Here is a 71,444-nt window from a genome sequence, read left to right on the forward strand (position 1 = left end):
TTCACACACCTCGTGAGGAGCAGAGCCAGGGGCCAAACCTGGGGCTGCAGGACTCCCTGTGGGTGCTCTCCTAGACCCTGACTCAGCAAGAAAGGAAACTGGGAGCAACAATGCCCTGTGCCGGCTCTCATATGCTCAGTAAAGAGGGACTATTTTTAAATCTTGCTGGAGGAGGTGGGGAGCCAGAAGAATGAGCTGGAGAAGCTGGACCTCGGTGGTGTCAGACTTATGGAGTGAGGCCATTCACAGACCAGTATTTGGTGAGGCCAGACGGTGGAGGAATGGGAGCAGATCAGGAGCCGGGAGTGGAGCTGCCTGGAGTGGGAGAGACAGGATGGAGGTCAGAAACTTACTGAGAGGAAGGAGCTCCATCTGTACACGGTGATGGCTGTGTGTGTGAATGTGTGTGCATTTGGGGGAGGTAATGGGCTGCAAAGGTTATCCAGAGGATTGAGGCAGGTCCAGAAAGATCCAGGGTTGTCCCAGGGTGACAAGGACTAGTGGTCATTTGCAAAGTGCAGGGACTGCACGCCTGGTAGGCTGTTCGTGCAGGTCTTGTCACAACTCTTCAACCTGCTTCCATAACCAGTGCTGAAGTCCTCAAACACCCGCAGTTATTACACCTCTCCTAGACGTGAGCTCTGAAGAGGGCATGAGGAGTTAGACAGGCTAGGCTTGCCCCAGATCTCCAGCTCGCAGGCGACAGATTGGGATTCAGAACCCTGGACTCCTCTAGCTGCCGAGCAGTGCTGCACCAAGCAGGGTGGCTGCCCAGGGAAGTCTGAGGCAGCTTCAGCCTCTCTCTCTCCAGGTTGTCTGGACCCTCTGCACAGCCCTGCTGCCTCCAGAGAACGAGGTTCATCACTCAGTCCCCTGTGAACAGTAACTGGCTGGGACTGGGATCCGGGTCAGGGCATAGGCTGTGGAGCTGTACAGGGGCTGAACCCAGGGCCAGCTCCCTCTGGACTGCACGGAGTTGCTTTCGCCACCATCCTCACTCATTCCTGACTCATGCCAGGTCCTTCCAATTCCCTTCACCTCCATGCTGCCTGCCTCTGGTAATGCTCCTGCAGGGGAAAAGGCTGTCATGCTGTGTGCCAAGCGGAACCTCATGTCCAGCGTCTGAGCAGACCTGTTGGTTCTGGACACTCTCAGAACACCCTGGGCTAGAGGAGAGAACTGCAGAGTACCCATTCTTCCCCTGGCAGTACGCTTGGAGCCCCCACAGCTTCAGGGTCCCTCAGGGCAGCCTCCCCCTGGGCCCCTTCCTTCTCGGCCAACTCTGGGGTGACATGATTAGCTACCGCCCAAGCACTGACCACCATGCACAACCTATTTCATGTCTGACCAACCCCAGGCTGGACTCTGAGCTCACAGAAACCCTTCACAGTGATATGACTCTGAGGGCAAGAGGAGTGTCTGCAACCACAGAATCCACGCTGTCATGTATGTGTGGACCTCCTACTATGTGCAGGAGTGGTGCTAGGGGCTTCCCATGCATTGTCACAAGGCCACACACAACTTATTTTTCAGATAAGGAAATCGAGGCTCAGAAACTTGCCAGGGTTTAACCATTCCACTTCACCAAATTCATCATTACCCTTGGGTCAGATAAACCCTGAAGCAGAGCTGCTCTTCTAGCTCTGCTCCTAGGCTTACCAGAGGGCATGCTGCACCTTCCTTTATCCTCCACCACGTCTAGAGTGGAGGCCTATTTGGGCCCACAGATACGCTCAACTCTGCTCTAGGTACTAAAAGAGGCAAATGGAAGGAAACTGACATTTGTTAACAACTATTCTTGCTGAGTGCTGTCATGTATTATTTTCTCATTCAATCTTCTTAACTGCCCTATAAGGCAGGTACGACTATCCCCATTTTAGAGAAAAGAAAGTGAGGCTCAAGAACTGAGGTCACACAGTAAGGTATAGGTCTACCTGAATCTAAGACTCACACGAAACCACTTCTTAACTCTGTGTCACTCCCATTGTGGAACCTGGGGCACACGCCATGTCTCCTCTGTCCATTACCACCTGCTCCAGCACCACCAATGCCCTGGCCCCATGAGGAGCAGGCCAGGAATGAGAGGGAAAGGGAGTCTGCTTCCTTCCCAAAGCCTGGAGGACCTTAGTGGGCCCAAGACACCTGCTACCCCAGCAACATGCACACTTCCTCCTTAGCCTGATGGTCATGATCCTGGCTTGGCCTCTGCAGAGAGGGGCCCTTCTCAAGTCCAGGTGTGGTCTGGAATGATGATCCCCCGGCCAGCTTCCACCAATTCTCCTCCAAGAGGCTGGACCTTGCTACCTATATTACACATTGGCCCTGTGTCCTCTCATCCCCTAGCATCCTGTTTCAACATGGAGAGGCCCCCTGGGACTCCAAGACCTCCTTTGGTTGCACAAATCACTCTTCTGCTCCTACCAACAATATCTTTGAGTATCCATAGCTGTCTATTTGTTCCCAAGTTTGCGGAGTCCTTTGATACCACGATTTAAATTGCTGACTTCAAATCCTATGCTAGTTCCTCCTGCCCCACCAGCCATGTCTGCCCTGACTTACTCTCCTCCCTCATCTGGCCTGTTTGCTCTGAGATCCCAGGAGGCCTTGTGGCCCTGTCTGCAACAGCCATGGCACCTAGTTTCTATCACTGGGTTTCATCCCCCTGACCCTCACTGTCTCTGCCTTGAGTTCCTGGTATCACTGAGGAGCTCCCTGTCATTATCTGCAGGCCACAGTCGTCGACCCCACTTACGTCAATGTTCCCTAACACCCTCCTTTTCCACAACTCCCCATGCTTAGACCTCAGCCAAGACACGAGGGCCCAGACCCCAACAAATGTTACTGATCTTACCCAGCCAGGCCTCTCTAACCACCATCAGAGCCCTGGTTTTACAGGCACTGGGTAAACTCTTGGTGAAGCTCCTGGATGGTCATTAGGATCAACAGGCAAGTGTACTACAAGCCCCAAATCTGGTTTATCCCCATGACCACAGCCACAAGCATAACATGGTAATCTATGTACCCAGAAGGCCACATCTGGGGTAAGAGGCTGTGCAGCCTGTCCAGTGGAGCTCAGGCACAGTCCCTCAAGGTGGGGACAAGCATGGGGCCATGGGTTCTCCTTCTCTCCTTCAACTCAGTCTTCTCCCTGGGGCAAGTGATGCTGTTTTAAAACCATATTCATTGTTCAGCCTCAGAGCGTTGGAAACTACGGCCCTGATGTACATTCTGGCCTATTGCTGGGAGACTGAGAACTGAGTAAGTCTGAAAACTCAGAGCTATCCATTTTCCAGTCCTGATCCAACTCTTAGACTCAGAACCGATCCTGCCATATCCCTGTGGGACAAATGATGCCCATCAGGTTCTCAAAGTCCTTCAGAGAATGTCCAATGTCACCAATCATTGAAACAACGGCATTAAAACAACTTGCCACACCACTCCTAACCAAAATCACAAAATGAGAAAAAAGAAAATAAATAAAACAGCTACAAATAAATAAAAATGATGAACCTTTATACTGGAGGGCTGTGGGGACAGCTATACATAATTGGTGTCACAGTAAATGGGCTCAATATTTCTGGAGAACCATCTAGTAATATGTGACAAGAACTATAAAATTGTTCATGCCCTTTAACCTAGTAGTTCCACTTGGGGAATGCTTCCCAGTAAAATACTAAGAAAGTAATTTGTACAGAGATATTCATAGCCATGGTATTTATAATAGCAAGAAATTGGAAGGAGCCCAAAGGTTCAGCACTTGGGGATTGACTAAGCAAATTGGGTCGAGTGAACACTCCCGGATGCTTTACAGCCAGGAGGTGTGGACATGTGCAGTCTGGGGCGAAATGAATGTGCATCCTTGGGCCAGCAAGACGGGAAACAAACCGAATCAGATGGCCTCTGACTCCAGCTTCAACCATGGAAGCAAACGTGCAGTCTGCTACTTCATGCTGCCTTTATGTTAATTCAGTTAAGTCAGTAAACTTCATGTCAATTATGAGGGTTTTAAAGGTCATTTATTTTACTTTCTTTTTCTAAAGGTCATTTTGAATTAACTGAATTCTTTTTTAAGAAGACATTTAAAATGCTAACAAGGAACTCCGTGGAGGAGATTTCATAACTGTCCTTGTGTGCGCTCATCTCCCGGGAGTCCTTTCTGACATCTCATCTCTCTTTCCTCGTGTCTATGCAGGAGGACCTGGGCTCACCCACATGGCTGGACAGGGGCTGCTGTGGACCGAAGGCGCTGGGCCCTGAGACAGATGTGAGGGTCCCTGGCCTCAGCAGGCCCAGACACTGTGATGGGGCAGTCCCTGGCCCTGATTCTCTGTCGCACCCCTTCCTGAGCCTTCCTTCCTCTGGGGCCCACTCTGTGCTCCATGCTTTCTCCTGTGCCTCAGGAAAAGGTTACTGAAGATTATGTCGGCCTCTCCTTCCCATGAGAGTGCAGATGACCTGAACACCTTCCAGAGACAACATCTGAGTGTCTAAGGTGGCCCTGTAGGCAGGGCCTGGGCTTCCTGGCCCTGGGTAGGTGTCCCCCAAGAGCAGTGGTTTCCTCCCCCAGCTGCAGCCTGTCAGAATCACCCAGGGAGCTTTCTAAAATAAAGATTCCTGGGCCCTGCCCTAGAGTCCCTATGGGCAGAGCCTGGGAATGTGCATTTTAAAAATATTCCTAGGGCTTCTCATGATGCAAACCAGTGTTCTAGAGCCTTTGATGCCTAAGAAAGAAGGTTGTGAGCCTGCTTTCTTTTCTTGGAGTCTTGGGTTCAAAAGGCTCTTATCATGAGCCAGCAGCCATGGTAGAAACTGCAACCCCTCATGTGTACACACACACACACACACACACACACACAGCCGTCAGAGGAAGGCCCTGCCCAGTAGCCTAGAGCATCTGGGAGAGCCCTCCACAGGCCCCTGACAGCGCCTGGCTCCCTAGCTGCCTAGAGGCCAAGAGCCAGCCTCCGCCTCAGCCCAGGCATGTGTATCTCCCCCGGACTGCAACCTCCCAAGCTTTCTGGGTTCCCCACGTCCTGTGGCAGGGTCTCCTGCTGCAGGAGCTCTTGGTCCATGCCCGCGGTCCCAGGTGGGGCAGTGGGGGCCTGCGGCCCCACCTGCCCAGGCCATACTTACGGAGTCATTTTATAAAGCTGCGTCCTCCTCTCAAACAGCGACCCTCCCCAGGCCCAGGTCCAAACCCCTGCCACTGGTGTGGCCTGGGCAGACTCCGTCTCACCGCCCCCCGTCTCCAGGACGCTCTTCAGCTTCACATTGGCGCTTGAGTCCCCCAGCCTGTTGTCAGGAAACACCGAGAGTCGTCACCCTGCCCCACCAACCACCCTGCCGAGTGAGAATGGGCTGAAGCCTCCGTAGTCCTGGGGAAGCGAGAACAGAGGAAGACGAGCAGGGAGGAACTCCAGGGGTGGGGTCTCTTCCCAGCAGTTTTGGAGCAACTTTCTGAGCCCTATCTGGGATGTTGAGGAGGTGACAGGGAGGGGGTCACTTCTACTGGGCCCCCCTCCAAACTGTTCCTGAAGTAGCAAGAGAGCTGGGAGACCTTGGAGTTCCCCAAAAGCACTATCTCCAAGCCTGGGATCCTGGGGCCCAGTGTGGCTTTATTTGGGGATCTGGATCTCTTAGGGGGTAGGGGCAGCAGCAGGAGGCAGGACAACTTCCAGGTGATAGGAGGGTCCAGTGTATGCAGGGACATGAGTGTGGGCTAAAGGGGCACAGAGCAAACTAGGAAGATCTCTGTCCCCTCTGAGCCGACTGTCCTCGTCCTACTCTTGCACCCCAGGATCCCAGGGCAAGGGGTGTGCAAAGCTGCCCCTCCCCAACTCCTAGGCCTTGCTCTGAGGGATGGGCAGGGGAGCCAGGTATTAACTTATTTGGGATCTGAGGCCACGCACACTTGAAGGGCCTGGTTTTCCCTGTAGAGGCACCCCAGGGTGTTTCCACCCCTATCCTGAGGCCAGCTCTCTCATCCTCCCTCCCCACAGCACACGCCCCCACACACTGGTCTAGGCCCAGGCTTGCCTCAGTTTACTGAGAGTGCCCAGCTGTCAGCAAGGTTTGAGGGAAGCTCTGTAGGGCTGAAGGGAAGCCAGGACACTACCCACTGAGTCCTCCCCCACACAGGTGGCATCGTCACTGATGCCAGGCCCAAGGAAGGATGAAATGTGTTTTGTCCTGTTCAGAGACTCTTTGCATTTGTAGAGATAATGGACAGAGAGCATCAAGGAACGAGGGGGCTGACCTGTGGCTTCACAGCCCTGGGGCAGCAGAGAAGGGCCAGGGCCACACAGGCCCCAACCTGGGGCACCCTGATGGCTGGGGCTGGGGATGAGCCAGCCAGCAGGCGGGGGCAAACTGAGCGGCATCCACTGATGAAATCACCCGCAGCTAGGCAGAGCCCAGGCCTACATAAGCGTGGACATAACCATGACTCTGCTGTGTGGGTGGCAGGCAGGGAGTTCACACAGTGTCTGTAATGATGATGCTTGGTTTTCTCAGTGTGTGTTATTCCTCAGACTCCATCAGCTTCTATGTTGGCAAGGATTCACAGACCCCAAATACGTACAACAGTATAAGGGATCCTCTGGCCCAGTAGTTATCAGTTGGAAAACATCCTTTCATGAAGAGGCTAACAGAAAACATAAACGCAAGTGGCTCTGGATGAAGCTGGGGACAGGGTGGGACTAGAGTTCCACATTCTCAGTCTCTCCCTCCCCATCACCCTCAACTCCTGCTTCCTGGAGATGCTTCTGGGTGACCCTGGGGCTCCAAATGTCATTTGAAAATCACTGGTATGGTCCAGCTTTCTTATTTTCAGATGAAGAAGCTGAGGCCCAGAGTGGGTAGAGATCTGCCAAAGGTCACACAGCAAGTTGGTAGCAGAGCCAGGGCTGGAGCTAGAACTGAGGCCCCATGACTCCTAACCACTGTGGCCTCCAGCTCCTAAGTCAGAGGTGGCCAGCAACCCCACCCATGGTTCTGACCTCCTCCAACCTTCTCCTGCCCACTCGCTGGCTTTCCTGCACAGAGGGACCTGGCATCTGGCACCCCTTCCAGAAACAAGGTCCAGACAGGCCTGAGTTCTTGGCCCTTCAGCACTAGATCTAGACCCTTGTGACTGTGTTCTCCACAGGTGACCTCTTCACTCTCTTGGCTTTCCCACCTACCCATGGGGCTCCCAAATCTACTTCCTGATGGCTCCCCTGAGCCCCAAATGCCTCTGGGCCCCTCCAGGGACACCTCTAAGTCTCCAGGTTCAAAGCAACTCACCTTACTCCAGACCTGCTCTTTCTCCTGTTTTCTGGCAATGTGCATAGTCCTGCCATTCACTCAGTCATCACCCCAGAAACCCAGGCCCCACCCTAACCCTCTTCATCTCGCCTGCAGCTCCACCCATGAAGCACTCCTATCGGTCCCCTCCCCTGTCCCCAGTGCCTCTGCCCGGATTGAGGCCTCACATGTCCCCAGCCTCCTTCTGGTCTCCTTGACTGCAGTTCTGCCTGCTCCAGGAACATTACACTTTTAAAAGCCAACCTGAGCATGTCACTTGTCTGCTGACAAGGCTCTTTCCACTGCTCCTCGTTCCAAAGGATACAAACCAAGCTCTTCCATGAGGCTTACGAGGCTGCAAGACCTGCCCCCGACCCCTCTCCTGCCTTGCTCTGCTGTCTCCCCTCCAGGCTGGCCTTGCTCCAGCCACTCCTAAACTCCCGGCAGATCTCCCCACAGAACTTCTTTCTCGTCTCCTGCCTCAGCACACACCCTCTGGTCTCCTCAGATCAAGGCTTTTCCAAGCGTGCTTTGGGTACCTGCTTCACCATCCGCTAGCATACTGTTGACTCCTGGGCACCACCCTGCCCAGACCTGCCAAAAGAGAATCTCTGCATTGTTAAACACAAATCTGTGGATGCCGCACACTAAATGTTGAGAGGCACTGTTCCACTGAGCAGCTCCTCTTGTCCCAGCCTCCCTCCTGCCTCAGCTGGGCAATTTCTTCCTTTTTGCCCCTGTACTCTCCAGGGTGTAACTAACTGTGACTGGATGCCTCCTCTGCTGGGCTATGAGCTCCATACAGGCAGTGACCATGTCTTCTTCCTCTGACCTGTAAATCCCTGAGCCTGGTACAGAGAAGGGATCAATGAACGGGACCTCCAGCTGAGCCCCAGTGCCCCTGGCCAGGAGGAGGTCAAGCTGATCTAGTGACAAGCCATAGCTTGTCTGGAAACGTGAGACACTGCTCCCAGGGTCTCTGCAAGTTACATCTGTCCCTCCACCCGACCCTACCTCACCCTCTGCACAGTAAGGAGACATGTTGGGACTATGTGTAATGGAGGGCCTATGGGGTGTTAACAGTGACATTTAACAACAAGCTCTCCAGAAAATGTCTGCATGCATAGACTCAATAAGTTTATTATAAATTTTACTGACACAAAGGATGTATAGCACATAATTTACAAATACTAATGAAATATCCAATATTCTTTATTGTAAATTCCATATAGCCAGATGATTGTCCCAGAAATCAACCCATTCAATGAGTTTCGCCTAACTCTTTATCTGTAGCCAACCTACGGTTGCAATGACAGATTACTGTAGTTCCAACTTAATGTTGCTTGATATTTTCATTTATGTTAACAGGTAAGTTGAAAGTGAAACAACAAAGACATGTCAGAACTTCACTCCTTCACTGGTAGTCGGAGTGACTTCTTTGCTGAATAGGTTAATAGTTTGTGAATACTGGAAAAATCTTTGTTTTCTGCTATTCACCATGGAGCAGCTATAAACATGATACCCTTTAAAATTTAATCTGCATTAGTAGTATTTTTTCCCATCACTTTCTTAGGTCTAAACAATCAACAAAACAATAAACCAGGTCTTAATGTGCAGCACCTGTTGACTCCCCTGGTCTAGCCACCCTCGCCATGGCCAATCTGTGATGTGACTGAGCGTAGAGGTAGGAGGAGATGCTCAGCAGTGCACGGTCACGTGGCAGTTCCACCCCGCAGATACAAGAGACAGGCGCAGGGAAAGGCAGTAAAATGAATACGAACTGGTGAGTTTTCACTATATTACCTTTGTAAACATAACTTGTTTAATGTTAAATTTATACCGCTTCTCTTTTTTTTTTTTTTTTTTTTTAATTTTTGAGAGAGAGGATCTTGCTCTGTAGCCTAGGCTGGAGTGCAGTGGTGTGATCTCGGCTCACTGTGGCCTTGACCTCCTAGGCTCAAGTGATCCTCCCACCTCAGCCTCCTGAGTAGCTGGGACTACAGGCATGTACCACCATGCCTGGCTAATTTTTGTATTTTTTTGTAGAGATGGGGGGATCTCACCATGTTGCCCAGGCTGGTCTCGAACTCCTGGCCTCAAGCAATCCTCCTGCCTCGGCCTCCCAAAGTGCTGGTGCGGCAGGCCAGGTGTCACTAACACAGGCCTCCATAACAACTGTTTCAGTACTGACTGAGTGGTTAAGTTAAATATTAAAAGCTGACAGAACCAGTGCCCTTATACAAAGGCTGGAATGTAACAAAAGCCCACCAAGAGTTTTGCCTAGGCCTTTCCTGGGCCTTAAAGCATGACAAAATAATGAAGGAATTCTTAACAGGCCCCGTTTAAGGTTAAACAAGTTTTACTGAGGGGAAGAAACTCCCCAGGCCTCCACAAATAAGTTTTATTGGAGGTCTGAAGGAACCCCCCAAACTTCCGTGACTTAGCAGGGGAGAAGATAAGGGTAATTACCCCTGGCACCTGGACCCATCTAGATTAAGTAAATTTACTGAGGCCCCAGAGGAAGGTCTTCAGGACTGAAATCTTAGTTATAGATTAAAAGAAGTTAATCACTTATGTCTTTAGATGAATGCACACTTACACATAGACATATAATTTAGAAGGTATATAAGCTCTGGAAAACTTTGTAATTTTGAGTTGGTCCGGCAATAATTTCCAGGCCTTCTCCCTGTAACCGGTTACAGAAATAAAAACTCCCTTCTCTCCCAGTTCATCTGCATCTCGTTATTGGGCCTTGAGAATAAGCAGCCGACCCTCAGTTTGGTCCAGGAACACTGGGATTACAGGCGCGAGTCACCATGCCTGGCCAGTTTGATTATTAATAACAGCTATGTTTAGCAACTGGCTTACAAACATTTTCCTTTATTGCGCAATTGATTCTCATGAGCTGTTTGTGGGCCAGTTCCAGGATAGTCACCCTAAAGAACTGAATGGGACCCCCCATTACTGCCATTACCCAGAGGGCCAGTCCCCTCCCCAGCCCTCTAGAGCCTAGCTTGTGAGCTGCCAGATCTGGGATCCTGAGAGTCTAACAGACCCTGCTGTGTGATCCAGCCAGCTTGTTTCCACTCTGTGGGCCTCAGGTTCCTCAACTTTGAGGGGGAAAATGGTGCCTCCTAACTCGTGAGGTGTGGAGAGAATGAAACACCCACTTGCCCTTCCCCCACACACTTGGCCTACATACTGTAGTTCATTCCCATCACTGCCCCCACACCTTACTTGAGACACACCATGCGCTTGTTTTGGGGACATGCCTGCACACCCCTCACCCGCCCAAACCACATCACACACAATAACATGTCACCCCATATACCACTCAGAGACAAGCTGACCTGTAGACAGCTGCCTCCCACACATCACCTCAGACACTCCACAGACAGATTTTCCTCCAGCTCTACCTCACACACAGCCTACCTACATACCCAAACCACACCCAACAAAGGCTTCCATGTGCATATGTACCCGAAATTCCTTCGTGTACTTTGTACTCACGTGTACTGAGCCAAATACCTTTTCCCTCCCCCCAGGCATTTCACAGAAATGGATGCCTCACCCTGCCCGCCACAACCCACTGACACTCCAGACGTCCCCCCCGCCTCCCCCTGCCAGCACGAGCATGCGCACCACACACATGTGCCCATCATTTATTTATACTTCTCTCCAAACTCACAGCTCACAGCACACACTCATGCCACCCCCACGCACAGGCATTCCCATATGGCCCTCACACACTCAAGGCTTTCCCATATGGCCGCACATTCCAGGACAGGAGACCCCAGCCAGCCCTCTGAGCCCATGCCCTGGATTAAGGAGAGTGAGGGGCATCCTAGTAGCATGAGGTGGGAAAGCTAGGGTGCACTTCCTCGTGGTAACAGCTTGCTTCCCTGGAGGTCAGGCCCTGGCTTGAGGTGCAGGGAGGACTTCAGAGAACTGAGAAGGCATAGGACAGAACTGCTGGCTAAACACCTCTGTGTCCTCCAGACCCAGCCTCAGGCAGCCCCAGCAGCCAGCTCCTTCCTGCTCTCCCCAGCACCCCCAACCCAAATAAGGACACCCATCTGCTTCTGGAAGCTCCTCCCATGCCCTGTGAGAGCGGGACTCTTGGGGGCTTAAGGGCCTTGCCCAGGCTGCAGTGAACACTGAGCCCAGGCTCCCCTGTCACAGGGAGGGATCAAAAGGCACAGGGCCCTGAGCGGAGGGGCTAGTGGGAAGGTGAGCAGGGAGGCCAGGGATCCCGCTTCCAACTCCACAGGTGCTGTCAGGACTCCAAGGGGGTGCCCCTTTCCTATGCCTTGCCAGACTGAGGCAGTGGCAGAGGCACACACTGTCCTTAGCTGTCCCAATCCTCAGCTCCACCTGAAGGTTGGACCCTATCCTGTCCCCCAGTCATCATCCTGTACTCTTGCACTGTCCTTGCCCTCACCCCCAGCCCATCAGCAGCAGAGCTGAGTCCTGGGGTGAGGGGCCTCTGTCTGTCTGCTCCCATCACCCAGCATCTGTGTGGCCAGGGTAAGGGCCTCCCTCCTGGACCACCCCATCATCTGAGCAAGGAGGAGCCAGTGTGCAGCAGATGCTAAGTGGGCTCTGGGGCCCATGATGGGCAGATGCCAGCACATCTGTTTAGGTGGTCCCAGCACAGTCTAAGAGCAGCCTCAGGCCAGACCAGGTCCTGATGGGCACAGGGAAGCCATCTCAGGGGTACACCCCTTCTTACAGCGCCACCCAGCAATAATCCAGAGTAATGGCTGAGGCCTTAGAGAGCAATGATGAGGTATGCGCCACCCACTTCAGAAAGCTCACTCACTATCTTGCATTCTCCTCCCACCTCTCTCTCTCTCACACATGCACACACACAGGCCACTCCAGACTGATCCCACCAGGATGGTGCAGCCTGTCCTCTCTAGACTCTACATCCTGGTCCTTGCAGAAGATGCTGCCTTCAGATTTCCATGGCAACAGCAGACAGCTGCCCTGACTGATTGCACCACTGCACTCCAGCCTGGGAGACAGAGCAAGACTCCGTCTCAAATAAAAAAAAAGGTCCTATTCACACAAGCAATAGAAAAAATAACCTATCTAGGGAAACTTCACAAGAAATGCCTTGGACATACATGAAAACAAACTACAATTCTATTAATAATAAAGCAAATTACAAAATTTTACTTATATTAACACCCTTGATAAAAGGAGATGCATCCCCTGTTCCTGTATGGAACTGCAATTTTATCAAATAAATTGACAGGTGTGATCCTGTTCTAATCATAAATGCAGTAGAATTTTTTTTCAACTGGACAAATTTATTCCAAAATTCATCTGGAAAAATAAGCCAATTTTCCAAGTTAGCCAAGACAATTTTGTAACTGCAAAATAATGAGGAGGCGTTTGCCATGCCAGTTATCAAACTGTGCTATGAATCTCCAATAAATCATCTGTACTAGGAATCTGTACCAAAAACAGTGGTATCGACATGAGAATGACCAATGGACCAATGCACTACAGAAATAGTACCATGTGTATAAAGGAAACTGGTTTACAATAAAGATGGCCTTTCAAAACACTGAAGAAACATTGGATTATTTAGTAAGTGGCTTAGAAATCAACTTGCTATCCATTTGGGGCAAATAAAGTTATATCCCTATTTTACATCACATACAAAAACAAATAACAGAGGATTAAAGGTTTATTATAAAAAAGAACACTGTAAGTAGAACGTGTTAGAGAGTATTCTTCTAGTCAAGTGCAGGGAGTGGGGGAGCTTTTCTAAGCATGTTCCTAAATCCAGAAGCCATAAAAGTTTATTAGGTAAAAATCACCATCTTCTATATGGCAAGAGACACTGTAATTGAAGTGAGTGCCAAGCTGGCGAATATGCAGTGAGGGTGGCCCTTCAGATACTGTGGGGAGAGAGTGGATTGATAACCTTTCTGGAAAGAAATGTGATAATATGAATGTATCAAAGAACTTTAAAGAGATTTGTTCTTTTTGAGCCATTAATTTCATTTCTCTGAAGCTATTCTAAGAAAGTGATCACAAGAGTACAGAGATTTATGTACAAATATATTCATCATTGAGAATTTAGAAATTATGGAAATAACCAAAATAAAGGAATGATTAAATTTCAACAAATCCATAAAAGAGCTATTATATAGTCATTAAAAACAGTATTTGTCCAATAATATTTAACAATATGGGAAAATGTTACATGAAAAATTTAGATGACAAAACAGTTTACACAACGTCATTAGGATATAGGCACACACAAACATATGTAATTGCCACTTGTGAAGAAACTCATACTGCACATTTTTTTCAGATAACACCCGAGATCATTTTCAAAGTAGCACCTAAGAATTTAAGCCCATTTTTTTCAGTAACAAAGAGCAAAACACAAAACAAATAAAAGAAACAACTTCATTTTCAGCATCCGCTCTGAGATGCTCACAACTCCACTCCCCGGGCTCCCCTCCTGACGGTTCCCAGTGGAACAACTGGTCCTGGCCATTAGCTACTTGAAAGCTTCCTATCTCACCTTGACTTTAAGCTTTCCCTCTGTTTTAATGTCCTACTAGTCTTTCTTTGGAGAATATGTGTGCAATTGTCTCATAAGATTACATCCCCCAAAAGGATGCAATTTTATTGTGGAACCAGTAAAAGTTAAGAGGTTAGCGAAAGCATAGGAAAAAAGAGCTAAGAGACAGAAGAGCAGAAAACACATTTTCTTTAATATCTTCTAGTTAGATGTCACTTATTTTTAAGATGATAGACTTCACTGAAGGGAAAAATAAAATAGCACTTTAACCAGGCCGTTTTATTTATGGAAAGCTTTTTGGCCTTATTCACTTTTTAAAAAAAAAAGAATTAAGGATTACCAGGAGTGGGTGCATAAGTAAAAGATTAAAAAGAAATACATGAATGAAAAGATGCTCAACTTCATTATTCACCAGGAAAATGTAAAGTAAAACCACAAGACCACATGCAACATACTCACCAGAACAGCTAAAATAGAAAGACAGCAAAGACCAAGTGTTGGTGGAGATATGGGACAACTGGGATTCATATATTCCTGGTGAAAGTGTACTGGTACAATTCTGGAAAACTTTGGCAGCATCCACTAGAATGGAACATAAGATTCAGCAGTTCCACTCCTAGGTACACACCTCATGGAAACACAGACACATGCACCAAAAGATATGTACAAGAATGCTTATAGCAGCACTATTCGTAATTGCCAAATACTTCAAACTTTCCAAATGTCCATGAACAGTAGAATGCATATACAAACTACAACAGTCACACAATTGAATACTATACAGCAATAATAAATGAACTACTGTATAACTACATGCCTGACATACATGCATCTTGCAAATTAATATTGAACAAAATAAACCAGCCTCAAAGAGTAGATAATCAATTATCCCACTTATATAAATGTCAAACACAGGCAAAATTAATCTATGATGTTGAGAGTCGGGATCACTACTTTGGGAGGGTGCATTTATCAGAAAAGGGCTCAACATGGGCTTCTAGGGGGCTGGCAAATGTTGTGTTTCTTGGTCTGGGTAGTGTTAACATGACTGTCTGTGTTCAGCTGTGCAAATTCATCATAAACTGTCCACTTATAATTTGTGTATTTCCATGTATACTATATATACCTCAATTAAAAATTTAAAGATGAAAATTAATAAAAATGTCAGTAGGAATTACCTCTGGGTGTTGGAACTATAGGTCGTCTTATTTTTCTTCCTTATATTGTTTTATGTATTCCAAATCTACTACAATGAATATGTAGTGATTACATACATATTTTATTATGGTTATATAATAAAATTACATAATAAAATTATACAACAATAAAATTACACAATAAAATTAATGTGATTTTATTTTATATGTATGTATGTGTGTGTGTGTGTGTGTGTATATATATATATACACCACATAATGCCACCATGGTTCTAAAAGGTGCTGTGAAGGTGGCCTGGGAAATAAGCCACTTCTTTTCCTGAGGAGTATCCATTGTCTCTTTCCTGGGCCTCGGCCAGTGGTTCTCAAATCTGCCTGGACATCAGAATCACCTGGAGATCTACTTAAAATTCAGTTCTTGGGCCCTACTCTCAGTGACTCTGATTTAGTTGGTCTAGGATGGCCTCCAATATGGCACCTTTCAAGTTCTAAAATAGCAGGATGACACACCACAGGGTCTGAGCTGTGGAAGCCTCAGCTCTTCCTGCTGGATGGGGGTTGGGAAAACCTGCCTGGGGCACTGAAAGTCCCCTTGGGTTAGGCTGTGAAATAAAGACTATGCCATAGGGTTTGGTAGCTTCCTAGAAGGGCAAGGGTTTGGAAAGCCCAAGGTAGCCCATGCTTTGGGCCGACTACAGAAGAGAGAGGTTGGCAAAGCAGGTAAGAGCATGAATATGCAGTCAAATAGACTTGGGTTCAAATCCTGCCCTGCAGTAAGCTCTCTATGTTTGAGGTTAACCACTTCGAGCCTTAGCTATATCATGGGAATTCACAGGGATTCTCATATCTCTTTGACAGAATTATGACTATTAAATATGATAATTTATGTAGAACAATACAGAGTCTGGCATGCAGTAATGTCAAAATGATATATGCTATATGTAATATTATCATATTTAATTGCATATATTTAATCTTACATATAATTACATAACATTACATATTATATCGAGAAATATATTAATTGATATTGAGTATGAATAGTCCAAATTATGGAAAGTCTGATGCTTTGATGATTGTTTTAAAAAGTACAGCTTTCAGCCAGGCATAGTGGCTCATGCCTGTAATCCCAGCACTTTAGGAGCCCAAGTTGGGAGGATTGCTTGAGACCAGGAGTTCCAGACTGGCCTGGGCAACACAATGAGGCCCTGTCTCCACAAAAAAGAAAACAAAAATTTAGCTGGGTCTGGCAGCATATTCCTACAGTTCTAGGTACTCAGTAGATTGAGGTGGGAGGAACACTTGAGCCCAGGACCTCTGGGCTGCAGTGAGCCATGATCGCATCACTATGTTCCAGCCTGAGTGACAGAACAAGACCTAATTCTCATTAAAAAAATCTAAAAACAACCAAACCAAACAAAAAACACCTTCATCTATTGCACTCCCTTTTTGTGGACACTTTATATGAAAACATTCATTCATGAAGTCTTTGAAAGCTTCCCTCACCAGTTATTAACTATGTGACCTCAGGCAATTTACTTAACCACTATGTGTCTAATTTTTCTTCTGCAAAACGCGAATGATAACAGTACTCACCTCATAGGGTTACTGTGACTATTAAATGAGTTAATATGTGTAAATGGCCTAGAATCACGTGTGGTATAAGTCCTCAACAAATGTTAGCTATTATTATTCATTTGAAAGTTATTTATTGAGTGCTCACTGTGTACATGCACTGTAGGCTGAGGACACAACAATGGAAAAAAAAGACACAGCCCTGCCTTCATTGTGCTTGTAATCAAATGACAGTAAAGGATATAAATAATTATTAAAATGGATGAGGAAATGGGACCCTTTCTAGCAGAGTTATATTGCATGGTGGCATGTCACAGTCATCAAAGACCTCCATCACATCCTATTCTAAAATCTCATTTCAAGAAAAATGTCCTGTGATGCATCAGGCTCTTTGTGGCACAGTTTCTAAGTCACATGCAGGAGATAGCCCCGCCACCCCAAGGACCCTCCCTGGGGCTCAGGCTCCATGCAGGTTTGGATGATTCATCAGGGATCCCTTTGAAACAAAAGGTATAAATGCAGCAATGGCAAGTTCCTTAAGTCTAGCCCCTGTGCAGTAGAGCAGGGAGGCAGCACAAACCCTCAAGCTCAATATTGCCTGAATCTAGGAGGAAGGCCCTGCTGCACAGAGCCCTTCTGCTATTGGGACTCCAGGCCACTTGAGGGCATCTGGCCTTGAATCTCATTTCCACCAGCCATGGCTCCACATCTCCATTTCTTCATCCAGTGCACTTATAATGAGTACCTATTCTGTGCATGGCTCTCCACTGAGGGTACTGAGCTAAGCAAGATATGTTCTTACCCTCAGAGAGATCACAGCCCAGTAGTAGATTTGGATAGAATCATGACTGATATAAATTTACTAAGACTTGTGATAGAGTTTAGCACTGCATGTGATTGAGGGCATCTGAGTAGGCTTCCTGGAGGAGGTGATACCAAGTCTCACAGGCTGATGAGTTTACCAGGTGAAGACAGGGAAGAGCACTACATATGGAAGGAGTCACAGGTGAAGCCCAGAAATGGAAAAGAGTACATGAGTTTGGGGGGCTGGTGCAGCTGGCAGTGGGGAGAGGCAGGAGAGGAGATGATGCTGGAGAATATAACAGGAACCAGATAGTAAACAGCCTTTTGTCTCCACTAAGAATGCAGGGCTCTGTGCTAAAGCTTTAGAGCAAGCTTGTCCACCCTGCGGCCTGTAGGCTGCACGTAGCCCAGGATGGCTTTGAGTGTGGCCCAACACAAATTTGTAAACTTTCTTAAAATATTATGAAAATTTTTTGCGAATTTTAAAGTGAAGCAGCTGTCATTAGTGCTAGTGTATTTTATGTGTGGCCCAAGACAATTTTTCTTCTTCCAATGTGGCCCAAGGAAGCCAAAAAATTGGACAGCCCTGCTTCAGAGAATCCACTGAAATACATTAAGTGGGGGATGATACGATCCTATCTATGCTTTGGAAAACGGACTCTGGCTTCAGTGTGGCCAATGGCTTGGAGTAAGATAGGATGGAGGCAAAGAGGCAGTTTGCAGGCTGCTATATAGTCACTTAGACTGAACACTGTGAGGACCTAGGTAATCTGGTGGTCAGAGAGAAAAGAAAGAGATGCACAGATTTGGGCCTAACAAAGAATATGAAACTGAAAGGATTTTATTTAATTAAATATCAGGGAATGGTGAAAAAGAGGTCACGGTAGCCTTTAAGATTTGGGGCTGGGTTTCCCCCAGGAGACAGGAAATAGAAGACGAGGGACAGGTTGGTGAGAGAAGATGTTAGTTTGGATGCATTGAGTTTGAGGGGTCTGTGTGATATCCAGTTGGGAATGTAGGGTAAGCACTTAAAATGTTGAGCCTAAAACTAAGGAGAGACTTCTGCCTTCAGTCACAATGGAGTAACAGGGCCTAGATTTACATTTCTGCCTTAACATTTAAAAACCAGGTGAAATAGATGAAACGACAGTTCAGACATTGGACAAAACGCGGTGCAAGGCAATGATTCTGAGGAAAGAGAACAAACAAAGTGAGCCCCGTGAGTGCCCTGATTATTCCCCGGAAAGAGTTTCCAGAAGGAAGAGCTAGTGAGTGAGAGAGCAAGAGACTGAGAAAGAGAAGGAAGGATGGAGGGAGGGGAGGGAGAGAATGCACAAATGTGCTTCGGAGGCCTGTAGAGGGCTTCCATTGTCTCTGGCTGAGTACTGATCTGCACATGCTTGTGAGAAAATGACCCAAGGCTGGGGAATGAACCACAGAGAGAAGTAAGCAGAGCAATCTCAGAAATTCACAGAAGGCTGGAAATACTCTGTGTTCCTACCAGTCCGAGTAGAAAGACCTCCTAATACACAGAACATCAGATCAGGGAGGGTCCTCAGAAGAGCACTCTTTAGTAGTGAGGCCAACTTAGCCCTCGGCCAAGGGCTGCTCTGGACCTGCCCTAACAAAGCCTAAAAGAAAACCCCAGAAGGATCCAACTGATTCCAAGTATAGGATGAATATCCCTTATCCAAAATGCCTGAGACCAGAAGTGTTTCAGATTTTGGATTTTTTCAAGTTTTGGAATATTTGTATTATACTTACTGGTTCAGCATCCCTAATCTGAAATGCTCCAATGAGCCCTTTGAGTGTCATTTGGCTCTCAAAAAGTTTCAGATTTTGGAGCGTTTCAGGTTTCCGATATTTGGGATACTCAACCTGTAACTTAATTGTTTGTCAGAACAAAGCCCAACATTAACTATTAAAGGATAAAACAAAGTCCAACATTGTAAAATCCAAAACATTTATCATCTAATCAAAAATTACCCAGGCATTCAAAAAAGGAGGAGAGGAAGATGCATAACTAGAAGAAAAATCAATCACCAGCTCACACAATAAGAAATATATATTTGGTCTTTGTCCCCAGTTCTTGACACAGAGCTTCTAAAACCCTTGGAAATTCTTGCATGATAGGAACATCTTTTTTATTCTCAATAAGCCACTTTCAACCATACCTGAGTTTACTCTAATGAGGTGACTCTTGGTGGGCTCCTAGATAGCTTAATGATGGAGGCTGGCTGCCAGAGGAACCAACCATGTGATTAGAGGATTAGAACTTGCAGCTCACCCCTAAGCCACTGGGGAAAAGAGAAGGGCTAGAGATTGAGTTCACTCACCAATGGTCAATGATTTAATCAATCATACCTATGTAACAGGACCACCATAAAACCCTAAATGACAGGGTTTGGAGAGTTCCTGGCAGGTAAACATATCAGTGTGCTGGGGAGGTGGCACATCTGGAGAAGTCATGGAAGCTCCATGCCATTGCACACCTTGCCCTAGGTGTCTCTTCCATTTGGCCGTTCCTGAGTTGTATCCTTTATAATAAATCAGTAAAGAGTAAATAAAATGCTTTCCTGAGTTCTGTGAGCCATTCTAGCAAATGTTCATACCTGAGCAGGGGTCCTAGGAACTCCCAATTTATAGCTTGTTGGCCAGAAGTATAGGTGACAACCTGGGACTTATGAAATGGGGAAAGTCTTGCAGGACTGAGCCTTTAAACTGTGGGGTCTGCATTAACTTCAGTTATAATAATTAGTACCAGAATCAAATTAAATTGCAGGACCCTCAGTTGGCATCTAGAGAGTTGCCAAATTGGTTGTTGGTGTGGAAAGCAACCACACATTTAGTGTTAGAAGTGTTGTGGGTAAAAACAGTACAAGTAGGAAGACACAGATGACAGAATTAGCAGACATAAATGTTAAAAGAGTTATGATAAACTCACTCCACGTAAAGAAGACCGAGAAAAATATGACTATGATGAGGAGAGAAATGAAATATATAATCAAGATGCAAGGCAAGCTTCAAGAGATGAAAAACGTAGTATCTAAAATAAAATATATACTTCATGGAATTAGACACTGCAAAGAAAAGATTCGTAAGTTCAAAGGCATAGGTAGAAATATTTCAAAATAAAACACAGAAAAATACTGAAAAATGAAAAACTCTGGAACAATATTAAGCAAGCTAACATACACATAGTTGGAGTTTCAGGGGAAAAGGCAGAAAAAATATTAGAAGAAATAATGCCCAATGTTTTTTCAAATTTAATGAACACCATATACCCATATATCCAAGAAACTCAAAAGACATTCAGTGGAAGAAACATGAAGAAAACTATACCAAGACATCACATAATCAATTGTTGAAAGCCAACGATAAAGAGAAAAATCTTAAGAGCAGCCAGAAGAAGGGGGGTGGGGTGGGGCAGATGCTCATTCTGGACAAATGTATTCAACATTGTACTGGAGGTTTTAGCGAAGATGATTAGGCAAGAAAATGAAACAAAAGGCATCCAGATTAGAAAGGAACAAATAAAACTATCTCTACTCATACAAGACATAATCTTGTGTAATAAAAATCTAAGTTATCCACTAAAAAATGATTGTAACTAATAAACAAGTTCAGCAAGTTTGCAGGATACAAGATCATTACACAAAATCAGTTATATATAGTTCTATACACTTGCATTAAGAAAGCAACTCAATTTACAAAAGCATCAAGAAGAATAAAACACTGAGGAATAAATTGTTAGAAATAAGTACAATATTATACATTGAAAACTATAAACTTCCTTGAAAGAAATTAAAGAAGACCTAAATAATAAACAAGAAGACATCCTGTGTTTATGGATCAAAAGACTACATATTATTAAGACAGCAATACTCTCCAAACTGATCTACAGATTTGATCCAATCTCCGTTAGAATACTGGCTGGTTTCTTTGTGGAAATTGACAAGCAGATTCTAAAATTTGTAAGAAAAAATCAAGGGATACAGAATAGCCAAACAACCTTGAAAAAGAGCAAAGGTGGAGAACTCATCCTGATCTCAAAACTTACCACAAAGCTCCAGTAAACAAGGTAATGTGGTATTGGTATAAAGATAGACATATAGGTCAAAGCAGTGGAATTGAGAGCCCAGAAATAAACTTACATTTACAGTCAACTGATTTACAACAGGATAGTGAGACCATTCAATGGAGGTAAAATGGTTTTTTCACCAAATGGTGCTGGGACAACTGAATATCCATATTCAAATGAATGAGTTGGGACCCCTACCTCACACCAATAACAAAATTAACTCAAACTGAATCAAAGACCTAAATGAAAGAGCCAAAACTATAAAGCTTTTAGAAGAAAACATAGGCAAAAATCTTTGTAAAAAATCCTACAGTTTCTTACATGTGACACCAAAAGCACAAGCAACAAAAGGAAACTAGATAAATTAGACTTCATAAAAATGTAAAATATTTGTGTTGCAAAAGACACCATCAAGAAAGTGAAGACAACCACAGAATAGAATAAAATATCTGCAAACCATATATCTGATAAGGGTCTTGTTTGTACCTAGAATATATAAAGAATGCTTCAACTCAATAATAAAAAGGCAACCGAATTTAAAAAATGGACAAGAGATATGAATAGATATTTTTCCAAGGAAGATATACAAATGGTCCATAAGCACATTGTTAGTCATCATTAGTCATCAGGGAAATGTAAGCCAAACCACAATGAGATACAACTTCACACTTACTAGGATGACTATACTTAAAATTACAGATAATAACACGTATTGGCAAGAATATGAAAAAACTGAGACCCTCATATACTGCTGGTGGGGATGTAAAATGCAGCAACCACTTGGGAAAACACTCTGACAGTTCCTCAAAAGGTTGAACATAGATCCTAGGCATATACCCAAGGAGTGAAAACATATGTCCATATAAAAACCTGGACACAAGAGTTTATATCAGCATTATTTATAATAGCTAAAATGTGGAAACACCCAAATGTTCATCAATTGATGAATGGATAAAGAAAATGTGGTATATCCATACAACTGAATATTATTCAGCAATAAAAAGAAGTATTGATAAATGCTATGACATAGATGAACCTAGAAAATATTATACTAAGGAAAGAAGTCAGCTACAAAAGACCACATATTATGTGATTCCATTTACATGAAATGTCCAGAATAGGCAAATCTATAAAGATAGAAAATAGATTAGTGGCTGCCTAAGGCTGGGGGTGTAGGAAAAGGGGGAGACTGCAAACGGGCATGGGTTTTCATTGGGGGGAGTAATGAAAATGTTCTAAAATAGATTGTAGTGATGGTCATACAACTTAAAACCATTGAACTGTACACTATAAACAGGCAACTTGTATGGTATATAAATTATATCCCAATAAGACGGTAATGTGAGAGCTTTGAAATAGTTGTGGAGGAATTGGAGCAGGCCCAGGTCACAGGACTGCTGGGCATTGCTGGGGGCTCGCTGGAGGCTGTGGACCATGAATTTGGACTAATGTCAATTCACGAAGGAATTCCCCCCACCCCTTTAAACCAGGACTAAAGAAAGCATGCAGTTACCCTGTTCTAAGGTTGAGGTAGGAGACTAAGAGGACAGGCGGTGAATGGTGGGCAGTTGAAGTGACAAGCAACAGAGCTCAGATAGAATAGGAACAAGAGTTGATTCAGAGTGAGGAGAAAAACTAGGGCTCAGGGGCCTGAGGTCTCTATGAACAGACATGGTGGAGGTATGGGAGACAGAATACATAGGAGGTGCACAAAGATTAAGATTTCACAGGTGGAACAGTTTCAAATGATCCCAAGATGCCAAGTAATGGGTGGATGAAATGGAGATGATATTTTTCAACAAGTTGAAGACAACAAGCCAAGATTCTCTTGCTTTGCTATATCCCTAAGTGACTGGACCATTAACTTTGCCATTAATTATGACTATTCCAAACCTACAGAGATAGGGTCCTATAAGTCAGCCCTCAACTCCAAAGATGGCTGGCTCCTCATCTCCCTACTTACAGCCCTGTGTCACCGTAGGGGAAACATCATGCTTGCTGGCACCATCTTTAATTGTGCGGTTTTACCCAATATTAAGGGATACTGGCAGAGCCTTTCAACAGGGAAGAGCCTTTCAACATGAAGTAGAGAGATACCAAACCCCAGAAATGAGCCAGCCCAGAAACCCAGTATGGCCAAAAGTCCCTGCCAGGCAGCCATCAGCTGTAGACATACAGTTCACACTATGCTCAGAACTTCCATTCACATAAGGCAAGGTCATGGCCAAAGGACTACTCACTCCTGAGAAGCCCCTTGACTCCCACACAGTGATGGTAGTTCCCTCTCCTGCAGTACAGAGAAACAACCCTGAGCAGGTGGCCTGAGTTCCAAATCTGAGTCTACCACAAACTTGCAGTGTGACCTTGGTTCAGAACCTGAGGCCTGTTTTGCCTGTTACACAAGGGGTTGGATGTGGGATCTCAAAAATTTCTTGAAGCCTTGACAGTGGGTTCAGGAAGGAGGCTGTCATCAACTTACATCACTCAAAATACACCAGCTGCACATGACAAATGAGCTGAAGTCTCAAGCCTCATTAACAGTCATCACAGCAGAGTCATCCCTCTGGGGTTCACTACTTGCACCCCTCCTCCTCCTACTGCTCCTTCCCAAGAGCCTGTGAAGTAGGCTCAAGTGATACACCCTCCCCCACACCACTGTCTTTCTCTTCATGAGATTTTCTTTAGGTTAAAAAGTCAACCTGGTTTGAGGCCATGTGTAGAAAAGGAGAGCAATGGGGTCCCTGCCATGAAAGCCATACTCGAGACCCCTGGCTCTCCACAGAGCTTCCCTTTAGGGCACCATCGTCACAAACCCCATCAGAAACCTGGGACTGACATCCATGAGGAGGCAAAGCAGAGCCCCAGGTGCCCCCCATTTCTCTGGCCTGGTCCCTTGGAAGGACAGGCAGACTTCCCAGGTGTTGGGGACGCTCAGCAGACACTCTGCAGCTGGGGACAGGATCCTGTCATTTTGCCTCATCTGTACACAAGACAGCACCCCCTCCTTCACAGGGCAGTTGTTTATGACCGTTCTGTGGGCCAAGAAACATATCCTTGGGACCCCAACATGTGTAAACAAAAAATGAGGTCCTGGTTAGGAGCCTTAGGCAAGACCCACCTCCTGATGTTAGAAAGCAGGCTTGGGACAGCACCCTGGGGCAGGGCATCTCCACAACTGAGTGTTTGGGCAATGGGAGGGCAGGGGGGCTGGAGGCTCTGCCACCATGATTCCCTCTGCGGTCCTAGGCTATGGTGCGACCACATGTAGAGGACACCTCCTTTCTGAGAAGGCTTGGCTGAGAGTCCCAGCACAGGCTAGTGAACAGAGCCCAGGCCTCTGGATCTGCTCATCAGCACCACCCGGTTAGAGTTAAGGCAAAAAGACCACAGGAGGATCCAAGAGGGACAAACCCAAGGCCACAATAGTCACACACAGTAAGAGCAGGCTTTGTCCAGTGGTCACACCCTCCCCTAAACCCCATTTCACACACACACTCCCAGGCGCATATGGGGTCCGTGGCCCCTGAGCCACCCACGTCTTCCGCCCACCTCCCTCGCAGTCTCCTGTGATTGGCCCTTTCCCAGGGCCGGCACGGCCTCCTCCCCTCCAGCTCACCGAGCGATCTCCCTTCCTTCCTTCCAGTACTTCCTCCTGGTTGTTCTCCTGAGGAGGAAAAGAAGGGGTGACTCTCCACACCCTTGCAGCCTCACCTCATCATCCCTGCCTGCTGCCTGGCCAGACCTGGTCACTCAAGGCCTCCTTCAGTGCCCTGGTCTCAGCTGCCTCAGTAGGTGAGTTACGTGACAGATCAGGGTAGAGGGACTTCCATAGAGTGCTCACTCTGTGGGCCCCGGATGGCAGGCAGGCAGGCAGGCAGTCCAGACGAGGGCAGTGATGACCTGAGCTGTGGGAATGAAGCACTGAGGGGTGGGGGGACAGGCAGAAGCTGGAAGGAGGAGCCCTCCAGAAGAGGCAGACGGCCGGAGTGTGGAGCTGCCAGAGCACAGGAGGCTGGGGGAGAGGCCCTTACTCCCATGATGGAGGACCTCCCTGAGGTCCTGGGCAGCTCCTGGAGTAATGAAGCCTCCCTGATCACCTGTCTGGAGCATGAGGGGTTTGGGGGGATGACCTGTGGAGCTCCACGTGGTGATAGGGGAGCAGCACTATCAGGAAGGGGAGGCCTTGGGACTGTAAAGGGTTGAGGTCAGTGAGGGTGGGTGGGTGGAGCTGACGCAAGGGTTGGGCCCATGGGCTGAAGGCAGGATGTTGAAAGCTTACCAATCTCTTCGGTGGCCCCGTTTCAGGGGCCCAGGTTTCCTGTGCTGCTTTGAATGCTGAGATCCCATGGGCCGGGGAGTGCCTCCTGGGAACAAAATCCCTGTCTTGGCAAAGAAAGAAACCCAGAAAGAAGGCAAAGGTGTCCTGGCCCCCATCGTGGCCAGAGGATGGAGTGGGTTTAAGGGATGGTCCCACTTCAGGCTGCACAGTAAGACCTGGAGCCTGTTGAAATTCCCTGTATTCGCCTCAGTACTGAAACCAGCACTTGGGTGTCTCCCTTCATCGCCGTGGCAACAGTCAGACTAACAACCACCATCACCTATTAATTAGGACATGGAAACATCTTCTGGTTGCAGTCTCCATCCCAAACCCTTCAGGACCAAACTGAATCCACAAGGTCTCAGTGGCCATGCCACACAGGGACACCCAATTGCTGGTTTCCATGGCAACGCAGAGGCCAAGTCTCTCTGCATCTGTGGGTTACTATAGCAACCCAGGCAGAGCCAAGTGCACTGTGGACAAAGTCCCCATCTGGAGGAACCACCGAGGACACATTCACTGCTGCCCTCTCTGCAGCCAGCTCTGTGCTAGGGCTCAGGCTGTGTGCCGGGAGGGGCACACATCGTGCCTTCTAGGGACTGATGGAAGATCTAGGATTTGCTTGTCTGTGTCCTCAGCCTCTTGTCCCCTTGCTTCACCTGAAATGCACCTGGGTGTTCCCACCCACTCACAAGGCTTCATCTCCCACAACTCTTACATTGAGAACATCCAAGGCTGCATCGTGGACCCAGCCCTCTTCTAAACTCTACCTACCTGCTCTCTGGACCCTGCACCCCAGATGTCCCACAGCACCTCACATTGGGGTATGCGGTTTTGAACTTCCTGTGAGTCTGAACATTCACTCTATACATTCTGTCTCTGTGAGTGACATCACTCAGCCCCTTGAGGCACCATCGTAGCTTTCTGCTTTTCCCTGTCCACCTTCCTCCACCAATCCAGACAATCATCAAGCACTGCTCATGCCATCTACTGAGCATCTCTCAATTCTATGCACCTCACCTTCCCTAGAGCCACTTCTGAGCTAAGGCCTTCCTGTCTGTCGCCCAGATCTTGGCATCATCATGGGCATCTACACCTAACTTGCTCCTCTCAAATCCACCCTGCAACTGACACCAGAGTGAGCTTCCTAAGATCATGTCCTCCCAGCCTACTTAAACCCTTCAGAAAACCCCCACTGCCTCTGGACAGAATCTAAGCTGCTTTAGTCTGCCCGATGATCCTGCCAACTGTCCAGCCTTATCTACTACCAGGCCCTGGCTTTAACTCCTAATGACAACATCACCTTCTGTCTGTCCCTTCCCTCCCTCCAGCCCCACTACTTCCCCTCCATGTCCATCCTCAGCCATGCTCTTGTAAAAATTACACCCAGATTTTCAACGAGAACTTGGAACAATAATTAGGAATCTTCAGAATCCAATTTCAAATATCAGAAGGAAAAGTGATACCCAGATGCAAAGCTGGACATTGCTAACCCCACCCCAAATGGACGCTGGAGACACAGACCCCTCATCTGCTAAGCAGACAGACTGTAAGTGGTCGTGGAAGAAGGGTGCAAAAGTGAGCACATTCTGTTAACACTCATGGCCTCCAGAAAACAGAAGAATCATGGACATCAGCTGAGAAGGGCATCTCATCCTTCCCCTCCCATAACACTGTTGGGAAAATCAGGCTCAGAGAAAGGAAAGGTCAAAGCCAAGGCTCCCAATATGGAGTCTTCCATTCTCTCTGCTTGGACACAAGCCTCAAAGCTGCACAGCCAGCCTCAAGGGAGTCAGTGCAAGGGGCACATGCACATCCTGCATGCCGGCACCTTCCAGGTGGGGAAGTGGACGTGTGCATGCACCTGCAACTGGAGACCTCATCCTCCATCTCCCAGGAACTCTCTTTCAGGTGTCTTTTGTCTTGCTACAGGTGGAATGAGACCTTCCAGTCAGAGTAAAGGGACATCTCAAAGCCGACGCTCAGGCCAGCATTTTCTCAAGCACAACATCCTGCCTGGTTTCCTCCCTGCCAAAGCTCTCAGGTTTCGTCATAGTGTTAAACCAAGGAAAGCGGACCAGGAAAAAAGGTGAACTTATCAACTGTAGATGAAGCTAGCTTCCTCCAGGGAGGTCCATTCTTACCTTAGGGCTGGACCATGGGGCCCGTGCTACTGAGACTTGTGCCATGACCCCCTGGAGGACAACTGGGGAAAGATGGTCAAACAGAACCTCAGGGCTGGATAAACTGCATCTCTCAAGGGTCATAGCTCCCTGGGGCAGGCAGCCCTTTTGAGGCTAAGCTGCTGGATGGTGATTATGAAACCTCATGCACTGAGCATCAGGGTGTTTGCTCTTCCCAGAGAGGTCCCTCCATCTCTGTAGTTAGCCATTGCTGCTTCACCTAAAGCTCAAACACACCTCCCTTCAGTCCTAGTTCTGTCCTCCACAGCCCCACAGAACATGACTCTTCAGTCTGTCACAGTGCTTTGCATTAGTGCACTGAATGGTGAGCACAACCTTCTAAGAAGGGTGCTATTATTGATATTTCACAAAAGGGGAACCTAGGACTCAGACAGGGGAATTCACTTGCCCAGTAAGTGGCAGAGTGCATAGGAGGAACAGGAACCACGTATTCCTACCTGCAGGAAAATAGAATGACTTACTACTGCCAGGCTAGATGACCAGCTGGCTCTGTGCTGCAGTGGGGGCTCAGAAGGGAGATCCCAGAGTGGAACAGGCAGGGCAGAGGTGCTTCTGATACATGTCCCCTGAGACCCTCAGGCCTCCCACCATGACAGGCATCTGGACACTGTGACCAGCTGGCCTAGGCCTGGACCTCGACATAACAGTGTCTCAAGTCCCAGATATAATTTGGCATCTTGGGTACCCCTTCAACACTGATCTTTCTGAAATATCTGTTTACCTTTTAGGCTAGTGGAGCACAGCCAGGGGAGGACAGGAAGAGGGTATTCTCTGGTGACAGGTGTGCCCCCCACTGACAGACCCTGCTCAGCAGAACAGAAGCCCTTCAGCGAATGAGACCTACCCTCTGCAGAAGGCTGGTTAGGAAGCATCCATGTCTACTTCAGCGTCTCACCTCCCTGTCACAAACAGATCACCACAGTTTTCCTCCAGCCTCATGCTGTCCTCCCCCTGGAGGAATGCGGGTACATGGAATGTTCTCTACCTCCATGCATGTCCAGCGACGTTTTGGATCAGCATGTCAGGGACGCTGTCAGGCGTGCCTGCTTGAACTCATCCAGCCCTGGCTGGACGTGATTCTACAAGCAGAGCAAGACCAGCATGTTCTGTCCTCTAGTTATCACAGCAGTTACCCTGGCAACCTGCAGGCCCTCCCTGAGGTGTCTGACGGCTGAAGCAGGGTCCAGCGGGATGGAATGGAGGATGGGCACCCCGGAAGACAGCCCATGGAGGGGCCCTTTGGGTCCCCTGCTGCCCTGGGCACCTGCTAAGAGAGAAGCTGAGCCACCCTGCCTGAGTCAGTAGGCAGTAAGAGCTGAAGGGAGCAGGAGGTTAGGGCCCAGCGGGAAGTGAGAGCAGTGGGGCCAGCACCAGGGTGAGCTGAATAAAGCTCTCGCCTGAGGCGTAGAATTTAAAGATTTGCCAAAAAACTCAGCAGCCAAGAAATTTAATACTTCCAGCAAATCAAAGCAAAACTGTCCATGATAAACAAGACTGGAGTTAGGGTAAGGCAAGTGAGGCCAAGGCCTGCAAATCCAGTGTTGTATCTTGTCTTTATTAAAAGTTTGATTTTGTTGTATGTGTTTTGCATTCATTTTGATTTAAAAAAAATACTATATTAAAATATCATTTATCTTAATTACTGAGCTTGTTCGAGGTCCTTTGAATGTTGCACTTGAGGTCAATGCCTTTCTAGCCTCACCCTAGTCTCAGCCCTGGAGGGGAGGGACAGACTGAGTCAGGAGCAGGAAGGAGCACAGTGCCATTGAAAACGCATCATGCGACAAGGAGCCGGGAGACATGGGTTCCCATCTGTCCCCTTCACAGATTCTCCTCAGTTCTGATAGAATCAGATTCAGATTTCACAAGACTCTGCAACATGAATATTGCTGCTGGGGAGCACAGGTGCCTAGCATGCACATGGACCCCCTCCATACAGGGTGATAGTGAGTCATAAGGTGGCACCCACCTCCTGCCCTCTGCCAGGTTGTCTGCTGAGGGGAGGAGATGGGAGAAGGGGAGAGGGGAATGGAGGGGGTAGGCAGGGAAGAAGCTGGCAATTTTGCATGACTGGGAGCAGGAATGGCAGATGAGCTGTAATTGCCTGAAGCTGAGAGAGGCTGTTGATAAACGTTACTAATAATCAACCTTCAGATCTGACACCCAGCTCAGGCTGGGATTACTGTTTTGAATGGAAATTGAACCCAAACCAATAATTACCCTGGTGAGCGATGCCAGTCTTACTCTGGAAACTGTTTTAGGCAGGGAAATGGCACCTGCATGTCAGTACCAGCCCATGAGGTAGATGATCTAGCAAAGGACTCCCTCCTGGGGTCACACCAAGAGCACAAACTGGCCTGGACTCTGCCAACACAATGGTCCACAGTCAGCAGGAATGCTCACCCTCTTCCTAGAGCTCACAGTGGGTGAGGGACTCCCACCCATCATTGTCAATCTTCAAGGAGAGTCCAGACCTCAGACCCCACTCCCACTGTCCTTCCCCCTTGGGCTTCATGGAAGTCCCTTGTTGACATCATCCCAGGCTGTCAGAGCAGGTGCTTAGGGGGAGGGGTGGCTGTCCCCTAAACACGGGTGCAGCCCTCCAATCCTCTGTCTGGGACCCTTGGATAGCCGCACGTTGCTGTTAGGCCGGGAGGCTCTTGGAATGGCCTGAGCTGGGGCCAGCTGAGAGGGATGAGGCCACAGTAGGCCCCAGAGCCCATCCCAGCCCTTGCCTCTGGTCCCTGATTGCTCCCAGACAAGGCCGGGTATGCCCCAAAATTCTATCTGGAAACCAACGCCCATTCTCCGGCCCTCCCTGTATCCCTGCGGTGCCTTTCATCCTGTCTAGAGAACTCCTAGAATGCTGGCAACAGCCAGAACCAGGCCGGAGCGGGAAAGGCTGCAAGGCTGCTTCTCTCTGTGAACCAATCCCTCTCCCCAGGATACATTCTGAGCTTGGGTCTTTATCCCTGGCTTCTCCTTCAGGCAGCTTGACACTAAAAATGCATTCACCAGACAAACTATGGCGGGATGAATGACGACAGCAGCACTCTACTGTTTACGCATTACACCCCACCAAACACCTCTGCCATCTCTGCCGTGCCAGGCCCTGGGTTGGGGCAGGTGGCCCCGAGGAGAATAAGACTGTCCGGCTCTCAGGAGTGCCTGGTGGGGAGGAGTATAAGCAGGCAGGTAATTACACTGCAGGCAGTTCCTGAGGGCCCCTTCAGAAGGAGTCAATATGTCCTGAACTACAGAGTCTGAAAAAGTCCATGAGCTGCCTCAGGGAGCAGGCAGAGCTAATCAAGCCTGGTGGGATTCAGAGTGTGTTTGACCACCATCTTCAGGCTGAAACTGGGCGAAAGGCCAGCAAGTGTCAGAAACTCCCAGAGTGCTCAAACGGGGGCGGACACCTCGAGAGTGCCATCTTGTGGCGGCACAGCAGGAATGCAGCTCTGTCTTCAGGCCCCGGAGTTTCCCTCTGCTCCAGTCCAGGCCCTGAAATGGACCCCTGAACTCAGATGTACAAAAGGGAACCAAGGAAATGGATTTTGTTCTGTTTGCAAAGGCTTGGGGCTTGGAGGAAGTGGGGCACGATGGGCCCCAGGGTGTGGAAGAGACAGGGAAGCGGGCAGGAGAGGGGCGGTGCCTCTGGAGCTCCCTGTCTCCCAGGTTCCCCCCCAGAGCATATTGGCACCCTCTAATTATCTGTTCGGCAGTGTCTCCCCACCACTCTATCGGGACCCCAGCACTGTCACCAGCCAACAGAGGGAGTGACAGAAAGCCCGTGCCCAGAACTGGCCTGCTTAGTTTCTAGGGTGACAAAACAGATTTGGGGGCCCAGAGCAGCAGTGCTCATCAGCAGTTAACTCGCCTTGCTCCAGTAGCCTAGGGAGGGGCTCACTGACAACTTGGGGTCAGGCAAAGGTCCTCCCTTAGCCCTCGGCTGTCCTGTTAGATTCTGAAATTGTTGCCCCAGTCATTTCCTCTCTTGCCAGAGGGAGGAATAGTGACCAGATGTGAGGTGAATGGTCCCCAAAGAAATGTTCCCAGATGTGGAGAGCCTGGCATGAGCCAGATGTGCAGGAGGTGCAAAGGGAGGAGGGAGGATAGGTGCCCAGGTGTGAGGGAGAGGAAGAGAATGGACACGTGTAGGCTAAAGGGAATTACGCCCTGGCAGAATATCTCAGGCATCGGCAAATTTTTTCTTGAAGGGCCAGATCTGAGATTGTAGTGTGAAAGCAGCCATAGACAACATTTAAGCCGATAGATGTGTCTGTTTTCCAATAAACAGTTTTTTAAAACAGGCTGTTGGCCCACTCGCCATGGCTCACTGATCCAATCCAAACTTACTGCCCACAGGAGTGTCCGTCCATGCTGACCATGGAGACCACAGTGCAGTAATAACTTCATCCCAACCTCTGCCAACAAGTACCAGGTGTTCACTGGCTACAAGCCTACTTCACTGCTGCCTTGTAGGGCAATACTTGGTGGTAGTTGGGGGTGGGGGCGGCACTTGTGGTGTCACAAGGCTATAAGGGTCAGGACTGGAGTAGGAAAGGCCAGGGTGGGGAGAAGCTTGTCCACTGTGGACCCCCAATCTTACTCCTGCGCTCTGGGCCTCTCCCCAGGCACTCGGGGGCGGGACACTCACCTGCAGTGGGAGGCTCTGCGCAGTCGCGGCTGCTCCCCTTCCTTACCCCAGGGGGTCTCTCTCTGTCCAGCTGCTGCCCCTCCAGCCCCTTCCCGAGCAGGAAACTCCCAGAGCTAGGCAGGGGGATGGGACCGAACTGGCCCAAGGACAGGCCGCCAGACAGATGACACCCCGCGGAAGGCGAGGTGGCCCGAGGGGGGAGGGGGAGTAACCCTGCACCGGGACCCAGGGCCCGAGCAGAGGCCAGACTGGAATCGACCCCTGCCCTGCGAGACTGGGCCCCGTGGCCCCCACACTGTTCCAGGACACACCGTGGGCCTGCGCCAGCCTCCCTACCCCAGCTCCTGTCCCCTCGCAGGTGCGGCCACTGCCAGCAGATCGCGCATGGCCGGCTCGGACTGGTCCCTGGGCTCTCCAGTTACACTAAAAGTGAGACCAAGGAAGATGGTATCGAGGCGGCGCAGGCTCATCCAACATTGATGCGGCCCCGGATTGCCCCACAGCCCCTCACCTCACGGCAGACCGAGGTCCCCGCTCTCAACTCCCATGGGTTGGGCCTGGCAGGGAGGGAAGGGTCCTCTACCCCACCACAGCTCACTGCCCAGGGTCACACAGGGTCTCTTCGGCTCAGCGACCTAAGCGGAGCTCTAGGGGCAGGGGCTCCTGCTTAATCCTTGAGGGCTTTTAGGGCTTTTAGAGCTCACCGCCCTCCCAGAAACTGCCCAGGCAAGGTGCCTGTGAAAGCAGGCCTGTGGCCCCCCATTACGTGTAATCTTGGGCCCAGGAAAGGGCCAGTGTACCCGACCTCCTTCCACTTCCCAATCCTACCTCTTGACCCCACCAAATGCAGGGCAAAAGAAAGGATCCCCCCAGTCCCCACCCCGTTCACACAGTCAATTCCACCATACGCACCTGCTTCCACAGAAGCACACACAACTGGGACACATCTATATGGCTGCCCTTGGTGGCAGGCACACCCCTGTGCACACACCCCACCCAGATACACTCTTACTGATGCACACACTCAGATGCGCACACAGAAGCCTTCTCTCAGAGCCCAACCCATCATTGCCTCTGTTCTCTGAACACTTGGTGATGGAGAGGACAAAATAATACCCAAAATGTCAGACTGTGGAAAAAGGGGCCGGTGTCAGGAGACAGTGTCCTTTCAGGACACTGTGATGTTCCTGGCATGGTATTTAGTTGGTCTGCAGTGTCTAAGGGGGCATGGAGGCAGAGCCAGGCTGGGATTGAATCTTTGTAGAGGAATGTGACCTTGCAAAGAGATAGTCCTAGGCTGCTGTTATCCTGGTGCCAGCCCTCCCTGACTCCAAAGCCTACCCAGATCCGGGGACCGCTTCCCCCTGACCTCAGCTCTATGCTCCTCGTTCTGACACTAGGATCCCATCTGCTGGCACAGTTCTATAGCATTGTTCACCTGCAGAAATCTGCCTCTCCCCAGGGCAACAACATGGACAGGCTGTTCTCTAAGGCCTGCTGACTTCTGAACCCCATTCCCCAACACACATACATATCTAGGGTTGTCTTTGTTCATATTCAGATCAGAAGACCAGGACACCTGCCCAAGGCTGCAGAGGAACACACACCTGAGCCTAGAGATCTAACCGCTGCACCTTCAGGACAAACTACATGGCTTAGGATAGACAGCAAAGTGTGACTCTCCCCCAAGCACATGCTGGGCCAGAATCTCCCAGCTGAGACTCAGGCTGAGGATTTTCCAGAGTGAAGGCAGTTAAGTATCAACAGATACCCATGAGCCCCTACTTGGCAACTGTTCTCCAGACTGTAGGCATAGCTGGAGCTTCATTCCACCTTTGGTCACAGATACCATGTCCCTGCCCAAGGTCTTTTTGCATTTGTTGGACTGCATCCAGTGACCCTATCTGGAAAACCACAGTGCCTGATGATGTCAAACTTCAGCGCGGGCAAGTCCCAAGGGATCTGAGAAGTCCATGCCCCACCTCCATACCTGACTCCCCTCTCTACCACGAATCACCCTGAGCCCCAGTTACACCAGCTGGATGGGAAACAGACCACCCCCCACTCACTGCCCTCTAACGCCATTCCTCATTGAGCCTCTGTACACTGCCTCCATTTGCCCCATCCAGTCCAGCTGTCTTGGTACTGTACTGCTATAAATCCAACAAAAGAGAAGTAGCTGCACTCAAAAAGTTCTAGAACAAAGCAAAGCCTCCAGCCCCCTGCCTCTGGTAGCCACCCGACTCCTCTGGCCAGCAACCCCTAAGCTGGCACTGCCATGGCCAGGACCTCCAATCCCAGCTGTCCTGTTCTCATTCCTCCACCCTGGCCTTTCCAATCACAGAACACACACCGAGGCCATAGGTCATATACTCACAGAATGTCAGAACTAGAGAGTGCTCATACAGGCTGGGTGCGGTGGCTGACACCTATAGTCCCAGCACTTTGGGAGGCTGAGGCGGGCGGATCACCTGAGGTCAGGAGTTTGAGATCAGCCTGACCAAATTGGTGAAAACTCATCTCTACTAAAAATACAAAAATTAGCCAGGCATTGTGGTGGGAACGTGTAATCCCAGCTACTCGGGAGGCTGAGGCAGGAGAATTGCTTGAACCTGAGAGGCAGAGGTTGCAGTGAGCTGAGGTCGCACCACTGTACTCCAGCCTAGGAGAAAGAACGAGACTCTGTCTCAAAAAAAAAAAAAAAAAAAAAAAAAAAAGAAAGAAAAAGAAAAGAACCTGAGGGCCCAAACTTTAAAAGTGGAAGAAGCACATATTTTGTTAAGTTTTCCTGGAAAGGTAAAATAATCCTTAGTACAAAAGGCTACTTTTACAATAAGAATTTGGCTACTTCTTCAACTCAACAGAAACCTAACTGTGCAGAGAATATCACCAGCAACTGCATGCTTTGTTTGGGAACCAGGGGCCAGAAAAAAGACACAAGAAGATAGGTTGCAGAGGAGACCAGTGTGGGCCAGAATCCACCTTTGGTCACAGATATAGTGTAAAACAAGAGTCAAGAGTCCAGAAATAAACCCATACATTTATGGCTAATTTTGGGGTTTGTTTTTGTTTTTGTTTTTGTTTCTTGAGACGGGTCTTGGTCTGTTGCCCAGGCTGGAATACAGTGGTGTGATCACGGTTCACTGCAACCTCAACCTTCCAGGCTCAGGTGATCTTCTCACCTCAGCCTCCCAAGCAGCTGGTACTATAGGGAAGTGCCACAACGCCCAGCTAATTAAAAAATAAATTTGGTTGAGACGGGGTCTCACTATGTTGTCCAGGCTGGTCTCAAACTCCTAGACTCAAGCAATCCTCCTAGCCGAGCCTCCCAAAGTGCTGGGATTACAGGCATGAGCCACTGTGCCCGACTCACCAATGGATTTTTGACCAGGGTGCCAAGTCCTTTCAGTGAGAGAAAAAGTAGAAACAAATTGTGCTGAGACAACTGGATTTTCTTTCATGCATAAGAATGAAATTGGACCACAACTCATACCATATACAGAAATTAACTCAAAATGGATCACTGACATAGATATAAGCTCTAAAACTACAAAACATTGAAGAAAACAGGTAAATCTTCATGGTCCTGGATTTGGCAATGGATTCTTAGATATGATACTATAAGCATAACCAAAAGAAAAAAGACAAATTGGACTTCATCAAAATTAAAGCTTGTGCTTCAAAGGACCTTATCAAGAAAGTGAGAAGACAACAATGGGGAAAAACATTTGCAAATCATACATCTGAAAAGAATTTAATATTGAAAATATGTAAAGAACTCCTATAACTCAACAACAAAAAGACAAACAACCTAATTAAAAATGACAAGAACTTAGACATTTCTCTAAGACATAAATGGTCAGATAAGCACAAGAAATAATACTAATCATTTGTCATTGAGGAAATGCAAATCAAAACCATGATAAGATACCACTTCCTAGACTATACTAGGATGGCTATAATAATAATTATAATAACAACTCAGAAATTAACAGGTTATTGGTAAGAAGGTGAAGAAATGGGAACCCTTGTACATTGCTGGTGGAAATGTAAAATGGTGCAGTCTTTGTAGAAAACAGTTTCATGGTTTCTCAAAAAGCTAAAGATAGAATTATCATTACCAAACAGCAATTCTACTCCTAGGTTTATACTACCCAAAAGAATCGAAGATGGACTCAAATAGATATGTGCACACCAATGTTCACTGGAGTATTTTCACAATAGCCAAAAGGTAGAAACAATCCAAGTGTCCATCAACAGATGAATGTATAAACAAAATGCTGGCTGTGCACAGTGGCTCACGCCTGTAATCCCAGCACTTGGGGAGGCTGAGATGGGCAGATCACTTGAGGTCAGGAGTTCAAGACCAGCCTGGCCAACATGGAGAAACCCCGTCTCTACTAAAAATACAAAAAATAGCCAGGCGTTGTGGTGGGCACCTGTAATCCCAGCTACTCGGGAGGCTGAGGCAGGAGAATTGCTTGAACCCGAGAGGCAGAGGTTGCAGTGAGCTGAGGTTGTGCCACTGCACTCCAGCCTGGGAGACAGAGCAAGACTCCATCTCAAAAATAAATAAATAAATAAAATTTAAATTTAAAAAATTTAAAAAATAAACAAAATATGGTTTATGCATACAATGGAATTATTCAGCCAAAAAATATATGCTACAACATAAATGAATCTTGAAAACATTATGCTAAGCAAAATAAGCCAGACACAAAAGGAAAAATACTATATGATTTTATTATACGAAATATCTAAAATAGGCAATTTGTAGAGACAGAAAGTAGATTAGAGGTTACCAGGGGCCAGGATGGGGATGAATTAGAAATTATTTCTTAATGGGTAGAGAGTTTCAGTTTAGGATAATAAAAAGGCTCTGAAAATAGATCGTGGTGATGGTTGCACAATACTGTGAATGTAATTGATGCCACGGACTTGTATACTTAGAAATCATTGAAATAGCTCATTTTATGTTATACATATTTTACCACAATTAAAAATCCTGATACATGCTATACACTAGGAATGAAAAATCAGAAACTGAATTTTATAAACCCTTTTACAATATCATTGAAAAATATGCAGAATTTAGGGATATATCTTACAAAAGAGGTTAAAGACCTATACACTGAAAACTACAAATATGACTGAGAGAAATTAAGATCATCTAAATAAACAGATATAAATATATATACCATGTTCATGAATTGGAAGGCCCAATGTTACTAAGATGTAACTCTCCCCAAATTGATCTATAAAGTCAACAAAATCCCAATCAAAATTCCAGCAGGTTTTTTGGGGGGATGGGGGGTAGAACTTAAAAAACTTACTGTTAAATTAATGTGAAATTGAAAAGGCCGTAGAATAGTCAAACCAACTTTGTAAAAGAAAGACAAGGCTGAAAGTCCTAAACTGCCAGATTTCAACACTTATAAATATTTTTTGTTATTGGCATCAATAAAGACACATAGATCAAGATAACAGAGTAGAGAGTATAAACTTACAAACAATAATCAACTTATTTTCCATAAAGGTACAAAGGCAATTTAGCAGAAAAAAGAAAGTGTTTTTCAATGAATGCTGCTGGAACAATTAGATACCCATTTTTTTTAATGAATCTCATACCATATGCAAAAAGTTTACTCAAAATGTAGCAAAGATCTAAATTTAAAATGTAAAATTAGAAAATTCCTAGGAAAACCTTTGTCACTGCAAAGTAGGCAATGATTTCTTAGATACAACATCAGAAGAACAATCTATAAAAAAATTGATAAACTGGATTTCATCAAAAGCAAAAACTTCTCTTGAAAATACATAAGAAAATGAAAAGAAAGCCACAGACCTGGAGAAAATATTGCAAGTCATATATCTGATAAAGGAGATGCGTCCATAGTATACAAAGAACTCTCAAAACTCAAAAAGAAAACAACCCAACTTTAAGATGGGAAAATATTTTAACAGAAACTTCTCCAAAGAAGAGATATGGATAGCAAATAAGCACATGAAAAGATGCTCGACATCATTAGTCATCAAGGAAATGCAAAATGAAACCACAATGGCATACCACTGCATAACTGTTAGAATGCTAAAATGAAAAAGACTGGCTGTGCCAACTGTCACAAAAATGCAGAGGAATTGGAACTCTCATACAATGCTCATGAGAATATAAAATTGTCCAACCACTTTGGAAAAGTTGGGCAGTTTCTTAAAAGGTTAAATGTAGACCTATTATATGATTCAGCCATTCCACTGCTTTGCTAGGTATTTGCCTAAGAGAAACAAAAGTATATGTCCATACAAAGACTTGTATATTAATATTCACAAAAGCTTTATTTGTAATAGCCAAAAAGTGGAAACATCAACAGGTGATGGGATAAACAAACTGTGATATATCCATGAATACTATTCGGCAATAAAAGGAAATGCTCTACTAATTCATGCAACAATATTGAAGAATATCACAATAATTACACTGTCTGAAAACAGCCAAACAATAAAAGGGTTCATACTGATTATTCCATTTATACAAAACTCTAGGAAATGAATCAGATCAGTGGTTCCCTGAGGATGGGTGGACTGGGTGTGGGGAGTTGGGAGAAGAGCAAGAAGAAAGTTTTACAAAGAGGCAGAGGACACACAGGTTTCCATGCTGTTCCCAAACACACTAGGCACACTCCTACCTCAGGACGTTGTCACTTGCTGCTCCTTTCCATGGAACATTCTTCCCATTAACCACAGGACTAATTCCCTCGCCTCTTTCAGCTCTCGGATGACATACCCCCTCCTCAGAGTTTCCCTGACCACACTATATGACACAGCACACACACCACCCCCAGCACACCCATGCTGTCAGACTCTCTCCTCTAGACTCTGCTTTTTCTTCTTTGTACTTTATCATATTATATAAGCCTCTTAGCACTGATACATTAAATATATTAGTCCATATCTCCCCCAACTAGACAGTAAGAACTATGAGACCACAGACTTTGTTTCATTCTGTCTCCACTGCCTAAAATATTGCCTGGCATTTAGAAGGTGCTCAGTAAATGCATATTGAGTGAATGGACCCACCTTAAGTCGTAGCTACCATTATTATTGTCTATTTGTCGATGGAGGTTAAGTCACTTGTCTAAAGCCATATAAGCAATAATTTAAGGACCTGGGCTTCAAAGCCAGGTCACTTTGACCCCAGAATCCAAGTTCTGCTCAGTGATGCTACTTTGTCTCAGAGTCTGAGAGGTCACACTCACACACACAAACATAATTGTAAAACAATGCAGTCAGTGACTGCTTGTGGAAAAAGAAATCAATTCACTCCTCCTGGAGGACAATCTGACAGTAGCCAACATTGGAAACTAACAATCCTTCTTCAGGAGTTTGTTTTAATTGAATAATCAAACATGAGGGGAGAATGTCATATACACAAGATGTTCGATACAAAATTATTTATAATAGCAAAGAACTGGGAAGAACAACAAAGTCCCCACAAGGGAGTGATCGAAGTAGCGCGGAAATGAAGTGGAGTCAGGACGTGACAGAAGATGATGCCTGATGTGATCAATTTTTCTCCAAGGAGCAGGAGGCAGGGCCATTTACATAACACCTGGGGTACAGATAAGGGTCAAGCAGAGAGGGGTCTTGAGAGTGCGGAAGGTTTGGAAGGGCTGTTGTGGGCAATGGGAGTGAAGTTCATCAGGGAGAAGCAGAAAGACTGAGAGATGGCGTTGGTGGCCCAGCCGAAGATGAAGACCATGAAAGTGGTGACATCCTGCACAGGCATGTCATTTTTGTTATAGGATTCTAGTGTCATAAGAAGAAAGGGGATAGAGATTTTAACATTGATCCACGCCAGGCTAGAGTCGTGCTGAACATATGTGAGGGAATAAAAAGTGCTGGAGTGAGTGACTGAAATAATCTACCATGTAATACAAGCTGGGAAGAGAAGAGAGGCCGGGAAAAGGCTGGTAGGCCATGAAGGCAGACACCTTTGTGTTATGGCAGGAGTAATGTATAAGGAACATGTCTGAGGTCAAAGAGTTGGCAATTCGTGTGTATGAGATTAGAAGTGAAGCAATTCCAGCTGTCATCACCTAGGAATTTATCCTGTAAATAACTGAAGAGAAGTGTCTAGAATGGGAAGGTCCAGAAATTGTGAGTGAAGAGTGCTAGTTTGGTCACTGATATGGGCACTGAAGCCTTTGAGGATAATGACTGAAGCTTGAGTGGAGACAAAATGGTTAATGGGGTGCCAAGCTGTGGAAAACAATGGACTTCATGATACCTACTTTGTGCCAGTCATTTTACATAGATCTTTTCCTTTTATCTTCATAACAATCAGTTGTACAGATAAGGAGATTTGGAGAGTTCAAGGTCAATGTCCAAGTTTTGAGGAGTCCATTTGACTTGTGGATGCTGACTAGAGAATACAATTATCAGTGAAGGGTCTGATTTTAAACCTATTGCGTTAAAGCTGTTGGCTGAATATCTAGATGGAGATGTCTACAGGCATTTAGAGATGTGGGACTAAGTCTTGGCAAAAAGGCTGGAGTTGAGATATAGATTTCTGTGTTAGAAGTATTGCGTTGATAACTGAGACCAGGGTATAGCCTGAGAATAGAATGGAACGGAGTGAACTGGAAAAGAGGAGCACTTTGGCATGTGCTCAGATGTGGACAGTGGGGACCTAAGAGGAGCCAGAAATTTTAAAAATGTAGGCATCATATTTTGGTAGGTTGGAAAAGTGGCCATGGATTTTCAGCTCCTTCCTTCAAGAGGTAAGGCCTATTTCCCCACCCCTGAAATGTGGGCTGGCATTTTGACTTACTTTGACTAATACAAGGCAGCAGAGTGATGTGCAAGTTCTAAACCTAGGCCTCAAGAGACCCTGCAGCTTCGGCTTTCTCACTGGAATCCCTTCCACCACCATGTGTACAAACCTGAGTGAGCCTGCTGCAAGATGAGAAGGCACGTGGAGAGAGGGCCCTGCTGCTCTAGCCTTCCCAGCCGGAGCACCAGATATGTGAACAAGCCCAACCCAGAAAAGCTGAGCCTGGCCCAGACCACAAAACTGCCCAGCTAAGCCCAGCCCAAATTGCTGATCCACAGAATCTTGTGCTAACTCAAACAGTTGTTTTTTTCTTGTAGTTGTTTTGTTTTTGTTTGTGTGTTTTTGTTTTGTTTTGTTTTGTTTTGTTTTTGAGACACAGTCTTGCTCTGTCAGCCAGGCTGGAATGCAGTGGCACGATCTCCACTGCACTGACTGCAACCTCCATCTCCCGGGTTCAAGCAATTCTCCTGCCTCAGCCTCCCGAGTAGCTAGGATTACAGGTGTGTGCCACCACACCTGGCTAATTTTTGTATTTTTAGTAGAGACAGGGTTTCACCATGTTGGCCAGGCTGGTTTCGAACTCCTGACTTCAGGTAATCCGCCCGCCTTGGCCTCGTAAAGTGCTGGGATTACAGGCCTGAGCCACCGCGCCTGGCCAAAACAGTTGTTATTTTAAGTCACTAAGTTTAGGAGTCATTTGTTAACATGGCAATAGATAACCGATACGCACATGGCCCAGAAGCAAGGGGGACAACAGCTTACATAAACACACGGAGGAGAGGTCAACTTTGATGACGACTTGAAGGAAAAGTGTTTGCCGGGTTCAAAGATGTGATGGGGGCAGCAACCAGAGAACAGTGCTGGAAAGTGAAAGTTAACTATTAACAATGGCTCCTTATAGAGTTAGGATGGGGATGAGGTCAGCAGAACACAGATTTTCACTTTTAATACTGTGTACCCAATGTATGTGTTGCTTGTGTAATGGTTTTAACAGCTTGAGTATTGTGTAATTTTTGAATAATTCAATATTTATGTCTTTAAAAACACGTACTGATTAGAAAATAGAGGAGGTGGTGTGGACTAGTGGTTTTGGAGAGTAGACAAACCAGCTGCATCACAATCACCTGGGAAGTTTTAAACAAACATTGAGCCCAGGGGTCCCACCCCTGGATATTCTGATTCAGTTAGTTTGGTCAAGGGCCAGGTGAGTTGTTTTCTTCACATAGCTCCCCAGGTATTGAGATTGTCAGGGTGAGAAGAAAAGAGTTCTGAAGACAGAAACCCAGTAAATGTCTTTATATAGGGGGCTGAAAGCAGAAAAATAATTTTCTTTTTTTTCTTTTTTTTTTCTTTTTGAGACGGAGTCTCGCTCTGTTGCTCAGGCTGGAGTCCAGTGGCGTGATCTCCGCTCACTGCAAGCTCCGCCTGCCGGGTTCATGCCATTCTCCTGCCTCAGCCTCCTGAGTAGCTGGGACTACAGGCTCCCACCACCATGCCCAGCTAATTTTTTTGTGTGTTTTTAGTAGAGACGGGGTTTCACCGTGTTAGCCAGGAGGATCTCAATCTCCTGACCTCGTGATCTGCCTGCCTCAGCCTCCCAAAGTGTTGGGATTACAGGTGTGAGCCACCGCGCCTGGCCAAGATTTTCAAACTAAGCTTCTGTGGAAGACTAGAGTTCCAGAAACACTTACAATATGCATTAATAAAACAGCAATTTATACCACTTATTGCATGATTACTAAGTCCCAGGCAATATGATAAGCCCTTTATATTTATTACCTCATTTATTTATTTTTATTTTTTGAGAGAGAGTCTAGCTCTGTCGTCCAGGCTGGAGTGCAGTGACACAATCTTCGCTCACTGCAAGCTCTGCCTCCCGGGCTCAAGCAATCCTCCAGCCTCAGCCTCCCAAGTAGCTGGGATTACAGGCGTGCACCTCCATGCCCGGCTAATGGTTGTTTTTTTTTTTTTTTCTATTTTTAGTACAGACGGGGTTTCACCATGTTGGCCAGGCTGGTCTCAAACTCCTGATCTCAAGTGATCTGCCCACCTCAGCTTCCCAAAGTACTGGGATTACAGGTGTGAGCCACTGTGCCAGGCCTATTAGCTCATTTAATACTCACAACACTTCCCCAAGAAACTGTGGCCCAGGGAGAAGTAATTTGTCCAAAGTTAGCTAGGTGGAGTCAGGATTTGAATGCAGGTTATCTAATTCCAAAGTCTTTCTGCTTTTATAGGTTTGCTTTTGCAGGGAAAAATTATTTACTATATGGAATTAGCTCAACTTTAAGTTTTTCTCCCAGAATATGTCACTGCTTATTTCTAATATAATCTGGACTGTGAGCTCATCTCCGGGAGGAAATTCTGTCTTTTTACCGCCTTATTTCCAGGGCCCAGGATATAGTTCGCACTCAATACATGTTTGTTGAATAAATGAATGAATGTGTGGATTTGGGATCTGAACCAAAGTTTGTAGGTTTTGTTATTTTAAGTTTAATATTCCAATAATAGAGTTCTTCTCCGTGGAGAGCACTACTTTTCAAAAAGGCAGGTGCACTGGAATCATGAGGTGGACAGGAGATTTGCTGGGGCTGTGCAAGGAAGAGTTGATGAAGAAACAGAATTAACCAATTCAGACAATATATTTCGCCAAAGAAGGCAATGAAAGGAAAAAAAAACAGACGTGGATCAGTTGCGCCCATCTTGAGGAGGCAGACAAGACAAAGGTGAATAAGTTTACAGGCTGAAGAGAGATCACCAGTAAAGAGGCGAAGGTGCAGATGGAGGAGACAGATGGGATTAATAGGCGGCGAGACTCAGGGAAGGTGAGGAGGGGTCCTAAGGGAACTAGCCTTAGGCAGGAGGGACACCTGTTCCTCTGAATCTAGGCAAACAAGGGCTGTCGAAGATGCAGGGAGGTTTTTGGCAGAGTTAAGGGAAGGAGAGCACAGGAAGCAGGACTTCACGGAGATGAGAGCAGCCCAGTAAATGAAGTTTGTCTTCCAGCCCTCACCATCTAGGGTCATGGGTCAGGAAATTTAACTCCAGAATTCTGCAGATGGACATGGGGTTACGAAACTTAAAAACAACAAACAAACAAACAAACAAACGACCATCTACTATCATCATGGTTTCATTTTAAATAGAGGGGTGGCATTTAACACACCAACAAAAGGTAGAACGGGCATAACCTAGGAATAAATCTACTCAGCTTTATGACCAACTCACTCCGTTCTTATTTTTTTCATTTCGCCAGGGAGGATGACTCCTTCCTCCAGGACGAGTGCGTGGGGAGCGCAGCTCCAAACCGCCCACGCCGGCAGCCGCTCACCATCCCCGCGGGGCGGGCGCGGAGCCTGGCAACACGAGGGCGCCGCTCCTGCGCCTAGACAACCGGCCCGGGCTGCCATCTCGCCCCGCGGAACAGGCAGCGACTCGCGGGTCCCAGGCAGGCGGCGGGGCACTCCGCCCGGGGCCAGCCTCGGTCCCTGCGGAGGGCCAGCGGGGCGCAGACGCCGGCGGGCGCATCCCAGAGCCGAAGGCGCCCCCCTCCTCGCCCCGCCCGCCAGGGGCCCACCCCGGCCCCTGCCCCGCCCCTCCTGGCGCCCCCTCCGCGCCCTTTCTCGGGGTCCCCCGGCGTAGCGACCCTGGCGGGGCAGCTGCGGTGGGGGCAGAGGTGCCAGCTCGCTAGTCCCAGTGGCCGCGTGCCCTCCTCCGACAGCTCTGCCCCGTGGGTGTGGGGACACTACCCTCGCTTGAGCTCCGCTGCGCCGTATCCGAGGCTCTGGGTGCCCGAGCCCACCCTGGGGTCGGGCGCTCGCGCCAGTCCTAGCCCCCGGAGGCCCGCTTCTCCCGCAGGAGATCGAGGGTCAGCAGGCGCTCACGCAGGGCCACCCTTCGGGCGCCCTACCTGTCATAGCTCCAGCGGCTGTAAGACAGGGTCCGGTGGCTGCTGACTCCCTCCATCGCCGCCTCCGGCTCCGCTCGGGGCTCCGCGGTCGGCGGCGGCGGCGGCGGCGCTGGGCTCGGGGCTGGCTCGCAGGCTGCGGGCCGGGCCGGGGCGCGGGCGGAGGACTGTACCATTCGCCCCCCGGGGGGTGACCCCTCCGGCTCTGCCAATGGCGGGGACGCGCGACTGCGGGGACCCGGGCCCGTGAGGCCCCCTCCCCCTCGCTCGGGTCCCGCGGGGGCGCGGCTGCGGCAGCCTGGGTGCTTATTTATTTATTTCCGAGGTGTGCCCCGCGTCGCCATGACAACCGCTCCATCTTTTCCGGCGTCACTAGGGCACCGCTGCTTTCAAACCTTCCCGGGACAGGGGTTGCTAAGAGGCTGCTCCGGCTCCTGCTTGCTTGGGAGTCCCGGATCCGCTGTCGCCACTCGGGGCCCTTCTGCAGAGGCGCCCTCCTTTCCGGCGTGGGAGTCTTCAGCCAACCTCCCACAATCAAGTTCCCCCCTTCTCAGGAATGGAAATAGCCATCCCCCAATTTCCTAGATTCCCGCCGTCTCCCCGTCCCTTCTTCCCCAGGGTGGAAGTCTTGAAACCACCGTCCCCTCCTCTCTTCAAACTGCCTCCCTCCTTACTGAGAATGGAAATCCACTACTTCCTCCCTCTCTCCCGGGTGGATTCCCTCGGCCCTGCTATCTGGTCTATTACGGGCCTCTTGGGTTCCGAAGACCAAGCTCTGTAAACACTCCCATTTCTAGGCCACCTTGTTCTGTTTATGTCCCTTGTGCTTTCTCTTCATTACTACTGAAAATCCTTTGGAAAAAGTCCAAGTGTCTTGGCACAGCCAGGGGAGAGCTTGTCTGACAGTGACCCAGGGAAGGCTATGGCAAGAAGGCCCGCCTGGGTGGGGCGGGGTGGGGAGGGGTGGGGCAGGGAGAGCCGGCTCGCTCCTTCTTGTCTGCCCGGGGCCCCCGGTCCCTTCCCATCCCCCACCTTAGGCTGATGGCTTTAGGGATTTACAGGTATAATCTTCTTGCAGAGGTCACAAGAGCCTAAGAAGGACCTTTCGGGCAGTTGCTGTGGGGTGGTTGGCTAACTTCACGCCAGGGTCAGGGTCGGGGTGGAGGTGCCGAAGTTCCAGGAGGCTGGAGCGCGAGGAGGGGGAGGTAGGGTTTGCGCTACCCTAATCCAAGGATCCTGACAACTCCTGTGAACTAGAGCTAACCCTGTGGGTTATAGAGGTTGCAACTGGCAGTGCACCTGTTGCATCCAGCCCACAATCACAGGGGAAAAAATGCTTTTCATCGAATAAATGGACAACACTTAAAAATTGGGAGATTTAATAGATCTAGCTTTTTATCCTCTCTTGAAAACTAAGAATGTCTGCCAGTGCTGGGCCTGTCTTCAGCATGGCAGGCATAGAGCGCAGGAGTGGCTGTCCTCTGCACCGGGAGCAGGGAATATGTTGTTCTATAAGCCTCTGGCCCTAGCCGGCCAGCTTTTCTCTTACATGACTTTCTTGGTCCTTATAGCTTTTAAGTTTACCATTTCTGTGCAATACAGCCATCTCTATAACCACTGAAGTACCCAACTTGCTCATAGAGCTACCCAAATGCATCATTAATCAATATTTACCAAGGGCCAGGTACTGAGCAAAATGCTTTATGTACTAGATAGACACTGTTACTGTCTCTCGTGGAGTTTACAGACTGGTGTGCAAGGACTGACTCCCCCAAAAAGCCAGTATTCCTGAACCACATCTTGATAGTGAGGCTCGTGGCACACTCAAGACCTCAAGCAGTAGTGGATTGGAACTCCAGAATCAACTTGTTGAAACTGTGTGAAGCCTTATTTCATTGTTTAGGGGTAGGGGTCAGAGGTGAGCTTCCCCCTCTGGAGAATGTGTGAGAGTTTTTGGGGTCTCCCACAGAAACTGCAGGACCAGAGGCTACTGCTCCTGACCCATATGTCATAAGACAAGTCCTAAGGATGTCCCTTCTCCAAAGGACTCAGAACCAGCAGTCACAGAGTCCTCCTGAGGCTGACATTTAGGCACTGGCTGCCAGCACTCACTGCAGCCTGCCTTGGTGAGGCCACTGTAGCTACAAAAGCCAGTAAACCTGCTACTGGCTCTTATAGCCCCCACTTCCAAATCCTGATACCCTCTAGAAGTACAAACAAGAAGCCCAAGGCCAGGTGTCTTGAACCAAGGCTGAAAGCTGTAGAGAAGCTACACCCCAGACATCCTTAGGAGAACTCTGGGCTAAGCAGATGGAGAAGCCCAACGAAGCTGTACAGGTAGGACCTTTTGACCCTTATCAATGCCAGGAGCGGTGCGTCGGCAATCTGTAGGAGGAGGACGTTTGGCAATATGAAAACATGGCCACAAAATCTTTCCATTCCTCTCGTTGAGAAACAAGATCTATGTTACCTCCCCTTTAATCTGGATGCTATGTAACTTCTGAGGTTAAGTAATGAAAGGCCCTTCAACATCCCCTGTTCACTGGACCCCTGAGCTGACATGTTAGAAGTCTGACTACTGTGATGCTGCCATGCTGTGAGAAAGCCCAAGCTACAAGTAAAGGTCAGATGTGGGTGCTTCGATTGACAGTCCCAGCTGAGCCCAGCCTTCAAGTCCCCACAGCCAGGCACCAGACATAGGACTGAAGAAGCCTTCAGATGATTACAGCCCCTAGCCCTTTAAGTCATCCCCAACTGCTTGAGCCTTCCAGCTGAGCCCTAGACATCACAAAGGAGAGACAAGTCATCCTTGCTCTGCCCTGACCTGACCCAGAGAATCTGTGAACACTATGAAACGGTTGTTGTTTTACACTGTAGATAACCAGGCAGGCAGAATTCATCTCTGAGGAACTGGTTCTTTTTCCTTGAAAGCTGATTCATGGCCCTTTGGTTATGACAGGAAGGGTCCCAGTTCATCTGCAGAGAAGAGCTGCAACAAGGAAACTGGATTGCTCTGCACGGAGGAGCAATAGGAATTCAGGAGTTGTCTTCTTGTAGCTAAATGATGAGTGGTAGGGGTAAGATTGGAACTGGGAGAAGAGAGGATACAGGAGAAAAGCTTGCGTAAGAAGAAGGTGAAATGGTAGAAAGCTGGACTCTAAGAAGGAAAGTAACTGGTGAGAAATTCCGACGGATGGCCAAGGGACTCGAGGAATGGAGATGTCTAATGTTCTATTTTAAGTTGGTTCCTGCTCCTTGGTGCTGCTCTATTACCTCCAAACTTTCAGAAAAAGTCTGGTATGTATATACCACCACCTCCTACGAATGATGCTTAGGGAATGCAGAAGGTGGGGCACTGTCCACAGTGGGACACTTTGTGGGATAAAGTGGAGTGGGAGGACGGCACCCTGGCAGCTTTTTGGAGACTGAGAAGTTAGGAGCAAGAATGCACATGCAGAGGAGACCAGGAGGGCATGCCCCTTCCCAAGAATCCCTGGGCATGTCAGTGAGCATACTAGACTTCCCCAGATGAAAGGTGACAGGCTAGAGATAGTCTATCTGGATTTTAAAGGAAAGTGTAACCTTAGAAGGCTGGAAGCTTCAGACTGTGAAGATGTGTGGCCAGTGGTCCTGGAACTAGGGGTCTGGCTACTCTGCAGTAAGCAAACAAGCAATGAAGAAACCCAAAGCCAGGACCTAGGACCAAGGGCTCACCGTGGCAAAATGGGGAACAGGGACCTGGGAGTCTATGTCCTCAGAGAATAAAACCTGGAAGGAAAAATCCCTTGTTGCAGCAGAGATGGAGAGTTATAAAGAGAAACCACTTCCCAGGCTAAAACATGGTCCATTATCTCCAGAGTAAAACTCTGGGAAAAAAATTCTGCTAGCTAGAACCAATGTGCTCCTAAGACCCACCCTTTCCCTTTAGTCTCCATTCCCACTGCCACCACATTTTACCCCAAGCAGCAATGGTTTCCCTTTAACGTTCTGTGTTTAACATTCCCTTTAGCACAATCCCCGTGTTCCTCTACTGCAGCTAGGAAGGACTAGCTTCATTAATTTTAGAGGAAAGATTCAGGAAAATAAAGAGTTAGCACATGAAATGTATAAATGCAGGGCCCGGGATCCTGCACCATTCCGCTGGCCATCTGCAGATATCTATACTCTGATTCCAAAAGGTGGACTTGCTACCGGATTTCTTTCCTAGACATCCTGACAATGCCCAAAGTCAAGAGGTGAAGAAGCTCATTTCTGTTCTGAGAGACAGGCTTCGTGTCCAGATGACTAGCACCTTGAATAACCTCACCAACTGATGGTCCATCCCTACTCTCACACTCACAGAGAGTGGCTTCATCTTCAGAAGCCCAGCTGAATAACCACATTGCAATCTAATCACTCCTGCTATGGACTGAATGTTTGTGTCTCCTCTGGATTGATATGTTGAAACCTAAATCCCAAAGTGATGGTATTAGGAGGTGGGGCCTGTGGGAGGTGATTAGGTGATGAGGGTGGAAATGGGATTAGTCCCCTTTATAAAAGAGGCCTGAGAATCCCCTTCCACCAAGTGAGGATACAGTGAGAAGACCAACATCTATGAACCAGGAAGCAGGCCTTCACCAGACACTGAATAGTGCTGGCACCTTGATCTTGGGCTTCACAGCCTCTACACTGTGAGAAGTCTATTTCTGGTTTTTTGGGTTTGTTGTTGTTGAAACAGAGTTTCGCTCTTGTCACCCAGGCTGGAGTGCAATGGCGCGATCTCAGTTCACTGCAACCTCCACCTCCTGGGTTCAAGCAATTCTCCTGCCTCAGCCTCCCGAGTAGCTGGGATTACAGATGCCCGCCACCACGCCCAGCTAATTTTTGTATTATTAGTAGAGACAGGGTTTCACGATGTTGGCCAGGCTGGTCTCGAATTCCTGAGCTCAGGTGATCCGCCTGGCTTGGCCTCCCAAAGTGCTGGGATTATAGCCGTTTCTGTTGTATTTAAGCCAACCAGTTTATGGTACTTTTGTTGTAGCAGCCTAACTAGATTAAGACAACCCCCACTCCTATCTCTGCCTGCCAAACACACAGTGGCAGGAGATTTTTCACATAGAGCACCCTCTCAGCCCTTCTCTGAGTCCTCAAGTCTTTCTGCAAGTGAAGAAAGGAGTACAGATAGGGATCTGAGAAGTTCTGAGAAGTGACAGGTAACTTTTCTTAACATCCCTCACTCTGCTGCCAGAGGAAGGAGCAGGCCTTCATATCTCATAGGTAGGTACATAGCACCACTCAGTGAGTGGTGGAGATGCCTGCTGTGGGCTATTTGGAAGTCTGAGCAAGGGGCAGGGGGGAGCTGGAAGCTGCATGGGCAAAGATAGGCATCAGTGTGAATGTTCAGCCATTTGTTCTGAAGATTGGGCGGGGTGGGGGAAGCTCTTAAAATTCATGGTAGAGTCGATCGTTTTTGAAAGCCATAGATTTTAAGGACAATCGCAAGAGTGGGACTGTTTATGCAGTGAAAAGGTTTGTTGAGTATCAGGAGTTAAGGTTCTGGCATTTAAAAAAATTTGGAAAAAGATTTACTTATATGCTTTTTGTTTTTGTTGTTTTGTGTTTTTTTTTTCCTACTGTAGACAGAAGAGACAGAAACTATAAACTATAATTTGGTTTCGATTCAGGTCACTAGATGCCATTTCTGGCATCCCTGAACTTGTGAACGATCAATGATCATATGATCCTGTGAGTTACTATCATCTCTAACCTGTGTACAACCGCCACAGCATGAATTAGGTATGTTATTTAAATTTATTATTAATATTTGAATATTTGCTCTCAAATATAGGCAACCTTTTTTTTTTTTTTTTTTTTTTTGAGATGGAGTTTTGCTCTTGTTGCCCAGGCTGGAGTGCAGTGGCACAATCTCTGCTCACCACAACCTCCGCCTCCCGGGTTCAAGCGATTCTCCTGCCTCAGCCTCCCGAGTAGGTGGGATTACAGGCATGCACCACCACCCCTGGCTAATTTTGTATTTTCAGTAGAGATGGGATTTCTCCATGTTGGTCAGGCTGGTCTTGAACTCCTGACCTCAGGTGATCCACCTGCCTCGGCCTCCCAAAGTGCTGGGATTACAAGCGTGAGCCACCATGCCCGGCCAGGCAAGCATATTTTAGGTAGAATCTGGAGGAAAAAAAATGCCTTTTGTGCTTTGTAAGTTGAAATTCTACCATATCTATTTATAGTTGCATGACTGTATGCTGCAATCTGTATAATTGTGAGAGCTTTTAATTTAATGTATTAATTATTAAGAATTTTCAAACAGTTAAATCTGAAAATAGATGGGCAGTTAATTCAAGTAAGTATTAAGAGAGTTACCCAGGTAACTTTAGAAAGAACATCACATTCTTTCTGAAGCCACAAATATTTATAATGATGTAAATAATAAAAGGCAGCATATAGGAAGAGCTGGGATAATAGAAGCCCCAGGGAAGTCAGTGGGAATCCTGCGGGTGCTCTGCTTCCCGCATGGAGCCAGAGGTGGGCCAGTCAACCGATGCTAATGGTCCTGAAGGCAGGGCCCTCACAGTGTTTCATTTCCTTAGCTTGGTGTCAGAAAATGCCATAGAAAGTTCTGGGCTCCCCATGAGGCCAATTAAAGGGCTAAGAGGACAGGTGGACCCAAATGGGCTTCAATGTTTGGGTGAGGAAGATGCAAAGTACATGAGCCAGGTGAGTAGAGAGATGACGCCGGGATGGCAAACATGAGTAGAGGTGATGGCATGCCAACGAGGACCAGGTGAGACAAGGTAGTTCTTATGGAGAAGATGATCAGGGATCAGATACTTTCTTTTCTCTAGGTAGCAGGATGACACAGAAATCCCTCTTTATCAGGAGTTTAGGAAATGAAGTGTCAGGGGTCCCCCAAACCATCCCTAGGTTTAATGATTCTCTAGGAGGACCCGCAGGGCTCAGCACAGAATTGTATTCATGACTGTGATTTATTATGGTGAAAGGATTCTGTGTCAGTGTCTCCGAGATCCAGCTCAGGCTCCATGAGTCACTAGAATAACTCATAGGTCTCAGAAGCGGCTGTTATACTCACCATTATCTCTTATTACAGTGAAAGGATACATAGTAAAGCCAGCAAAGAAGAAAGGCTTTGGGGCAAAGCCAGGAGAAACCACAAGCTTCCAAGTGAACCCTTCCGGTGGAGTTGCATGAGGACTCACTTCATTCTCCCAGCAACAGTGTGTGACAACACATGGTGGTGTTGCCAATTGGAGAAGCTCACCCAAGCCTTGGTGTCCGAAGCTCTTAATGAGGTGTCAGTCATGGAGACATGCAAAGCCTGTGTAAATGGCCTCAGCTGCCCCAATAACTCCCTCTCCCCCTACCCCCAGAGCAAAACTAAGAGTTCGTCATAAGTCATTTTATTAGGATAAACTTATCGGGTCAAACTGATATAGCCTCTCCCAAGGCCCCAGGCATACAAAAACATTCATCAGTCAGAATATTCCAAGGGCCCCCAAAACTCAAGCACCTGCACCTCTTCTCCAAGGACTGCCTTCACACAGCTGGAACCACTTTGCTCACCTTTAAAAAGAGCCATAGGTACCTAGGATCTGCCTCCACGCTGGGATGGCCCTTGCCTAAGCCTGACAGGTGCAGGAGCGAAAGAGTGAGGCATCCTTGCCTTGCATGTAGAAAACGTTGAGGTGTAGCTTGTACTCCAGAGTTTCCCTGTAGGATAGTGTTGACTCTAACCTCTATGAGACTTTGCCTGAAATCACTCTCTTGCTTGACTTCCTTTTTTTTCTTGTCCTCCTACACCCGCTCCTTTACTTGTCTCCCTAGCAGCATTTCAGTGATGTGCTGACACTGGCTAGTTCCAAAAGCTGATTGTTAGCAACTCTTCCCAACTCCATATTCAGAGATATCCTGTTGATAGCTTTAAACTGGTCACGGTGGAAGTACTCACTATAGAGTATTTGTGGAAATTGTTGAATGCTTGCTTTATTTATCAAGCTTATTTGTTTTCTTTCCATAAAGCCAGTTGTTACTCATTTACTATCACACCACTGGGCACTTCCTTAATAAATCACTTGAATATGAATGTTTGTTTCAGTGTCTACTTCTGCAAACCCAACCTAAGAAAGAAACTACCTTGGCAGTTTTTTGAGAGTCAGGAGGCTCAGAGACGTAGGTTGAAGTATATTTATTATATGAGGCCAGATGATCCACTATTTATTTGAGTTCTAAGTGGACTAAGGCAAGAAAGTCATCTTCAATGGATTGAAGCTGAGGTGCCTGCTGCTCTGACTCTTGGGCTTGATGACCTGCAAGTCCAATAGTGCCAGACGTATCTGTGTTAGATAAGAGCCCTGTGCTGAGTCTCTGGAAAGTCATGTGGAGCTTTTAGGTTTGGAGCTGGACCCTGCCTTCTGCAGCAGAGAACTACTCATATTTGCAAAGAGAGAGCTTATAGTGTGCTCCTGGGCCCTAATGGAGCTTGAATACCTGATGTGGGACATCAAGACACTATGTGACTAGATCTGCCCACAGTAATCTGGGACACCAGTCATAAATTCACCCAGGCATGAACTGGGTGTTTTATGTTTACCAGTTCACCAGTCAGAAACTAGCAATTCATTGTATGATTGTATGATGACAATGATTTGGTGTTGGATCCAGACAGGTGCAGAAGGCACAAGTAAGCTATATGAAGACACGATTCAAACTCTGTCATCTACCCCTGTTGCTCCAAACTCCTTCCTGTGGGAGTGTCCCATACCACCACTGCTGTAGGAGGAAAAACTCTGAGCCCAATGTATGGTACGGTGGTGTGAAACAAAAATGAATTCCAGCTGTACCACACACCCACTCAGGAGAGGTTCTTAAGCTGAGTAGAGAGGGACATCCTCCTAGGGGGAAGAGAATTGGGCAGTACACTTGGCCATCCACTTTGTATGTAGGGAGGCATGGCCTGAGGCAATAGTACACATGGACTTCTAGGCACTGGAGAACAACTTACTTGGGAAGTCACAGGCCTGGATGAAGCAAGACTGGAATATTGGAGAAGGAAGTATAGGGGAGATGCATGTGGATGGACTAATGGGAGTGGGGGACTGTGCAGAGCTTTATGCCTCCTGTCAATGCCCATCAGAGAGTATCTGCTGTGCAGGGGGCACTCAATGAGCAGGTAGGAAGAAGGATTTGTCTGGTGAATATCAGTCAGTTTCAATTCTCAACCAACTAAGAGCTTGGGCCCATGAACGCAGCGGGAACAAGGCAGAGATGAAAGCTCTGTACAGGCCCTACCACAGGGACTCCCTCTCCCTAAGGCTTATTTACCTGCCACTGCTGCTGAATGCAGCAGAGAGACTGGATCCTGGTTATGGTGTCGTTCCTTGATGGGACTGCCCCAGCACTTGGTGATAAGTTAATGACATCAGATTCCTTCCACCCTGAGGGGGCAGCAGTTTGTCCTTACTGACAAAGAAAAGATGGACACCTTTTCTGATTTATCTTCCTTTCTTGTTGTGCCTCACTAGTGGTTTATAGAGTGTCTAATTTTTTTTTTTTTTTTTTTTTTTTTTTTTTTTTTTTTTTTTGAGACAGAGTCTCGCACTGTTGCCCAGGCTGAAGTGCAGTGGCGCGGTCTCGGCTCACTGCAAGCTCCGCCTCCCGGGTTCATGCCATTCTCCTGCCTCAGCCTCCTGAGTAGCTGGGACTACAGGCGCCCACCACCACGCCTGGCTAATTTTTTGTATTTTTAGTAGAGACGGGGTTTCACCGTGTTAGCCAGGATGGTTTCGATCTCCTGACCTCGTGATTCACCCACCTCGGCCTCCCAAAGTGCTGGGATTACAAGCGTGAGCCACCGCGCCTGGCTATAGTGTCTAATTTATCTGCATGGGATCCTGCATAATGAAGTCTCAGCTCAAGTGTCTATTTTATGATAAAGGATCATGAAAATGGTCTTGTAAAAAAAAATGGGTCTTCTAATATATTGGATTATTTGTAAACAAGGGGTAGAAAGTGGGAGTGGCTTATTAAAGCCCAGGGAAAGAGCCAGCTTTGGGATAACACCCTGTGGGTTGGGTCACTGTCCTCCAAGTTGTAGTATATGCACTAAACTATGGGATGATACATAGTGCTGTGTTGGAACACACAGGGCCAGAGTAACCAACAGGTAGAAATAGTACTGGCCCCTTTCATCATCACCCCAGCCAGCTCCTTGCAGAAACTGTGCTTCCCATTTCTGCAGCAGGCTTCATTGCAACAGAGGTCCTGATTCTCAGGGAGAAATCTTCCACTGGTTAACATGAGAAGTTTTCCATTGACTCTATTGCTGGGTCGCTTTAGGCTCCTCCTGCAAGTGGACCATCAGATAAGAAAAGTTACCATATTGGAGCTGGCAATCAACCCCCATTCTGAGAAGCTAAAGTGGCTGTTGCATGATGAGGCAGGGAGGATTCATCTGAAACTTGGTCGCTGGAGTGTCTTTTGGTGCCTTCATGCTGAGTGATAATGGTGCATAGCCAACCACAGCCAACAAAGTAGGGTAGTGGCAAGACAGTCAAGGGCCCAGGCTTTCAGGAAGAGCAGCCCAGACCAACTTTAGTGTTGACCAGGCATGAAAGAAATCTGGAATTGGTGGGTTGGAGGGGGAGAGGGGAGATGATGAGTATTAATTGTGGCTGAGGACCAGCTGCCACAGGGGACTATAGTTTATTCCACTAATTCTACTCTTGAAAGTCCCTTTTCTTTTTTTAAGAGCTTGCATACTTGTAAAGAGCCCACACTCTAAAAGAGTCAGTGATAGCGTGGACTTGCTTTAGGGGAGGAGCAGTGTAAGGGGGGTACCCTCTGTAACACTGGGGGTGCCTCCTTGATTTCAGCACTGTGGCGGCAGACAGCCCCACACGCAGGGCTCACATCGCACCTCAATCTCTCTTAATTAGCTAGGGAAGGATGCAGCCCTGCTGTAGTTGCAGCCTGTAAGTATGAGGAAGTTAGCCAGCCTCCTAGGAGAATTCTTTAGCCAGTGGGGTAACTGGCTAAATTCCCCAGCCTTCTAGTCCTTCAGTGGGAGAATTCTGAGGGGTATGTCACACGGCTCCTTGGAGGTTCCTCAGTGGGACTGAGTCCGTGTTGCTGCAGAAATAACCAGCTTAATACCTTCAGTTGCATTAAGTTCTTCCCATCCTCGTCTCCATTTGCTTTTGCTTCTAAGATCATATTATGGGTTAGTTTTGTCCCCCTCAAAAGATATGTTGAAGTCCCGGCTGGGCGCGGTGGCTCATGCCTGTAATCCCAGCACTTTGGGAGGCTGAGGCGGGCGGATCACCTGAGGTTGGGAGTTTGAGACCAGCCTGACCAACATGGAGAAACCCCATCCCTACTAAAAACACAAAAAATTAGCCAGGCATGGTGACACATGCCTGTAATCCCAGCTACTCAGGAGGCTGAGCCAGGAGAATCGCTTGAACCCAGGAGGCAGAGGTTGTGGTGAGCTGAGATTGTGCCATTGCATTCCAGCCTGGGCAACAAGAGTGAAACTCCATCTCAAAAAAAATAGAGAAAAAAAAAAAAATAAAGGCTTTGGGGGCAGTATCAAAGACACTTCCTTGATCTCAGACTTCTAGCCTCCAAGACTGTGAAGAAATAGATTTCTGTTGTCTTAAGCCACCAAGTTTATGATACAACAGCCCCCTCTTATTCATGGTTTTATCCATGGTTTTGCTTTCTGCAGTTTCAGTTACATGCAGTACAGTACAGTAAGATATTTTGAGAGGCGGGGGGGGAGAAAGAGAGACACTACATCCACATAACTTTTATTACAGCATATTGTTATGATTGTTCTGTTTTATATTAGTTATTGTTGTTAATGTCTTACTGTGCCTAATTTATAAACTTTATCATAGGTATGTATGTTTAGGAAAAAACACAGTATATATAGAGTTCGGTACCATCCATGACTTCAGGTATCCACTGAGGGTCTTGGAATGTATCCCGCATGGATGAGGGTGAACTGTTGTACTTATTATGGTAACCATAGGAATCAAATGCGGATCACCTCACACGTAAACTATTTTCCCCCAAGTCTTTGCCACATGTTCTGTTGCAAGGAGACCCAAACTATGTTCTCCCTCCAGCTGAATTTTTATATCTAAATCTGGGGCTCCCATTCTCAGCTAACCATTATCTCTGTCTATCCCTTGCGCTTCCAATCAACAAAGCAATTTTACTGGGACCATTGGACAGGATCCTATCTTGTACCTCTCACTTCTCTAACCTCCAGAATTTGGCAAGAGTTCCTCACTTTCCTGTCCAGAACTCTAGTACCATGTGGAAAGTCCAGGTTCTCTTATAAGCATCACCCTTTCCCTGAAAGGAAAGCTCCAGGAAACTCATTTTGGTTGTCAGGTCCTGAGCTAGGGTTTCTCCTGGGCAACAGCAGCTCCAGAATTTCTGTATAGAGGGGTTGTAGATTATAATCTGATTGGAAGGGGAGTGGGCCATAGATTTACTTGAAACTGTGTTATCAAACCAAGTTTAGAAATATTATGTGTTTATTTGGAGTGATTTTGGGGGTGGGGATACAGGAAGATGCTTTGGTTTCATCACACTATGGCTCAAAGTGGCCAAGGGAAGCAGCTCCAAAAGCTTTCGTCACTTTTTTGGCACCATCCTGGCCTCTCCAAAGCAGAAGGTGCTGTCTCTGGGCAGACCCTCAGAAAACAGCTCAGGAACTAAGGGAATGCCACTGGCAACCTTTGGCCTTTAAGTGGTGTAAGGGTGTCCTCTAGTGGCCATGACTCAGAAAGCCTCTGGCATAGAGCAATGCTCCTGAGACTGGTGGCCTGTTATAGTTGGGACCAACATTGTGGGACAGAGACCATTATAAAATTGATGACCATCATCATGGGACAGAAACTTAAGCAAAGTGCTGGAAGACCCTAATGAGACAGAAAATACCTTCACAGGACTGACAGACAAGATGGATCAGACAAACTATCGTGGGACAAACATCTAATTCACAGCTTAGATCATTGCCATAGGCAACTGCTTGCCTTCTGGGAGACATCGCTGGTGATAAGGGGGATAAGGGGGACAAATGGAATTTTGTCAGCTTGCAAGTACTTGCATTACTGGGTATGCATGGATTCCTAGACTTTGCAATGAGAAGCAAGTCAGTGCTGGCAATTAGATTTCTATCTTAAACAACCTGGGTTCTCTTTGAACACTCCTAGAAATGCTGACTATATCTAGTAGGTGGGGAAAATGCTAATTTCTTCATCAGATATGCTCAGAACCTGAAGTCATAGTTATAGGCTGCACCAAGTAAACTTTCAGTAAGAAGTGATTCCTCGATGTTCTAAGGAGAGTGGAGTGAAGCTTGTTGGGGTTGAGTCTGGCTGTTGTTGGCAGCTCTGTGGGTGTTGGGAGGGGAAAGGGTCTATCTGCGATGGGTGGGGCAGAACCAGGTAAGACACCAGTGCCCTGCTGAAGCCCTTGTCTCATTACACTGTCCTGTGTCAGGGAAGGGAAGACTCAGTTTACCTGTTCAATCCTTCTTGCCAGAGCAAGAATCCAGCAAGACCCCCACACTTGCTTCCCTTCATGGGTCCACAGATCTCTGTGGGCCACATTCTTCCCAGCTTTATAGCTTTCTGGTCCTTGCTAGAAACCCTCTGTACTGGCCTCCCAGGACTCTCCTGACCCACGAGACTCTAAATAATTCTCTCTCTTAGGATTCCAGCAGAGGTCAAGGCCTCACTTGCCTTCCAGCAGCCCACAGGCTCAGGAGTGGCCATAGATTGTGGGTGGGAAAAAGGAAGTGTGATCAGGTTCCCATGTCCCTAGAATCTCGTTTACTCTTCAAAAGTTAATTTGATTGAGTTTATTTTCATGAGGGCTCTGGCTTGGGCAATGGAGGAGTGGGGGAGGTTTATGGTATGGGCCTTGGAGGGCAAAAAGTGGGATAACGTTGTCTCTGGTCCCCTCTTAGTTTCCCACGCCCTCCGTCCATAGTGTCTGAATCCTGTGGAAAGGGGGCATGCAGAGCCACAAGTGTATTTTCCTGATGGTCTCCTTCAAACCCAGAAGTTGAGCAGCACGACATGTGCTTCCCAGGTCACAAAGTATGACACAGAGCAGGGAAGAGATTGACTTAAAGAAGCAGAAACTCAGACATTTATGTCTGCACACAGTTGTTGACCATGGAAGATATCTATTAGCACAAAATCAGAAAGAACCCATATGCCCAACACTAAAAAATCATTTAAGTAAATCATAGTTTACCCGTATAATAGGAACCTATAAAACTATTTAAAATAAGGTTTTTGAAGATTTAATGATCTAGATAATAATCATTCTAAAATGTTTAGTTTAAAAAAAGCCAAAATACAAAATTAAAAACACTGTTTTAAAAAAAGTTGTTTGTAGAGCAAAGGGATCGGCACAACATGTTAACAATAATGATTGTTGAGGGCAAATTTGAATTATTTCTATTTTTTTCTTTCTCTTTTTTCTATATTTTCCAATCCCTAAAAATAAATGTTACTCATAACAATAAAAATATCATTGTTCAAAAAAGGAGATTGAGATTTTGTGAGCTGGTTTGCCCTCCCTGTCTGGCCCTAATAGAGAGCACACCAAAGTCATTGTAAGGTCACACATATCCCTTGTCCCTTACAGAGGTGGTTAGAATATAGTGCAGTCCTCCAACAGACCAATTTAGCAACAGGAACAGGGGGATCCCATGCCCACCCCTGCAGAGAGCAAAAAGACAGTCTCACTGTGTGTGCTTCACCTGATCCAGATGGAAGCACAGACCCTGGGATCCCTCCTGAGCTGCCGCTAAGAGGAAAGGGGCCTCAACCCCTCCCTTCTCCCACCAGCTGGAGATAGACACAGCCTCCAAAACTGCCTGTTTCCCCTTTTCCTCTATCCCCCAGTTATCATAAAGTGTATATTTACTCATTCAATGCTAACACAATATTTGGCAAATAATAGAAGCCCAGTGAATGCTAAATGAATGAATGATGCCTATGGAGCAAATGCTGTTAGTGCACCTGGGGTCAGTGGGCCAGTGAGATGCTTTAGGGACTCATTGCCACCTGAGATTAATCTGCTTGCTGGGTCAGGGGGCCCACAGAGACAGAGTTCTTACAGAGCCAATATGCACAGAGTCAGTGTTCCTGGGGATGATGTGTTCCCTCGGGGTTGCCATGTTCCCTTCTGAGCCAAGTGATCAAGGTGCCCTTGAGGTTGGGGTTCCATAGGATCAGTGCATCCATGGGCTTGGTGTCAGGTTGTCCACTGGATAAAGATTCCCCTAAGGTAAAAATGCTCATGATCTCAGTGTAAACTGAAGCCCATCCGAGAAGGTACAGGAACATACAATTTATGCCTATGAAGCTAATGTTCTCTGTCAAAGCAACCATCAGAACCAAGTTCATTACCAGCGGGTAACTGGTGCTGAACAGATTCTCAGGGGAATAGAGAGTAAGTGAGAAATGGTGGGGTGGTGGGCCCATGGCTCAGTAGGGCAGGGTGGTTGGCATGGTATGTGGGACTGGTTGAAAGGATCAATTAATTTAGGTGGCTCTGGTCAGTGGAATGATGTGATATAATTTTAGGAATAAAATGGATTAGTAATTTGAGGGTTCTAGTCAGGAAAATGATTGGCTAGGGAGTTCTTGGGAAGCTGTTTGAAGGGCTGGGTAGAAAGAGATTTGGGTAAAATTGTCGACAGCCTCAAAAAGGGAAATTACTGTGGTAGGGTGGGCAGGCAGCTGGGGGCAGGAACTTTGAAACAATACTTTAGTTATAGGTGTTGTGGGCTTGTTCTAATTTTCCATATACTGTGGAAATTCCACCTGAGCCGTTAACTTCCTAACTGCGTCAATGGTCACTGCTTCCACTTCCTGCTCAGCCTGTACTCCAGGTCGGGCAGGTGGTGGGACAGCCTGTCTCAGGAGTGCTGGGCCACTGTTTCTCTTGTGTGTTTCTGCCTCTCCATTTCCTGGGCCTCATCCCACCCTAGGACAACTTTACTGCTCATTTGGACGACTCCAATCCATCTTTCAGACTGCCAGTGGTGTGATCACCCTGAAAGGCACCCCTGCCCTCTCTTCTGAAGCTTCTGGATGCTCCTTCAGCTATCTTGGTACCAACATGTCTTCACAGACCATTCTCCTGGTCTCTTCATTGTGTCTGGGCCACAGCTTGCCTCTGCCTTGTTCAGCCTAGTCTCACTTCCAGGTATACCTCTTGGGCATCCTGTAAGCTTTACTCCAGGACTCTGGTTCCACTTCCTCAGTGAAATGTCTTCTCTAGGCTCTTGTAGCAGTTTACAATCTCAGTTCCAGAAAAGACGTCCTGCTTTTGGCTGTCTTTGACTTGAAAAAATTAAGCTTCCTGAGAGGTGGTCAGGGTCTCAGTTCTTCTGTCCTTCACTTCTCAGAAGAGGGTCAAAGCCTCCAGGCTCTGAGCAGCCTCTAAGGAAAGAAGGCAGGGTTGGATTTTGCACTAAGGCCCTGAAATGCTACTCAGGAGGTTGAACAGGGAGTGGAGGAGGCAGGGTAAAGAGCTGTGAAGTGGAGGGGTTGAAGCCTGGGGGCAGCCCCATGATGGAGCACGGGGCACTCTGGAAACAGATAAATTGGGTGACTCCTAGTCCTTGTTCATTTCTGAGCCATTTCACATAAAAATGAAAACTCATGTGGAGGCCTAATTTTCTGGGCACACGATAAATTAGTATGTACATCTTCCCAAGATAAAGGTCGACCCTCTAATTTTTAATGAAATATTATATATGCTTACAGAAAATTATAAATAATGACAAGTACTTATGTACTTAATATTATGTTATATTTACTTCATATCTTATTTTTTATAGACAGGGTCTTGCTATGTGGCCTAGGTTGGAGTGCAGTGGCTATTCACAGGCATAATCATTGTGCACCACAGCCTTGAACTCCTGGGCTCAAAGGATCCTCCGTCCTCAGCCTCCCGAGTCTCTGGGACTACAGGTGTGCACCACTGCTCCTGGCCATATCTTATTTTTTAAAGGAAAGCCATTACAGATATAGTTGAAACCACGTCTGTATCCCTTGCCAATACTGTTCCTTCTCTTCCTCTTTTACTCTCCGGAAGTAGTATCTTAAATTTGATTTTATCATTTTTTGCATGTTTCCTACTTTTTTTTGAGATGGAGTTTTGCCCTTGTTGCCCAGGCTGGAGTGCAGTGGCGTGATCTTGGCTCACCGCAACCTCCACCTCCTGGGTTCAAACGATTCTCCTGCCTCAGCCTCCCAAGTAGCTGGGAGTACAGGCATGTGCCACCACACTGGCTAATTTTTGTATTTTTAGTAGAGATGGGGTTTCTCCATGTTGGTCAGGCTGATCTCGAACTCCTGACCTCAGATGATCCGCCCACCTCTGCCTCCCGATATTTCCTACTTTTTATAGTATATGTAAAAATATAAGGTATTGTTTCATGTTTTTCATGTTTTTATATTTTTATATTTTTTTTGAAAAATTATTAAACATGGGATAAAATTCAAAAGTTATACAGAAGAAACAATAAAAAGTAAATCTTTTGTCCTGTCCTGTGCCCCACCTAGTATCTTAAGACAATCAGTGATAGTAGTTTCTTGGCTGTACCTTCACAAATATTCTAGGTATTTATTATTATTTATTTTCCCATACACAACAACAGCATATTATAGACAACATTCTCTCCTGGCTTTTTTCACTTACTCTTTATTCATATTGATATACAGAAGGACTGTCTCATTCTGCTTAACTGCATAGTATTGTGTTTTATGGATATATCATACTTTGTTTAATTTGTATTCTGGTAATAGTCATTTGGGTTGATTACCATCTTTATGCTATGATAACCAAGTATTTCAGTACTTATCTATGTACTCATTACATTGTGTCATAACAAGACCAGTTTATTTGTAGGATATATAATGAGGAGTGGAATTCCTGGGTTAAGGGTATGCATATTTGTAATTTTGACAAACACAAAATTACATAGAAAGGGCTGTACCAACTTATATGTCTACCAGCAATGTGCGCCTGTGTCACATTTCCTCTTACTCTGGCCATTCCAGTGTTAGCAACTTCTAAAATTTGCAAATCTGATTTTTAAAAATGACATCATGGTTTTAATTTATGCTTTATCGGTGAGATCAAGCATCTTTTCACATTTGTGTGTGTGTGTGAGCTGTCTGGTCATATCCTTTACACACTTATGTATCAAATTATTGGCCTTCAAAAAACTGTAGGAATTCTGGGACAAGAATATTAGCCCTTTGTTTGATATGAACTGCATTTTCCCAGTTTTATATTTGTATTGACTATTTGTGTATGTGTGTAATTTGCCACTCAGATTTTTAAAATGTTGCTAAATTTGTCAGTCTTTTAAAATAACTCCTGGATTCTCAGTTCTTAGAAAGTTCTTCCTCACTCATAAATCATTAAAAACACATTGCTGTGTTTTTTCCCTCATATTTATGCTTTTTTTTTCAGACAAGTTTTTATTCCATGAGCAACTTATTTTGGTGCAGGTAATGAAGTAGGAATCCAACACTGTTTCCAAATTACCACTCATTCGCTCTCAAGTAATTTATCTTTATTGGCTTGAAAACACAACTTTATCATATTCTAGAATTCTGATACCCATCTTTAAACTGACAAAAACTGTATATATTTCGTATAACGTGATGTTTTGATATATGTATACATTGTGAAACTGATTACCACAATCAAGCTAGTTACATCCATCGCCTCACATACTCATCTCTCCTGGTGAGATCTACTCCTAGCAATTTTCAAGTATACATTAACTAGTCACCCTGCTGCACAATAGGTCTCCAGAACTTACTCCTCCTGTTTAACTGAAACTTTGTACCCTTGACCAACATCTCCCCATTTATCCAGCCCATGAAACCACCTTTCTACTCTCTGCTTGTGAGTTCAATTTTGTGATTCCATATCCAAGTGAGATCATGGCTTATTTCACTAGCATAATGTCCTCCAGGTCCATCCATGTTGTTGTAAATCAGTTATTTCCTTCTTTTAAGGTTAATAATATTCCATTGTGTAGATGTACCGTATTTTCTTTTTTTTTTTTGAGATGAAGTCTCACTCTGTCGCTCAGGCTGGACTGCAGTGGCGGAATCTCAGCTCAATGAAATCTCCACTTCCTGGGTTCAAGCCATTCTCACTTCAGCCCGAGTAGGCGGGATTACAGGCGCCCGCCAAGATGCCCAGCTAATTTTTGTATTTTTTGTAGAGACGGGCCAGGCTGGTCAAGGACTTCTGACCTCAAACGATCCACCTGCCTTGGCCTCCCAAAGTGCTGGGATTACAGGCGTGGGCCACCGCGCTCAGCCCTATCTATCTTCTGTTGATGGACACTTAGGTTGATGTCTTGGCTATTGTGAATAATGCTTCATATCTCTTCAACATACTGATTTCATTTCCTTTGGATATATACCCAGTAGTGGGATTGCTGGATCATATGTGTTTTTATTGAGGAAACTCTACAAACTGTTTTCTACAATGTCTGTACTAATTTACATTCACGCCAAGTGTAAAAGGGTTCCCTTTTCTCCATACCCTCACCAACACTTGCATTTTCAGTCTACTGAACTATTGGTTTTATGTTCTTTTATGAACCAGTACCATATTGCTTTAATTACACAGTTCTATAATATATTTTATATCTGGAACGGCTAATTTCCCTCTGCAGGGATTTTTTGGAGACACTTTTATTTTTCCATATACATTTAGAAACAGCTTGCCCAGTTCCAAAATAGCTCTTTGTTATTTTATTGTAATTATGACAAATATGTAGTTTAACAAGGAAAATTAACACCTGTTAAAATAATGTTGAGTCTTCTTATTCAAGAACATGATATGCCTTCAAGTGAATACATCTCATGTTTCTCATTAGCATTTTCAAGTTTCCTTCCACCATTATCAATTGGGTAGTACTAATTTTTAAAAAACCTTCCTCCTTTCCACTTTCTTTTTTCTTGAGAAAGGATCTTGCTGTCACCCAGGCTGGAGTGCAGTGGTGCGATCTCAGCTCACTGCAACCCCTACCTCCTGGGTTCGAGATTCTCCTGCCTCAGCTTCCCAAGTAGCTGGGACTACAGGTGCGTGCCACCACACCTGGCTAATTTTTGTATTTTTTGTTTTTTTAGTAGAGACGGGGTTTCACCATGTTGGCCAGGCTGGTCTTGAACTCCTGGTCTTGATTAACCCATCTCGGCCTCCCAAAGTGCTGGGATTACAGGCGTGAGCCACTGTGCCTGGCTCCACTTTATCTTCAATGTCTCTATTTTCTCTTGTTTAAATACAATGGCTATTAAGTCTAGAATAAAGCTAAGTAATAACACCACACTATGGTCATGAGTTCAGGTTGGGCTATTTATAATATAATCCAATACCTATGATGAAACCACTGCCCAACCTCAAACTAGGTAATTGCCGACAACAATATAGACTTATTTTACTTGCCATCCTCTTCTCACCACCAAAGTAAACATTATTGGGAATTTTTAGTTTATCATTCTTTTGCTTTTTGGTTTTTATCATATATATAATATACACACACATAATAGTCAATTCTCATTTTTTGCAGATTCCATTTGTGTGAATTTACCTCTTGCTAAAATTTATTTCTAACTCCAGTATCAGTACTTGCTGGGCTTTTGCAGCCATTTGCGGACATGCAGCATGTGAAAAAATTTGAATTGCCTGCCCTCCATGTTCCCAGCTGAGGTGGAACAAGGACTTCTTGTTTCAGCTCTCACAAACAAGTATCCTTTTCAGTCTATTTAGTGCCATGTCTTTTGCATTTTTGTGGATTTTGCTGCTTAAAGGGACCCCCAAGCACAGTGCCAAGTGTTCCTAAGTGCAAGAAGACTGTGATGTGTCCCCTGGAGAAACTGAGGTAAGCTTCATTCAGGAATAAGTTAGTGTCGTGGGCTGAGTTCAGCGTTAATGGGTCAACCATATATACTAAGGTGTCTTCAAACAGAAACACATGTAAGAAGTTTATGTACCGACTGGTTGATGAAAATGTGACCAGAGGTTCATAGGAACCCAACCCTGTATTTCCCTTGGGAATAATGGTTCAGTACTCTCTAATTCAGGGTTCATAGTGACTTTATAAAACATAACTACTATAGATAATGAGAATAGACTGTACATACATACATACACGCAGTCACCGCTTAGTATCAGTGGAGGATTGGTTCCAGAACCTCCCTTGGATATAAAAATCCTTTGATGCTCAAGTCCCTAATATGAAGTATTTGGATATAACCTGTGCATACCTTCTCATATACTTTTAAGTAATCTCTAGATTACTTATAATACCTAATACAGTATAAACACTATCTAATACTTGTTGTATTGTTTAGGGAAAAATGACAAGGAAAAATGTCTGTACAGGTTTAGTCCAGACACAATTTTCCCCCCTCAATATTTTCAACCTGTAGTTGGTTGAGTCCATAGATGTGGAACCCACATATACAGACAGCCAACTGCATGTCTAAACAAGTTTCACTTGTTTTTGAACTTCTGGAGTATCATAATGTATATGTCTTCTGAGACCAGCTTTTCTCATTCAACACTATTATTACCATTCACCTATACTGTTACTCACAGCTGCAGGACAACTTTATGTCCTTGTTTTAGATGTGTCTCCTGTAAACAGCATATGATTGGGGTTTGTTTTAATATTCAATTTTTCCTCGGGCTAGTTTAATACTTATACGTTTATTGTAATTACTTATCTATTTGGACTTGTTTTGCCATCTTTTGTTTTATCCACCTTTTCTATGCTTATTTCTCAAATTTAAAATTTTGTTTCTTCCCTATTATCCCACCATCTCTCATCACTATTCATTTAGAGATTATATATACTTCTAGCAATTAACCTCGGAATTTTATCATGCATACTTAAAAAGACTAAGTTGATATTAACTGGCTACTGCCAAAAATGTAAGAACACTGAAACATTTTGACTCTGATTAACCTTCTTCCCACCATGCTGTCTACTTTTAACAATTTGGCCTGTCATTATCATTTTGCCGATAAGATCTGTTTACATTTCCCGATCTGTAAGAAAGTATCTATCATTACTATCCAAACTTTATGACTTCCATAACTTGTATTTCCTAAGGTACATATTTCAGAACTGAGTTCCAGGCTGGGGTTCATGTTGCTTATTACTTTCAAACTATTCACCTTTAGGCATCAAAGTATCTACCACTTATCTGTGCTTACTACATACCAGGCACTATTCTCTACAAGTGTTGATTAACCTGACATTTATTAATTCATGGAATCCTCATAATACCCTAATGGACTATGTATATGATCCATATCTTATGACTCTTATAATTTATCTTTCCTAAGGCTACACATACCTCAGAACTAGGATCCAGGCCTTTTTGATTCCCTGTTGCCTTCACTCACCTTTTCACTCCAATATATAATTTCCTGAGTTCTTGAATAATGACTTATTTCTAAGACACAAAGTGGCGAGGTGGAACTCCAGGATACTAGAGGAAACGGATGTCTGAAGTTACACAGGCAAGTACTCTAGCCTACAAGGCCTCTGGGAAATGCCATCTAGTCTTTGTTTAAATTGAGCCACCGGCAGACCTCAATATAACTCAAGGCTCTACCCTCAAGTTACAGATAGCACCTAAGAATTTTCTGAAGTTTTGGGGAAACCTCTTTAATCTTTAAACCACAGATCTTAATTCTGCCTCCCCGAACCAAACTGGCAAAGAGCTCCATCTTACTATTAATGTATTTTAAGATAGTGACCACACACTCTACTCTTTTAGTTCAGATTAAGCATCCAATTTTCTTAGCTATTTTTTCTCCATGGATTCTTATTTTCATTTCCTGTAGAAATCACATGAATCCTCAAGAAAAGGTTGTTTTGCCAATGGACACTTTTCCATACTGAAAACCAAAAGAACAGTTTGGTAAAACAGTAACATGTCAAACACATAACCAACTTCTCTACCTACAATATTCACTTCCTGGTTTCTGTGTGATCTAAAACATTTTCCTCCCTTCCACCCGGCAATAAACTCACATAAGATGAAATTAATTTACAAAAGGTAGGCTCCATTTATTAGAGTCACACATAACTGACTATCTCAGTGTGACTCAAGACCACAAAAAACCCATTTCTCCTTCACTTCTGAGTCCTGGGGTTAAGACTTAGACCAGCAAGTGTACTGCCTGGGGTCCATTCACAGGTTTACGAGTTTTTCATTGAGGGCGATCTGTGACTGTGTGAGGTTGGCCAGGTAGGTCACCATCAACAGGTCCTGGAAGACAAAGAATACACAATGAGCGGGGGGTTGCATGGAAAGGGAGCAAAAAGGCTGGCTTTGGCCAGCTCTATGGTAGACACTGGGTATGAGGACAGCTGTGGATAAATGACAGCTGGGAGAGACTGAATAAAAGTCAAAAAGGTAGAAGACAGAAAGGAAATGCTTGAGAAGACTTTCTTATCTCTACTGATACAACTTATAGACTAGGGGTGCCTTAGCTGAAACCCATGGATGGCATATAGGGGGTATGTGAACTCAGATGGGGAAAATAAGTAATTGCATTTTCATTAACCTCTGAATTTTAGTTTCTTTTCATCACGAATTTAGACAGTAAGTCACAGTAGTATCAGCAGTAAATGAGACAATGGAATCACGGGAGAAGGAAGGAAGTCTCCAACCATGCATAACACACCTCCTCTTCCTTCCTCCCAACCTGGACTTCAATGGGGCTACAGGTGAAGCCCTGTCTCTATCCTACTCCAGGTCACCTCACCCAACTCTTTTCACATTTGAGTGTATGTACTGAGGTGGGGGAAGAAACCAGGCAAGAAGGGGCTCAGGAAGGACACTCACATTGATGTTGCTGTTGAGCATGGTCTCGAAGTCATCGGGAACTATTTTTGGTACTTGGTTAACCAGGCTCATCAGGAAGCGGCCCACAGTATTGTCAGCTGACACCTTTCCAGACTGAATACCAAAACAAAGACTCAATGAGGCAGTTAATTATAACCACTGGGCCCTACCACTTCATCAGCACGTGCCTCAGTGATTTCAGGATGGAGAACTATGTCCTCCCCCTTTGTTTTTCCTTTCCCCTCTCACCAGTACATCCTCTGCATATTGCAACACTGTGCTCAGGGCATCCTGGATGCGAGCTGATGCCCCTCCTACTTGCTGCAAGTCACTTGAGAGTCCAATCACTCTGTTGGGGCTAAAGCAGGTCTTCATGATCAGGTCAACTGTGGAAGTTGGTTGGCAGGGTGGCAGTGGCAGTGGTGGGCAGTAGGAGAGAGAATTCAGTCATCCCACCAGGAAAGAGATGGTCTTAACGTCCTGCTAACTCTGTTTCCCACCTCCCCTTAGACTCAGTCTGCTCAGTCACACTTCCTGCTGTGCCCTTATCCGCTTTTCTTCCTCCTAATAGAACTCAACTCCTTTTACCTGGTATGCTCATCACTGGTTTTGATCTCATGTGAATGGTATGTGGCTTCTGATGCTGATAAGTTCCCACCTTTAACAGTTTCTCAAATAATTCCTTAAATCCCATTTATACAAGAGATGACTGTGACTTCTAGTCTTCACAAACCTTAGATCAATAGTCCCTTTTTAAACCACCCAAGGCCTCCATCCATGTTGCAGAACAGCAGCCCCCTTCCCTGAAAATGCCTATGACCTCTCGAGAGTGTATGGAAAGGTTACTCACCTCCGATGCGTTCAGTGTCATAGTACGCGTATTTCACTGTCAGAGGTGTGAACATCACTCCCATGGTCCTCCCAGGGACGCCCATTAAAGTGCTGAGGAAGGAGAAGCCAAGGTAAACAGATGGCCTTGGGAGAGGGTTTCCATGTCTATTCTGGGCTGAGAAAGCAGATACAGCAGGAATATGGCTCTCAAGGTTCTGAGATAGGAAGGGTGGGATCAAATGAACCCCAGAGGTCTCATGGGAGCAAACGTTACTTTCTCCCCTTAGCTTGTCCCACATACCAAACCCTTGATCTGTAAGGGGGACCTTTGCATTTGGCCTGGTCCCTTTAGAGGATTACTTCACACACGGTGCAGTGTCAGTGATGAGGACAAGACTCAATTACCCTGTGAAGCTGGCTGTCTAGACAGCTGCCCACCATGGAAAGGAGACAGAGACAAATCTTTTCTGGGACTAAGCCCTTCATCAGCATTGAAAAAGGAAACCAACTCCTGCCCACCAAATTAGATTGGGTGCTATAAGTAATCTCACTAAAAGTATTGTTTTTACTATGTCAATTATATACCTGGATCTATACTTTACTATGCCAACTATATATATCTTTAGCTATCTACATATATATACATATATACAGTTGGATCTTATATATATACTGTATATACTGGATCCACATATATATATATATATATATATATATATATATATATATATATATATATATACTGGATCTTGAGGAGTCTGAAATACCTGGGAAAGTTAAGAAGTCAGGCAATGGCTAGTGCTTAGTGGTATGCCAACTGGCTCATAAAGACTTGGCATCCACCATCTTTGTCTTACTGTGTAAGAGTTAACTGGCTATGTCAGTGTCAGACACAGAACCAGCACAAAATCAACAGGCTAATAGATGCACTAACAGCTGCCTTCCCTCTGACTACGGTTTTTCCAACTCCCACAGCTGCTTCCTCAGCACCCCACCAGGGCCTTTCCCAACATCCTCCATAACTGGCATTTTAACCACCTGTAAGCTCAACGTGTTCATTGTAATGTCATTGTCATTAAAACTGCACTCAGTCCTGGGTTAATAAATGTGTTCAAAATAAGGACAGTCATCCTTATAATCTGTATTACCCGGAGTGCTGTGCTGAGTTCTAGAGATAATGACAAACTAATCGGTAATTCAGAAAAGTAATGAATGTGGTGAAGGATCATGACAAGAATACCATGTGATGATTGGCTGTAGGAACTATGGAATAGTTAGGTCCTACAAAAGATGACTTG

General features: G+C 46.2%; 2 protein-coding genes and 1 long non-coding RNA gene across 5 annotated transcripts in view; 1 reads left to right on the top strand and 2 right to left on the bottom strand.

The window, feature by feature from the left end:
- Positions 1-6,188: 6,188 nt before the first annotated feature.
- On the bottom strand, positions 6,189-46,023 carry LOC129048698 (homeobox protein ARX-like). 3 transcript variants are annotated; one of them, XR_008511256.1, is made up of 5 exons: positions 44,686-44,797; positions 42,220-42,317; positions 25,728-25,812; positions 25,065-25,112; positions 6,189-6,643 (listed from the first exon to the last, which is right to left on the bottom strand). XR_008511256.1 is itself a non-coding variant. In XM_063711281.1 (4 exons), exons 1-4 carry the CDS (start codon positions 45,538-45,540, stop codon positions 6,614-6,616), a joined length of 336 nt encoding a protein of 111 aa, XP_063567351.1. In that variant the 5' UTR covers positions 45,541-46,023; the 3' UTR covers positions 6,189-6,613. The 3 variants fall into 3 exon arrangements, 2 of the variants coding, with proteins under 2 accessions (XP_063567351.1, XP_063567350.1); XM_063711281.1 differs by lacking the exons at positions 42,220-42,317; positions 44,686-44,797 and adding an exon at positions 45,368-46,023; XM_063711280.1 differs by lacking the exons at positions 6,189-6,643; positions 42,220-42,317; positions 44,686-44,797 and adding exons at positions 19,697-19,904; positions 45,368-46,023.
- Positions 46,024-47,320: 1,297 nt separating this feature from the next.
- On the top strand, positions 47,321-53,452 carry LOC129048970 (uncharacterized). Its single transcript, XR_008511685.1, has 3 exons — positions 47,321-48,661; positions 51,028-51,139; positions 52,467-53,452. It is a non-coding gene; the product is annotated as an uncharacterized LOC129048970 (long non-coding RNA).
- Positions 53,453-68,509: 15,057 nt separating this feature from the next.
- Positions 68,510-71,444, bottom strand: part of EIF3F (eukaryotic translation initiation factor 3 subunit F) — a 9,372-nt gene continuing 6,437 nt past the window's right edge. Inside the window, exons 5-8 of the mRNA XM_002822066.4 lie at positions 70,166-70,257; positions 69,565-69,701; positions 69,316-69,429; positions 68,510-68,736 (exon numbers count right to left, since the gene is read on the bottom strand). Of these exons, the coding sequence (XP_002822112.3) occupies positions 68,659-68,736; positions 69,316-69,429; positions 69,565-69,701; positions 70,166-70,257 (421 nt within the window). The 3' untranslated portion in view covers positions 68,510-68,658. The remainder of the gene's footprint in view (positions 68,737-69,315; positions 69,430-69,564; positions 69,702-70,165; positions 70,258-71,444) is intronic.

Source organism: Pongo abelii, chromosome 9 (genome assembly GCF_028885655.2).
Source record: "Pongo abelii isolate AG06213 chromosome 9, NHGRI_mPonAbe1-v2.0_pri, whole genome shotgun sequence".
In the NCBI taxonomy this organism is placed as follows: domain Eukaryota; kingdom Metazoa; phylum Chordata; class Mammalia; order Primates; family Hominidae; genus Pongo; species Pongo abelii.

What these genes read in the sequence shown, in the direction of transcription:
- LOC129048698 (XM_063711280.1), bottom strand. Translation starts at nt 45,540, where the DNA reads ATGGTACAGTCCTCCGCCCGCGCCCCGGCCCGGCCCGCAGCCTGCGAG. An exon ending in CGGGGCCACCGAAGAGATTG is followed by an intron (nt 25,113 to 25,727) that starts GTAAGCTTTCAA and finishes TTTCCTCCTCAG; the next exon opens with GAGAACAACCAGGAGGAAGT. An exon ending in GAAGGAAGGGAGATCGCTCG is followed by an intron (nt 19,905 to 25,064) that starts GTGAGCTGGAGG and finishes TTTATTATAAAG; the next exon opens with GATACAACTCAGGAACGGCC.